At 41.9% G+C, this 72,089-nt stretch overlaps 1 protein-coding gene across 4 annotated transcripts; it reads right to left on the reverse strand.

Moving 5' to 3' along the window:
• Positions 1-22,438: 22,438 nt before the first annotated feature.
• LOC147430125 (uncharacterized) lies at positions 22,439-46,285 on the reverse strand. 4 transcript variants are annotated; one of them, XM_086494638.1, is made up of 23 exons: positions 46,043-46,280; positions 44,157-45,778; positions 30,041-30,256; positions 29,865-29,956; positions 29,651-29,764; positions 29,289-29,376; positions 29,098-29,187; positions 28,886-29,008; positions 28,718-28,810; positions 28,398-28,505; positions 28,214-28,309; positions 28,040-28,132; positions 27,717-27,790; positions 27,441-27,639; positions 27,200-27,288; positions 26,675-27,072; positions 26,236-26,563; positions 23,753-23,833; positions 23,579-23,674; positions 23,449-23,503; positions 23,205-23,377; positions 22,876-23,122; positions 22,439-22,796 (listed from the first exon to the last, which is right to left on the reverse strand). In XM_086494638.1, the coding sequence occupies exons 1-23, from the start codon at positions 46,263-46,265 to the stop codon at positions 22,719-22,721; spliced, it is 4,776 nt and encodes a 1,591-aa protein (XP_086350764.1). In that variant the 5' UTR covers positions 46,266-46,280; the 3' UTR covers positions 22,439-22,718. The 4 variants fall into 4 exon arrangements, 3 of the variants coding, with proteins under 3 accessions (XP_086350764.1, XP_086350766.1, XP_086350765.1); XM_086494640.1 differs by having other exon boundaries at positions 44,157-45,791; XM_086494639.1 differs by lacking the exon at positions 30,041-30,256 and having other exon boundaries at positions 46,043-46,281.
• Positions 46,286-72,089: the final 25,804 nt, after the last annotated feature.

Genomic DNA, 72,089 nt, shown 5'->3' on the forward strand with positions numbered 1-72,089 from the left:
TTGGACGGAAGCAATAAGTACGTCTGTGTACTTAATAAATTGGTCAAAAGCAATAAGTATGTTTGTGTACTTAATCAATTGATCACCCTCAACGGCATTGGGATGGGGGAGTTCCAGAGGATGCGTGTACATGTAAACCGATGAACTATTCATTTCTCAAAGTGTTTGGGTGTGAGGCTTTCATACACATAGATAGAAGCCTAAGGTCAAAGCTAAATGCAAAGTCCAAAAAGCGTTTTTTCATCGGCTATGGAGAAGGTGACTTTGGGTATCACCTATGGAATCCTAAAGATGGTTAAATCTTTAGGAGTAGGGATGTAATTTTTAACGAACAACATATGTACAAAGATTACTTGGAAAGAAAACAAACAAAAGAAACAAGTGATGAGTACATGGAGCTTGAGGACTGTGAAGACTCAAGGAGTGCAAACGATGACAACGTACAACAACGTCAACCAAATGAGGAGCCTCAACCTATTCCCCAAAGATCTACAAGAGCAAGTAGACCTCTAGAAAGGTTTATTCCTTCCTTCAACCATCTCTTGATCTCAGATTCTGGAGAGCCGATATCATACGAGGAAGCTATGCAATACGAATCCAAAGAAGAATGGATAAATAGCATGCAAGTGGAGATGGACTCATTACATCGCAACCAAACATGGGAGTTGGTTGAGTTACCTAAAAGTAAGTGGGCACTTCAGAACAAATGGGTGTACAAGCTGAAGGAAGAAGGTGGGAAGAAAAGGTACAAGTCTAGGTTTGTGAGGTAAAAGAGTTTTCTCAAAATAAAGGTATTGAATTCAATGAAATGTTCTCTTATTGTAAAAATGGACTCAAATAGGATTTTTGTCTTAATCCTTGTGGCTACTCATGATTTAAATCTTGAGCAGATGGATGTAAATACGGCATTCCCTCACGGTGACTTAGAGGATGAAATTTACATGCTTCAACCAAAGGGGTATGAAGTAAAATGTAACGAGAAAATGGTTTGCAGATTAAAGAAAAGCTTGCATGGTTTAAATCAAGCATCAAGACAGTGGTACTTGAAGTTCAATCGATGGATGTTGCATCATGGATTCACAAGATGCAACTAAAATCACTGTATCTACAACAAAGAATTTGGGAGATGGGAAGTTCATCATCCTAATGTTGTATGTTGATGACATGTTGATTGAAAGTGCTAACATGCAGGACATCAAAGACCTAAAAGAGGAGTTATCTAAATCTTTTTCAATGAAAGATTTAGGTGTTGCAAAGAGGATACTTGGTATGAAGATATCAAGGGACGGGATGAAGAAGACAATAAAGCTATATCATGAGGATTACATCAAGAAGGTACTAGAGAGGTTTTCAATGCAAAATGCAAAAAAGGTTTCTACACCTTTGGCTAGGTACTTTAAACTAACCAAGGATATGTGTCTTCACAGATTCTTAAAAGAGCTTGGATTCAAACAAGACAATTGTGTATTGTATAGTGATAGCCAAAGTGCTATCTATCTTGCAAAGAACTCAGCCTTTCATTCAAGGACAAAGCACATTGAGGTGAGATATCACTTTATACGCACTCTTTTGAAAGAGGGACATCTAAAGCTAGGAAAGGTGCATACAAGTGAAAATCCTACAGACATGTTTACAAAGGTGGTGAACAAGGAGAAGTTGAGCTTTTGCTCATCTTCAATTAGCATTCAAGGATAAGAAGCCAGGATGGACAGCAGTCACAGGTTTGGTTTGGAGATTAGTCTCCAAGTGGGGGATTGTTAAGTATGGAGCCTGATTTATCCCTTGTAATTTTTTTGTATTAAAAATACACATTTGTAAGGCCCCCATCATGAGGAAAAGCCATTGTGCGTGAAGAAAATTCACTCGCCGAAAAACAAAAATTTTCACGGTCAGTCTCAAGTGTTGCTTGAGACTGTCTTCGTCGGAATATTATGGCCGGATGGTGGCCGAAAAGTGGTCGAAAAATGGTTGGTCGTTTGGCCAGTGGTCGAAAGTCAATGGCCGGTGGCCGATTTCATGTCTTCTCAAAGGCGGCCACACATGGACGGATTGGAGGGTCCATTTGGACTTGTCTACACAAGGGCGGCAACACACGACTGCCTCTGATGAGAGAGGGCAGCCTTTTTGGCCTATAAAAGGAAGTCATTTTTTCACACATTTTGGAGTGCGAAGTTGATGCAACAAGGTGGGTGTGAGGTGGTGAGAGTGAAGCAAGGTGGGAGCTCTATTAAGGGTATAATTCCTTTGTAACCTACTTCTTGTTTGAAGTACTAAAGCCATTGAGTGACTGCTTTCTCGTGGATGTAGCCCACATTGGGTGACCCACGTATATCATATGTGCTCTCTCTTTCTCTCTCTCTCATTCTTTCTACTCTATAATCTCTCGTGTGTGATAATTTGTCTCTCTCCATTAAGTAAACTACTCATTCATCTACTTAGCTACATCATGTTTCCTAACAGGCCAATACTTTGTCAGTAGCACCAAAAGTGTCATCATAGGTGTGAGAAAAGAAATACTCTTTCCTCCCTTTTTAAACTTCTGAAGCTTTTGGGACCTTTTCCAAGCAGGGTAGGATTTGTAATGTCCTCTCCTCTTGTATTCTCTAGGAGAATAACCGCTGCTTTCGTCGGAAGAGGAGGAATGTGAAGAAGAAGGAGAAGAGAGTGACATATTTCTTGCCTTTTCTTCTTTTTTTTCCTCTCTTCCCATTTTGGAGTGACAAGGAGAAGGACTATAGGATGATCTTTTCCTCTTCGGAGGAGTTGGGGATTGTCGAGACCGCCATCTTCGTGGAGCCACATCTTCAAAGGAATTTGGAGGTTCACTTTTTTCTTGTTCATTGGATTCCTCCTCTTCTCTTATCGGAGAGAGTCTTCTTTTGGAAGTCTAAAAAAAGAGGCTTCCTAAGCTCTCTCTCTTTTTGGAGAGGAAGCCATAGGCACGAAGTTGTTGGGTAACTTCGGCTTGCAAGACAGGGTTGCCCATAGCTTGTTGCAACCTAGTAACAAGATAATTCACAAACATTGGGGCATCATCATCAGTAGCCCCTTCATGTGCAAAATCAAAGTTGTCAATATTCATTCTAATGTCTTGATTATTGTCAACTATGCTAATTAAATTTATGTATAAGATACTTTGTGCTTTGGCACCCTCAAAAAATTAGTTGCTACTCTTCTTTACCTTTGAAAATTGGTTATCAAGCAGCCACACTAGTGGTTTAGAGACTTTTGATTGCAAAGAGTAGTGGAGAGGATCTAACATTGACCAATTGATTATGGTTCCTGTTGAGCTTGCTAGTAGCTCAATAATGGTTAAGCCAGGCAAGCCTTGAGAGACTCCATTATTAAGTCTATAGTTCCCAACGGTGTACCTTGAACAAAGTCCTTTTCAACGAGGATAATAGATCCCTGTCCCACTTACCCTCTTGCAATGAAAATGTCCAACCTTTTATGGACAACTTAATGACCTCCTTCTTAAGCAAGAAAAGAGAAACCAATAGCTCTGATACCAATGTAATGGAATTGGCCTATGAACTTTGAGAATAGCGGAATTAAGAAAATAATAGTTAGCATTTTTATGAGACTACTTTAAGAAAATAGAAGGTGAACTTGATTAGAGGTAGCAACATAACCATTATACTTAATTAACTTGGCATGAACAATAATTTGAAAGAGAGAGAATAAGAGAACTTGACAACAATTGAGGACCGGATTTATGTGGATCTCGTACCCCCTCCAAAAGGCTTTTGTATTATAGTTTCTCCCATAAAGAGAGACTTGGTACAATACAAGCTTTATGTTCCTTAAAAACCTTGATGGTGCAATGAAGATAGAGAGCTTCATGCACCACAATTATGCCCCTAACTTAGCTAAATAAACATTTAACTTGTCCCCGGCCTCATTCCTAAGACCTCAAACACCTTTGAAGGTGGAGAGAGCTAGCAGGGAATAAGGGTAGGGAAGAGGAAGAAGTAGCATTCTTACGAGAAAGAAATAGTTCCTCACTTATCATCACTCTTGTTGCTTAGCATAGCATAATAGCATATTAATGATGATGAAGAATATGGCAAGCTTAAGCATTGAAGCATGGATAATGGTGGGATTTACATTCCATAGCCAAGAGTGTTGGTGTAGGCTCACAACTTCTCAACAAGCTTGGAGAAGGAGATGAAGTTCTTGCACTTAGCACTTCACACAATGAGAGCGTGTGTGAGTGTGTGGTAAAAAGTATACCCCTCAAGCTAGCCCCCGAGGTGTTTGATTCGACCCCCTCTTTTTGCTCTTGATTCAAGCTCATTGGCTCTCTCAAGCTTAGCCAATCACAAACCTTGGTCACAAATAGCAATAGAGGTAGAGTGTCCTCCTTTCCCCTTTGAGAGCGAGGGTTTGATAAATTCTTAAACAATTAATATATTTAGCTAAATTCTCATTGGACCTCTCTAAGGGTCAACCAATAGGCTTTAGGCACACCATGAGGGTAACCTAGCTAAGGGATTGACATGTATCTCTTTTGCCTCTTTGAGCAAGGGGTGCCCTTTGGATGAGGGAGTGGTCACTCAACCCCATCCCCTAATCTCATAGCTCGCCCCCTCCTTTGTAGACCTTGCTTTGACTTCAAGTACCTCAAGCACCTTAGCCCCCAAGTACCTTAAGCATTTCAAGCACCTTATCATTAAGCATGACAAGCACCTCAAGCTTGGGCCAAGTTCCCACCTCAAGCACAACCCTAGCTTGCCTAAGGTCCTAAGTCTAAGGACTTTTAACACTAACCTTTGGAGGTATTTAATGAAGCTAGCCCTAAGGTATTTCAAGCTCCATTAGCTATCATTGCTCTTTGACAAACCATCTCTCATTTGGACCCATTGACTAAGATCCCATGCTGAGATAGATCCATAAGCACATGTCTATATTCTAACTCTTGTTCCCATTTATTCTCCCACATTGAATGATTAGTTTAATATGAGAAAATCATTTGAGTTAGTTAGATATTAGATTTTATGACACTCAACCTTGCCCTCAAAAAGTCTTCGGCTATGTAAGGCACTGTTTAGACTTCACGGAACATCGAAGGGGAAAGAGGTGTGTTGGCGAGTAGCATTAGTCCATTCACTCAAGGAAAGAGGTTTAGTCTTTGAGCCGCATAGGAGATGGCGGGCGGCTTCCCCCCCTCGAAACAGAAAGATATTTGGGCACTTTTTAGCACCAAGCGTGGAGAGGCCTCGATCTTCTACCCTGCTCACATTGCACTCACTAAGCTGAACCCCATGAGGCCCAATTCGGTTGGTTGACATCTTCATCACTATCTTTTATAAAAAAATTGAATGTGCAGTGCATACCACCTTGCACCAACAAATCAATTGCCCGGGCGTGTGGCTTTCGGCAGACTAAATGCAGCCTAAGGTCCCTTTTCCAAGCCTATGTGCTCATACCCCTTGTTAGGCTCTTGCTCGAAACTTTGTTCACTATTCCTTTCTTAAAAAAGTGATAAAATCACGAGGCCTTCCCTTGAGAGGAGCAATGGAAGCTGAAGACCACTATTGAAATTTGGAAAAGTGCAGTAATTTTAGGTTTCTTAGTCGAAGTTTAGAGCCTTGCCATGATTCAATACTAAAGCGTGCAAAAATTTATCGTTTTTCTTGTAATTCAAGCTCAAAATCAAACAAGTATTTGGCAATCTTAGTCAAGTCAAGTTTCAAAACCCAGTTTGTTGTTGCAAATACGTGAAAACACCCATATTTTTCCTTTTTTACTTTGTCCTTAATTTTTGAGTTTTCTAAAACTATTTCTTTAAATTTATTTGTTTGTTTATTTCTTTAAATATCTCTATTTCTTTTAGAATTTTTATGTGTAGATTGGGATGGAGAATGATCGCCCAGATGGTATGGATGAGTATTTAGGGTTTGTGCCCAAGGAGCATAGAAAAGAGTTGGCATAGACTAGGACGTGGCTTAGTGGTGGCCATAGGCTACCGCAGTGAGACGATATAGGACTGGAGGCAAAAACGTGTACAGAGCCGAGTTGGAGCAGCAAACAGTGACGATCAATAGTGTTAAGAGCACGTCCCGAGCTAGAAGAGAGCAAGAGGAGGCGCTCACAATATTCAAGAGCTTGAACACGACTTTAATCTTGATTTCAAGACTTAATACTTGATTAAGAGAACTTGATAACAAAACTTGCATTAAAATGCTAAATTACAAGACAAGACTTGATTACAAAAACAAGACTCGAACATAAGACAAGAACTGGTGTTGAGAAGACTGAGAGGCTTGTAGCCCAAGGCCTCTATTTTTACTAAGGACTAAGGAGGCTGACCCTTCTAGGTTCTTCCTTCTAAGTAGGTTAAGAACCTTAAAGGTTCTTTCTTCTAGAACCTTCTAGTGATGATGCAGGCAATGACACAAGCGATGGTGTAGACAATGACATAAGCGATGATGCAGGAGATGACATGAGAGATGATGAAAGCCATCTTCTAGAACCTTCTAAAACTTTCTTCAATATTCTAAAATCTTCCACACGATTCTTCTAGAATCTTCCAAAACTTTCTAGAATCTTCTAGTTCTTTCTTGTAGGAAAATCAAGAAGACCACTCCAAGCATCCGTGACACAACCCCTCCTCTTGCGAGACGAGTTTCACAAGGAGAGGTCTTGCTTCTTGGTATGAGTGCAAGGCTTGATGGATGTTTTGATGGTACTCACAAACTTTGGACCAATGACAAGGCTCCAACATTGAAACATGGAAGACTCGATAAATCTACATAGATTGTGGATTGGATATGATATGTGATTGGATTCACTTGGACAATTATCTTGAAAGGTCAAGTCTTTGATAATCCAGCTTTTGAAAAGGGCGAAATGAAAGGTCGTGGGAGAGAAGCCACACTCAATTTCCAATCTTGCATGGTGAATGTTGCATTCGGTGTTTGTTTGCAATACTTGTATACCTCTGTTGAGCCTCTCTGATGTTCTTTGTCAATTCTCTATGAATGCTCTGTCCATGTGTGAAAAAATATGTGGTAGTTGGATTCTTCACTTGTTGATTCATGTGGACATCCATATTTGGGTCCTAGTCATGATTGACAAAGAATAGGGTATGTAGAGTAGAATCATGAATATTGTTGCTATAGCTCAGTCAGGGACATCAATTTTACCCAATTATCTTGATGATAGTCGATTGTGCATCGAAAATACTACTCCACAATTTGATTCATCTACTCGGTTTTTCCATCACTCTGTGGATGATTGGATGAAGAGAGGTTAATGTTTACTACTTGTAGCTTGAACAAGCCTTTTCAAAAGCTTGATATGAACTTTGGTCCTTGATTTGAAACAATGTCACATGTAAGCCCTATAATAGTATTAAATACCATCAAAGAAAAGATTTTCCATTCCTTACCCAATGAATGAAGAAGGGTGATATCCTTGTCGTAGTTTGCGAAACTTGGTTCCAACAAGTACTTCTCCAAAACATGTTTAGAGAAGTGCAGCAATGAGACTAACTTGAGAAGCTCCATTTGGGTAAAGCTTTGGTTGCATACATATAAACAGATCCACTTGTTGAAGAAGCCTCTAAACTTTGATCTTGTCCCATCATATTTTTTGGGTGGGTTGGACCTTGGGCTTCCTCCTTTGTTGTGGTGGACCAATTGAAACCATGATTGGATTTTTGCACGTATTGGCTTCAAGTAGTTCTTGGATTGGGGTTGAAGCTCTTGCACCACTATACCTAGCAAGTGTGGTTGCTCTACTTGCCCCACTAGACTAGCTGAAATCATGGGTGGATTTTGGGACATATTGGTTGCACGTAGTTCTTGGACTTAACATCGAGGTATTGCACCATTGGACTTGGTTAGTGTAGTTGCTCTATCTTACATCGTGCATGTAGCTCCTGCATTTGTTGCTGCAACTTGCAAGTTGGATACTATACCTTCCAATATAGACTCCATGTCTTGGCAAGATTAAGAAGTGTAGTCTTGCCAAATCGAGTGTGTCTTGAGCTAGAAGAGAGCAAGAGGAGGCGCTCACACTATACAAGAGCTTGCAAATTGAGCACGACTTTAATCTTGATTTCAAGACTTAATACTTGATTAAGAGAACTTGATTACAAAACTTGCATTACAATTCTAAATTATAAGACAAGACTTGATTACAAGAAGAAGAATCCAGAACAAGACAAGAATTGGAAGAGGGCTTACCTCACAAGAGCCTCACAATTGGTGTTGAGAAGACTGAGGGGCTTGTAGTCCAAGGCCTCTATTTATAGTAAGGACTAAGGAGGTTAAGACCCTTCTTTTGTTCTTCCTTCTAAGGAGGTTAAGAACCTTATAGGTTCTTTCTTTTAAAAAGGTTAAGAACCTTTTAAGGAGGTTAAACATCTTCTAGGTTCTTCCTTCTAGAACCTTCTAGTGATGATGCAAGCAATGACATAAGCAACGATGCAGGCGATGACATAGGTGATGGTGCAAGCAATGACATAAGCTATGATGCAAGCCATCTTCTAGAACCTTCCATAAATTTCTTCAATATTCTAGAATCTTCCACATCATTCTTCTAGAATCTTCCAAAACCTTATAGAATCTTCTATTGATTTTTCTTGTAGGAAACTCAAGAAGACCAAATCTCAAGCATCTGTGACAAGCAATAGACGAGGGGGAGGAGAGCGCCAGCGATGTTGGAGCACGTCAGCACGGAGGGATGTATGCAGAGGGTTATGGATCCATCAAGAACAAGAGGTGGTTGAGGCACGTTGGACAAGGCAGATCAGAGGGGATATGAAACTATAGGCAGCACAATGCGTCATCTTGATGGTGCTAACGAGACAAATCAACACATGTTCATAGTTGGATCGATTAAAGGCCAAGGAGGCACAAAGCTGGGGAAATACGTCATGGAGAAAGCAAAGATGTTTCAAGTTGGCCACCTTTGTCGTGCCTGTCGGCTTTTCCCTCGACCACAACGACCCAATGTTGTTGCCCAATAGCTTAAAGCGGCACTATTTGCCACTATAGTAGATAACCTTCACCCCTTTAGCTTATCATCCCTACTATGATGAATTGGTGGCTTTCACCTACTACCATCGCTTGCAAAGTCTTGTCGTGCTGCTATTGGACCTGCATGCTACCACTCCATTCTCTTTACACACACGACTTTGCCCTCACACCCTCTAAATGCCAATCTCTATCGCAGCTACCCATACTATGTCCAAAAGCTACACCATGCACATACACAATCCAATATCTCTTGTAGGCCCCACCTCTCACCGTGCTACCTGCTCAAACTCCTTGCTGGCAAAACACCAACACGTCACAAGCTTCCACAATGGTTCTTTAATTTAACTTTCATTAGGAAAGTGAGTTCTAATGAGAAATTCCTATGTATGCAGCTCTCTCTCCCCCCCCCCCCCCTACAACCAAACAGTGGAAACAAGTGTTTTTCATACCTACTTATTAAGACTTCAAGCCTCAGAGCAAGAGTACAAAAGCTACTAAGGACCTCCTATAATACAATAGTATCTCTGTGCAACCAGCAATGATACCATTTACCTCGTCAATATGTTTGCATATTCAACCACCATATTCAAGAGGATTCAACCACCTTAGGTCGCCAAAGATTTTCTATGTATTTTTGTGTGTAGAGCATAATCATCTTTCTCTACTTACAAGGCACTTTGATCTTTTTAAGCTTCATTCTTTCAGTTCATCCAAGGTTTCAACATTCTTTGCAATCTTCTCAGCATGAGACTCCACCCCATGGAATTTTCTTTTCCAAAAATTGACAACAAACAATCTTGTGTTAGAAATTGTCTCTAATATGGACTCTATTTAGCACCTTTTGAAGAGGTTATGTAGTGACGTGCCATTCTTGGCCTCTAACTCCCTAGTACATGAATCAATTGGCCATACATTTGAATTCTCTCTCTGCAAATATACTTTCCACAATTCAAAGCGGATGTATCATGTGAATATATTGGCTTCTCTAGGCAATGAGTATATTTTATCTCTTCTAACCAATCAAAAAATTGTGCATTTTTAAAAAATAACCTCCCTTGTTCTATTAGAAACAAGTGATAAAATCATGAGGCCTGCCAATGAAAAGGGCACATCAATCTAAGCTAGCCTTACCAAAAAGATTTACTATGAGCTTAAGGTTTTTCAATCTAAAGTAGCAATGCCAAGCTACCAATTGAACGGATTGGGACCATAGTAGTTGTTAGACACATCAATTTGAACCGGAAAGGAGCAATTGGCAAGTGTCCAAAGGCCTCCTTCTAGCTTGTTATAGGAAAGGTGTAGAACTCCTATGGTTCTGAGATGCATAGAACTCGTAGGGATGGCACCCCAACATCATTAGGACAGTGAGATCATTGATATCTTCAGGATACTACCCACCAGACTGTGTTAGGAAAGGACTAGTACCTATATGCTATTAAGATTTGGTTCATCATTTATGAGGTATCCCACTTAGAATCTAGAGAAGAAACATGAATTCATCAATGGAGTCTAGGTGACAGCTTTTGCAGTTACACCTGCAAACTCCAATAAAGTCTCCAGTCCTCTACAACCATTGCCTTGAATTTGATTAATACAAACACTTGATCATTCACTCCAACTACAAAACAGAGACCTGCAAAGCAGCACCTTGAGTCAAAATACTGGCAATCAAAATGTTTCAAATAATTAAAGCGAGATACATAACCTCACCTCTCCAATCTCCACCTATTCAGCAAAACGTATATCAAACCAGCATTCAAAGAGTTTTTCAATAATAACATCATCACAAACCATTCGTTAAGACTCAGCTTGGATCCAAGAAAATGAACAACATGATAGACATCCTAGCTCCCCGAACGGAATCCTTTCTGTAAAAATCAACCCTTGCACATGATCCAACATGCAATAAAAGAAAGAGAACAATTCAAGGAGCAACAATAACTAATTTGCATCTTCACTCGCCCTTTGCAATGCAAAAACAACATCCAACTGGTCACACTAACTAGCATGCATAACTAAATTAGGAGCTTACAATTTTTACTTGCCTCAAAGAACACAAGCATGCTTGAAAGCAGTCCTCAGTGCCAACATCAACAAGCATGCAATTGATGGTCGCTCGTGAGCATGCATTGCAAGAGCAACATAAAGCAACCATGGTTAGGAATGCTCTTCAATAAAAACCTCAAGTCGGTTGAAGCTTGTGAGCATGCACACAATAGCCAAAGTAGTGCGCAACTCTCAAATGGGAACCGAGATCTCCAGCGCCTTGAAGACGTTGCCATACTCAGTGTCGTGGTCTCCTTCTTGCTCATTCCAAGCAAAACCTTGTTCAAAGCGAGCAAGTGGGCGTGGTTGAAGAGCTGTGTGGGTCATGTTCTACTGTAGCTTTCTAAAACAGCTGCTCATCACCACACTGCAATTAGGCAAGGTAAAATAACACATATCTTGCGTCACTTTAGTGAAAACCCCTACGTTCTAGCTATCATCAACCCCCCCCCCCCCCCCCCCCCCCCTCGCTCCACTTGCCATCACCAGAGAATCTCTCTGTGTAGGTCAAGGTAGCCCTCAAGCTACAGATTGGTCGTGCAAGCAAGAGAAATAGAGATCTCAAACTCCTCACGGGAGACACACACGTGTGCCTACATCTTCCCTCAGCCAAAGGCAGCAGCCTATCGTCACTTTGATGCTTGTTTCGTTACAAGTCAGTTGCCCACTTGCCTTGTCTATAGTGCAGGTCCACAGGTGTTGGCCTATGTATCACCATAGCCAAGAAGCAAACTCTCAATCTTCCAAATAGACAAAAGAACCGTGCTCCAATGGCCAATAGCACTACACTCCATTAAGCATAGTCGGCTCAAGGAGAGCTACTGTCCGGATGTGCCCCTGTTAGCGGCTCATAATAAGGGGGGAGCTTCAGGCTGTCTCACGTGTGGTCAAAGCATACATACAATTCCAGAGTTCCTCTCTAGCACCCATCTGCTTTGTATCTTTTTCACGATCATGTAGCCCACCCCCTGTAGATGTGCTCCGAATGTCCAAGGAGGGTAAGTCTACTCTTTCAAATTCTATTGTTGGAGGTGCGGTTTATTGGACCGGCACAAATTCTTTAGCTTGCATAGTTGTGATTGTTTGATCTTTACTTTGCAGCTCATGAGCGTGCTTCTTAGCGTGGCTAGCTAGATCAACTTTTGCTTTTGCCAGCTTCTCTTACAATTCTTTGATCTCTTGATCTTTTTGGTTCTATATGGCCATTTGGCTAGCTATCATCATCTGTCTTTGATATTTATCTTGTGCAAGATCCACCTTTAAAGTTTTGATATCCCCTGTTATGAAAATTGGAGTCTGCGAGGTTGAGGGTGGAACTGACACATCTTGCAGGTGAGGAGATTTGAGAGCATATGTTTAACAACATCATAAGAATCACTTAACTTTGCACATCTTTGTTGCTCTACTGCCAACCTTTCCTCTAGTTTGTGTTGCTCCACTTGAGGTTCACTGCTAGCTACAATTTGATCTTCGAGGTCTTGAAAGAGACTTGCCAGGTCTCTTTTTTCTCGTTCTAGTGCATCTTGCAATCTTTAATTATCATCTTGGAGATAGTAAATCTATTGTCGTAGCCTTACATTCTCTCTAATTGCTGCATTTTCCTCCTCTTTATTGTCTCTAGCATCCAATTCCCTCAATTTTGATACAGATCTCTAGCATTAGAATTAGATCCTGATAATTTCTAAGTGTTGCTTGAGTTCAAATTCTTTGATGAGCTTGTCAGCTTCTTTGATGGTAGATCTAGATTGGGGTGGGACCTATCTGCCCACTTGCATCGTTGGCTACCATGAAGTCTCAAGCGTCGACTCTCGTTTTTTCCTCCTTTTTTGCTGCTTGTTCTTGTTCTTCTTCTTTCCTATCTTGAGCACTTTGTGTTAGTTCTCTTTGCTTTTTTTTGTGTCTTCTTTAGATTTGCTTCAACTTATGATTAGTCTTCTTGATCTTGGGCTTCTTCTTTTTCCTCAGTAGCAGGAGGAGGTGTGGTCGATTTTAGGGAGACGTTGTTGCTCAATCTCTACCTCTATCTCCTATTATTTCTCATTGTTCATCGGTAGCTTTATTTTCTGGCAGTTCTTCACGTGTGGACTGATGGCTTTTTGGTGAATCAAATCTTGCTTGTTTTGTTGTTTGGTGTCTTGTTCTTCTCTTTGCTCTACTTTCCTTTTTAGTACATCTTGTATGCATTGCCTAAATGAGCCAGCTAGCTCAACTTACTCCTCAAGCTTCTTTCAATGATGTCTCTTGTTTTTTTACCAGATGCTCGGCTTTGATTTTCTCAAGATTTTTTATGAGCTTGATGTATGTCACCCTCATCATCCGTTTTTGAGCCAACTTCTTCCATTTTCTTCTTCTCGACCACTATCTTTGCCGATTGTTCTTCCCTTAACCTTTGAGATTCCTCCATGGTTCTTTGGACTTGTGCCTTTGGGATTTGCTCAGTCATCTGGTGCTTTTTATGGATAAGTGGGATTGTGAAACCAAATGCTTCTTCTTCGTCTTCTATCGGTTGATGTTTTGATGGAGTATCACAATTCTTGGGCTTTATTTCTCCACTGAGCTGCTCTATATGTGATTCAATTGCCTCATTGTCTAGGGTCTTGGCCTATGAGCTTTGCCCTTTGGACCTTCTCTTTGCTGGTATAGTAGACGAACTACCCATCAAGCGGATGACATGCTTTGCTCTGTGTAGCAATTCCAAATGGGATGCCGCTTTCGACAACTTGTCAATCATTCCTAGGGCTTGGTAGGCTATCCAAGTGAGGAGCTGGCCCACATTCATATAGGTTTTGTTCCTTTTATTGACTTTGAGATTATCTTCTACTATATTTTCAAGGATATATTGCCCAAGTGGCATATGATTACCCTTGTTTTAGCTATAGCTGTAACCACCACTATGTGTAGATTGGGCTCGGTGTAGCATGGTGGCTTTTGGACTTTAAGGTGTTGGGAGATCAGTCATAGTGGGAGCTCCGTCTGAACCTATGACCTTGATTCTTGATGAATGCTTTATCATTACCAATTGCTTTGGTCTTGTTGAGAAAATTATGATTTCTAGCGGGGAAATGAAGTGCTTGGTAGATTAGCTCATCGGTGATCCGCACCTTGACCATGGAACAATCCTTATCCATTAGTGTTGATTCCTTGTTGTACTGTATGGAGCTCATAAGCTCATGGGGTCTTTAAATTTACGTGCCCCATTATGGAAATCTAAAAAGACTTTTGAGTTGCAAGAACCTTTACCCTTCTATTACTTCTCTTTGTTGGTGGAGTGTCCATAGCTCTTTAGAAAATTTGATTGTCTTGACTTTTGTTCCATCAGCTGCCTAGAACTTCCTAATGAATACATTTGCTCAAAATTTTGTCAGCTCTTCATCCGTTATGTGAGCTTTCTCATTGGAAGATATGTCCAATGTCCACTACTTCATACAGAGCTTATTTCCACGCCTTCTGAGGCTTCCTTCATGGCATTCTGCTATGAGAAAATCAATTGTTTAGCTCTAGAAATTTGTTAAAAAGCTATCAAGAAAGAGTTTTAAAAGCAAACTTGACCATTAAATGATAAATGAGCATAACTTGATCAAAACAACTTCAAGTTTGACCAAACTTCACCAGTGCGACTAGGACAACTATGGGCACTAGGTCATGTGGTTATATGTCAATTCTGGGTCTGAGGTACATGGATCACAATCCATGTTGGAACACATTTGGGAATTTCGCTTGCACCATCTGATAAAGTATGCTATGGTTCAAAAGTTTTGTGATTTGGATCACTGGTTTGGGATTTATGCCAAATCTTGGAAACTTTTTGCATACGTAGAGAGTTTTGGCACTTTTGCTAGGGTTTTAGTGTCCAAATGATGATACTTTAGGGTTAGGAAATATTTGGCACTTAAGACCCCATGGTTAGGTTTTGGCATGGAAAAGTGGAAAAGGTACATGGATTGCGATCCATGTTTGACAGAATTTTGGGGCGAAACTTGGGAAGCATGCCCTTATAGCCTATCCTAGTACACTAGTAAAAATCTTTTCAAATTTGACCAAGTTTTTCCCAAGTTTACCCAGTTTATGATCCACTTTGGTTCAACATTGCCATATTAGAATTTTGATGCCAGCTTTGATAGATTCTTTAGCTTGACTGTTTGAAGTTTTGTAGATTTGATGATTGGAAGTTGAAGTCCCCTTTCGAAACTAGCTGTCTGTCAAATTTTAAAGCATTTGGGATTTGTTTGTTTAACCATCTTAGGCCTGCCAGCAAGTTTTGCCCATTTGGTAAGCACTTTTGCACTATATTGTGATACATTGAGCATACCAAACTTTTGAATCCCCTAGCTTTGTCAAACACTTTGACTTTAACACTTGCACTCTGAAGCTGCTCAACTTTGCAACATAAGACATTTTGTGCACAAGACAATGAGAAACTGCCTCTCTTCCATAATTAACATGTACAATCATTGTTTGCTCAATTTTTGTCAGAATTGACCTTGAGGTACATGGATTGTGATCCATGTTGTGTGACCAAATATTACCAAATTTTGTGGGAAGGATCTTGATATGTTCCCTAAGCTATTGGTCATCATATTTTTGGATTTGGATCATTTTTGCACTTCTTGGGTCAAAATGACCATTTGCAATCTGATCTTCCGTTTTGCCAAGGTTTTGGGGTGATTCTATGTCCATTTTCTCTCAAATTTTTAGGGTGATACCCCCAAGATGATCTCTAACTGTGGGCCCAATTTTACCTTGTTCCACTTTGAGTTTGTAATCACAACAATAAATAGATGCTTTTGTGAGACCTTTTGCCAAAAAATCTTTGAGTTTGGTGATAAGAGAACATGGATCGTGATCCAAGTTCCACTCCCTTTCTGGACTACGACTGCATGGCTAGATTCTATCCATTGTGTGGAACTTTTGGGTGGAATGTTTTTTATTTTGGATTGTGTTTAGTGTCCCCATGGATCCCTGACAATTTGCAAAATCCTCGTCTTGGATTTGTTTCGTGTAGTTGTTTTGATGTTTTTTGTGCAATGTGGACTATACACAAATGATCTTGCTTGGTTAAAGATTATACTTGTGAAATTTGGTGCAGTAAGAGGTTTTTGGGTGTCCGTAGCAATAGACAACTCACAGCTAGCCCTAGGTCACCAAAGCTCTGTGTGTGTGTGTGTGTGTGTGTGTGTGTGTGTGTGTGTGTGTGTGTGTGTGTGTGTGACAAAATACAAATGAGCTCTATCCTGCTCAATTTTACCTATGTGTCCGACCTACCCAGAGTGCTAACTATATACTTATCTTGTTTGCTCACATTTTTTGTGGCATATTGCCTGCAGCTTAGACGGCTCATTGTTTGGATGCCCAATTGTTAATTTCCCTGAATTTTGCAATTTTGGTCCGTGGTCCAAATTTGAATTGTGCCAAATCCCTCCAAACTTGACATACTCGAAGCTCTTGCTTTGTAGATTTGGCAGTTTCTTTAAGAACGATTCTGATTTTTTTTTGCTCCGTTTATTAGTTTTTTATCCTTATTGAATTACTAAAAAATGTTATTATCTGTTCAAAAATTTAGCCAAAATTATTTCATACACTCATATATACATATTCTCACTCTAGGCATCATGTCTATACTATTTTTTAAAATTATTGGTTCAAAAATTGAGCCAAAATTATTTCATACACTCATATATACATATTCTCACTCTAGGCATCTTGTCTATCAACAATGTTATTATGGCTCATTATTATGCTTGTTAAGGGTTAAATCCTATTAAAAAGAGAGAAACAAAGCAAAAATTCAAGCATCAAAACACACTTTATACACTATATACATGATTTCTCAACATCTTGCAGCTTTAGATCTTGCAATAAGCTGCTTAAGCTACTATTACTCTCCCCTTCCCATTTTGAGTCGTCCAAACGAAGGTTTGTACAATGTGCATGGGCACGAACAACATGTTCATGCAAGCCGGTTGAATGTGGCCCTATTATATGCGTATGGAAGGGATGCATTGGGTAGCAATGTGTTGTGAAATATGTGGCTACTAGACCAACTGTTCAGTAGTTTTTGTTGGCAAGGTTCCATCTAGAATGCATTGTCCGAATAGTTGTTGAAGATGGCGAGGTTCCATCTAAATTGCATTGTCCAAATAGAAGTTGTCGAAGATGGTACGCTTGTTCCTTGATAGTGGACTTTGTACATAGACTCTGCTAGGTGCAGGTAAATAGTGGACTTAGCTTTGGCATCAAGCATCTTACCATTGTGTATTCGTGTAGCCATTTCCCTTTGGGCACTCAAAGAGTGGACCTAATTGGGCTTTTTGGGTCATGTTTTGAATATGCTCTCTCTGTATGAAAAAATTCATGCCGTCAAACTTGTGTATGTTGTAAATATCTTTCTCAAAAGCAGAGGCCATAACTACAAGACTTGAACACTATGGCGAGAATGCCAAGAAACACTGCCTATTGGCTCCACACGATGTACAGTAGGCAGTGTTTGCAATTCAATGTACATGAGAAAAACCATGCATAAACACGCACCGAAAAATTATTGCAAGTAGTAAACAATAATCCCTGTTGGGATCTCGCTCTCAAAAGAGCATGCGCGCAAAAAACAGTGCCTGCTACGCTTAAATACGCATACTCCCACAAGAATCTGCAAATTGTAACAAAAATCTACCAAAAGTAGAACATGCAACCTGTATCTAGCAAACACCTATGTATTGTGCCTATACAGAGCCAACTAGGCCATATGCATAAGAAGTAGAGACCGAAATCTCAAAAATTGACAACAGCTATCATACAACAAGTGCCAAGTGCATATGGCATACCTTAAACTCTTTGAGAAATGCAGAGAGTCTGTAAACACCTGTGAACTGCAAAGCAATGTATGCTTGGGCTATATGTCCCCCCCTATAAGACTGTGAACATGTGAGAAAATAACTCCACTTGCAATGTTGTGCCGAAAACTACACCTCATTCGGGATGGATTGTCAACTGGATCTCCAACGCACTCCACTTGTATTGTCAAAGCAGAATCTCTACCTCTGACCAGGGTGCTCGGGAAAACAGTCTCTCAAGAGACTTCGAGAAGACCAGAGTGCTCTCTCTCAAACAATTCATAAATGATGTGACCGGATAACTCAATACCAACGTTGGTTGAAGGTAGGCCAGGTGGGGCCGTTGATGTCGATGATGCCATCGAGGTTGATGTGATGCTAATGTCCACCACCGAAGGAAGTGCCAAACCTTGAAGTCGATGTCGATAAGGCGAGCTCGTTGATGCTCGGTCAAGTTGATGCGAGAGAGAGAGAGAGAGAGAGAGAGAGAGAGAGAGAGAGAGAGTATGAAAAACACAACTCACACACACACACACATCAACAAGGGAGCTATGTATGTATGTGTGAGAGGATGTCGGAACCGGATGCCGTAGCTCCCTTGTTGATACATCCATATATCTACTAACATGCAAATAGTTGATGAGGTGGAAATAGCTAGCACAGTACATTCCAGATGGATGTTCTTTTTAGAACGTTTCATGAAAACACTTAAGGGATATGTGCGTCAGAAGGCACGTCCAGAGGGTAGCATGGCAGAAGGTTGGCTGGTATCAGAGTCCCTAGTTTACATTGGAGAGTGGTTAGACGAATTTGATAAAGCCCGGGACACGCTATGGAGAACCATCAATGATGAGCGCATATTTGGGATTGTCATGTGCAATCTCTGTGTTGAGAAGAAGATGACGAAAGATCTAGAGGCTAAAATCAATCGATTTTGCATGCTTTACAATCCAGTGATGCAAAAGTGGATTTCACAATAGGAGGATGCAAAGCAAGAGTGACAAAGGGCACGGATCGAGTGGAGACGGGGAAGACGACCACAGATGCATTATCCGACGGATCTGGAGAGCCTACCAACATTCATGAGCTTAAGATGGTTGCACAACCAATTGAAAAAGCACACAACAGTGCAATGAAGACGTGACTAAGGAGGAGTGGGAGTACTCTTTGGGGTTGTGCAACCAAGGTAAGTTTATATGGAGGAGTACATAACCCTTTACACGTGTCTCTCTCTGCAAGATGAAGGCTAAACGCCAAGTGAGATGAAGGGGAGCGGAAGAGAGAGACTCCATCTACAGATCCTGTTTTTTCTAAGAAGTTAAAACTCCATCGCCAGTTGCAAGGTCGCTCGATTGTAATGATTTGCAAGGCTACACCTTGCCACTCCAAAACCTTTTGAAAGTTGCCCGATAGACCTTGCATAATTTCCACACTTCAAAAAGACTTATATGATTCTTTTACTGTCTATCCATTTTTTGAAGCTTCAATGGTTTTGCAAGCTATCAACCGCCGACATCTACAGATCTGTGAAGTCATTAATTTCCCTTCATTTCCCATGGCTTCCTTGCTACGGCCATCATCGCACGCAAGGGGAGGGGCATGGGGGTTGAGAGGCTGCTGCCTTCTGTGGCTCTGATACCAATTGAAGGGCGGTGTGCCCATGCATGCAGTGAAGGGGAAGAAGAAGAGAGCAAGATATGGGGAAAATAACACACCAGAAGGAGAGAGAGAGAGAGAGAGAGAGAGAGAGAGAGAGAGAGAGAGAGAGAGAGAGAGTATATTACCTTTATTGTATATAAGAGAAGGATATTAAGTTAGTGAATCAGTGATGTAGGGTGCTAGTCTCACAGGCGGCCAACTGGCTTTACCACAACAATAAGGCCTTATAAAATGCCTCCAAAATTCTTTAATGCTCAGTACATTACACAGAACAGATGTTCGTACAAAGCACATCAAGATGCATTACCACTAGGTTGTGGAGAGACTTAGCCAGAGCAATCGTCATGATCTATGTGCTAACACAAGACAACACCATAAATCTATCCACAAAGGCATTTTCTCATGTGAAATTTCAAAGAATTTTGTAAAATTTTGAGCCTACTTCACTTTGTTGATTGATGCTCTCGAGGCCTAGTGTATACATGAGTGCCAGCTCTTGTTCATTACATCACTATTTCCCACTTTGTCTAGGAGCTTTTTTTGCTTGTGCATTGTATGTACGCCCTCCACCCAAGGCATAATTTTCTATATTCTTGCATACTAAGTAGTTCTACTTCATGTTCCGTGCTTTTAAGCTCCTCTTCATCTTCAAGCTTTGTTTGTGTATTCATGCAACACTTCATCCGACGGCAAAAACAATGAAGGTCACTGGCATACCTCCTTGATCATGTTGATTGGGATGACTCCTCATGCCAATGAGTTACAGAATCATTGGTAGCTTACAAGTCGATGAAATGATTGCAAGCTTAAAAAGATAAACAATGAAGCCATCTTTATGATGAACCAAATAATGAGTAGCATTTTAACATGTCTGTGTTAAGTGATTAAAACAAGTAATATGGTTTATTAGTCCATTCCAGTTTCTTCATGTTTGTCATTAAAAATTCAAAGCTACCATCTATTGTCTTCGTGCATCAATATTACATGTCTTACATGGTCTATTCTCAAACTCAATGAATCAAGGTGAGCAAGGGGGGACGAATGGCTCAAAGAAATGGGTAGGGTTAGAATTCAGTATAACCATCGCTCTACTTCGGATTAAGACGTGCCTCAATTCATTGACTTTTGATAAATGTGAACTCTATTTGCACTAGATGTAAACAATGCATGAAGTGTGAGAGCAATGTAAACGGCTCATGAACCTTCTAAAATTGTTTGTGAAGTTTGCAAATACTGTGTTATTCACAAAATTTGAAAGTTAAGAACTCAATACACGCACTAGCATGGTGGGATGTTGCTTTTTGAAAAGCATGACTAGCAAAATGCTCCATGAGAACATATGCAAAGATAAACATGCACACAAAGTTTTTAAACGGTTCATCATTCAAGGTACACTTGAGCCCATAACTTGGGGCAAACACATCCGTCTCATAATCAATTAGACAAACTGCAGTTCTATGTTGCTTTGGGTCCCAAGGGGTTTGGGATTTGAGGTTCCATTGTTCAAAGATTCATCAATCTAGATGATCTGTCTAGCTTCTTCATGTAATAGCACTATGTAATGTTTTCAATTAATAGATATAAATAGAGTTTTTGAACATGCTCACCCTCACCTTATGTACTTCAATGCCATTGCATGGTGGCAAGTGATCAAGGGCGAGCATGCATAGAGTTAATTGGCAAATAAGAGGAAACAGATCTACCACTAGCAAGTGCAATGCGACTGTTTGAAATCAACGCTGCTTGCTCTACCATGAGCTTGATGTCCGTCTTGCCTTCAGCTCGTTTTGTGCTTTCTTTTTGTACAAAGCACAATGTAGGTGTAGAAAGACAAATGACACTCTTGCATACGCAACCGTTTCCCCATTCAGCTTTGGTAGAGGCCCTCCAAAGCTTGGAGAGCAAAGAGAAGCGTTCTCTTATCTACCTTCTCCTCATCAAAATGTTTGGGCGGATCTCTTTGCCAACCAACTCTATGTATGTGTGGTTTGTGCCGGGCTTGAAAGACTTTAGCCCCTCTCAATTTGCCTCATCGACTTGTACAACAGATGCAACAGCATCCAAGATGCACATGCTGTGTTTCGGAGCATGGCCAACAGCGGTCATCATGACGAGGCACTTTTGCTCTTCGCAAACTTATTTGAAACGTGGCATGTCGCACCCAACAAAATCATGTTTATACAAGCCCTCGGTGAGTATCACATCGTAAAGCAGCATCACAATATGGCATAGCTTAAGTGTGGACAGCAAGCTGCATTCTGATTTGGTCCTTGGCAATGCCATACTAAGTATGTATAACAGGTATACCTGTTTGGATGAAGCTGAGGGTTTTCAAGAAAATGTCAGCTGATGTTGTCCTGGTGAGGGCAAAATGATTTTACTGCAAACGGATTTTATCCAACCCATGGTTGTGTGCATTGGAGCACTGAATATAGAAGTCAATTAAAATTTGTGCAAACATGACTTGCAACCTAAAAACGGACTTAGATGCTTTCAACATGCTGTGCTGGTGAGCCTCGCCTATTGTAACTTGTTTGAAGTGTCAGTGTTTGGTTTATGTAAGTGTGTACACATGCTTCTCAAGCATGTGCTAAACTTTGATTAGGAGCTTGTAAGCTGATATCCAGTAATTGATTGTGGATGAGGGAGTATGTGGCTGAGTTCAACAATTGCTACTTGTGAGAACCAATTGGCATATTACACTCCTGTAAAGACGCTTTCTTGGTTGAGCCAGCATTACAAGCAAATACTCACACACTTGGTGGCTAGGGATGTTCGTTCAAAAGTGATGGTATCATGGTTGCTTGCTTTCGTCTAAAGACCCATTAACAACAGTCCGGCAATAGTTTTGTCTGTAACCCTACCTTCGTATACGTTTCATAACACCTAATCACTTCAACAACGAAGAGAGTCAGGAAGAAAGGGAAGGGGTTTTTATTTACAAAGGGCTTGACTTTCATGCCAACAGCTACATCCCGTCCTCAAAAAAGAATATTATAATACACCTTTACACCCTATTCTCTCCCATTTACACACGTCTCCCGCAATAGCCGGGCACTTGCTCTCGTTTGGCCGAGACAAAAAATATATATATTGAATGTCTTGGGACATTCAAGCTTAAGATGCACCCGAGCTCAACAATTTGTGTGATATGAACACACATTTAAAGGGGCATATAACTCCTCACAGATGAATGTTGTCATATCTCCCCATTGATCCTATTTTTCTTGCTGCAATCAGCAACAAGAAGCTCTGCCTTTCGCTTTGAAGTTGAAATCTACGTAACCACAAAGGAAAACCTTAGCCATTTCAGAGAAAGTGCCAAAATCATATCATAGGCAGAGCTAAACTTATACCTGCACTTCATCATTCATCATGATAGACTCTCCCTCAGATGCGACCGGATTCTCCGAATGCGCATCGGAAATGAATGGTCTCTGCATTTGATGGGTGTCATCGTGTGTTGACACTGTCCCCATGCTAGGCATGTCACATGCAGCCTTGCCCTCAGATTGTTCATATTTTACACCATCCACATAAACTATGAACCCCCTTTGCAAGTTCTCTTGTGCCATAGCCATTTCCTGCCCTTGCCTTGCCAGCCTACCAACATTAACATCTCAGAAAACACAATAAGAACTAGCTTTCCATTAATGGCGGGACAATCACTGTTAAAAACACTTACAACCACCGCCTTCTGGCAGCCTCAGCCACTGCAGCTCTTCGCTTGATCTCTCTGTCGCTGAGCCCGTTTGGAAGATACTCGATAATTTTCTTCAATCTCATGATGAGGACAGAATCGTGCGGCCAACTGTCATGCTCTTCAGCTTCTGCAGAATCTGTCAAAAAAGTGGAACCCTGCTGTGACACCAATCGTTAGTAATGTCCAGTGCATCAACCACATACAAAGTCGAGCTTGCCTCCTCTACCTCTTGGATTTTCAAAGCATTCATCCTGGCTAGGAAGCAGAAACTTGGATCTTCTCTGCAGAAAGCAGCAGGCAAAACGTCACGAAAGTTAACAGCTATGTTCAGACCTTTCATTGTAGTCCTCTTATACCTTATCTTCACAAATTCCTTATGCCCATGCTTTAATGCACCTTTCATCAAATGCAAATCTTCGACATCACCCCACCAGAAAGGCAACTTTTTGGACCTGCACAGGACATCGACAAGGCTTAGCTGCGCATACTGGTGGAAGAATGTCTTTTCATGAAGAGGGCTGCTTCACAACCTTGGGACAGGAGCCAAAGAGAAGTCCACATCTGACAAGGCCTTTGACAGTACATCACGCTCATGCAGTGCTTGCAAGTACCTGCAAACCACCATAAGGACATAAGTTCTCACCAGTAAATGCAGGGTGACAATTTTCTTGCAAAACCAGCTCATTAGCACTCACAACATTCACTTCACTAACAACTTCCCAATCTTTTGCACAACAAGTTGTTACTTCATGTTCCTCTTTATAGTCTACCAACTTGTTTAGGCATCATAAGAATGAAAAAGTGTACAGTTGTTGACAAACCCTGCATTTGAAGGGGCGGAGAGGAAAGGAATACACTTCAAGGAAAACACAGAGAGACAAAATTCTCCTGCAAGGGCAAAATTTCTAGGAGACCAACACAGTAGTTACAGACCCACTGGATCGATTGATGAGGTATCCTGGGATTGTTCCAGTGCGTGACAGGAGAGTGCTGCGAGCTGGCCGGGAGGCCAGGGTGGGGGGGTGGGGAGGGGGGGATGGGATTGGTCTAAAGACGCCATAATGTACTGTTATCATCTGCCTGGGGACCCTTTAAAATGAACCAGTGGATAAAAACACAAGGGAAGAGAGATTGACGTGCTGTTATGCTACCCTTTGGGCACCTTCAAAATGAACATGGGGCAAAATCAGAGAGCCTTACACAAAAGCTGAGATACAAACATCCTGAGAGCTAACAGCTAACAAACTCGCTGACTATACACCATCTATCTACACCCTGAAAACATTCCTACATTGGTATTGGCAATGATAATTGTTATGCTTAAGAGCTCCAAGTCCCTCTCTTACGGGCTGCTGTACTCTCTCAAATATGCTAATTCCCCTAAGATGGCAGTTGTTAAGGCTTAAACCGCCAATTTTACATCAAAACTTATTCTGTCTCCTTTTTCTTTCCGCCAGTGGCCCGGGGGGGGGGGGGGGGGGGGGGGGGGGTTGGTTTGTTGTGGAGCCAATAATAATGAGTACTGTGGATCCCTGAGTATGCTCGAGTCAGCCTGTTCCCTCAGGGAGCGGGAGCTGTACATACGTACAAGTGTTCCTGGCTCAATGTGGTCTGTAGGAGTCATTTAGAATGAACCAGGGAGGTGGAGAATGATCCTGCCCTATGACACTGTAAGGAACGCAGTGGTGCGCGCCATTGCATCCAGAAGAAGTGATGACACTCCTCCACTGCCCTGGAGGAGCCTACAAAGGCTATCCACTGGTGAACTATCCATAACAACTTTGGCACCACGTGCCAGCTGAAAGAAACATTTACCTAGATGAATCCAGGATAAGCACAGATTCACCTTTAAAGGAAAGTGCAAGGTACACTAGTCACCCACAAGACTATATAACCATCCCTCCATCATGCATAGTATTCACCAGATACTACGACATCCCCACTAACGTTGTCAGTGCCGAATAGTGGGTGGAGAACTAGGTATATTAGTATATGCTCCGAACCAAACCCCCCCCCAGCCCCCCCAAACACACACACACACACACACACACACGAGCATACATCAATGATCTGCGTATTGAGTTTCTGTCATAACTCTAGAGAAGCAGGGCAGACTCAGCCATAATGAAGCCTAGCACTAAAAGAAGTAATAGTTCGTGAAAATAAGCACTATATTAAGCTAGTTGATATGGCATATAGACCACAGAAGATAGAAAGAATTAACACATTATCAACCGGTCGTAACTCCGACAACCAACTGAAAAAAACAACTGGAACAGACTTTAGCACTTATTACACCTAACTGAAAGTGAGAATCACACTTGAGACACGGAGAGGCATAGTTCCACTCCCACAAGTAATGGCCCCAAACTTGGCACCCCTTGCGGTGTTTCTTTATTCTTCACAGATTGTAACTCCCGGGAGGAGCACTCGTCCAGAATCTATAACTGCATGATCTGAGAGTGGCTTCCCCGCACTCAAGGGATCAATGGCAAGAAGAGTGAGTTCTTTCTGCGAGAGATACACTCCTTTAGGTATTTCCCAAGGGCACTAGCGTGGATCCCACTAAGGTTGAGACTATTCACAATTGGCGACCATTAAGGAATGTACTTTGGGAAAAGTACACGATGTACACGCTTTTTTGGGAATGTGTTCTTACTATTGGAGGTTTAAACGGTTTGCAGAGTGTTTAATCATGACTTCGATGATATACGTGCAGTATGATTTTGACGTCATTTTTACAGAGTACAACGAGGGAGACAGTTGCAGGATATTCCTCAGGGATGGCTACTTATGTGGAAATCCAAGCTGTGTGTAACAAGGGCTTTGCGGCAAAAGAGTTTGACTGAGGGTCACAATCCGCCTTTTGTTGGGCAATCAAGGGATAGATACGACACTCAAGGCAAATGAGGGTTATTTCCATTGGCCTCAGCTCAAAAACAAAGTAGAACCCAATCTTGACACTAGCTGAAATGAGACAAAAATTATTCAGAGGAAACGGGAAGATCTTCACCTTGATGCATTTTTTTGTATACGCAGCAAACAATAGGGCGAACTGATCACTTTTTGAGCAAACGATGGAATTTTGGGCCACTGTGGATCCTGCAAATATTGACTGTAAGGGTCAGTTGAAGATTTTGTGTCTTGAGGCTGATTACTGACATGATCATCCTTAATTTGTGGGATATCCTGTTCTTGGCTTTTTGGTTCTGATTCTTTGGCCACAGTTGATCTTCGCTCTTTTTCGTCAAAAAAATGGAAGAGCTGAATCAACATCTCTGCAACCTGTTGTACTTCAGAAACTCCGTGATGATCCAGTTCAGCTTCAACCATAATTTTCTCTGAACTCAAACACCAGATTCATACATAATTACGACTATGTACTTGCTACCCTTTGCCTCTCCAGACACGCAAAATCCATTGAGCCTGCTAGTAACAGAGAAGCTTGTTACCTTCGCGCCCCTTGCCAAGCATGATCAAGCGGTTCTCAAGACGTTTCAGTTCCTTCTCTGTCCACTGCTTTAACTCATTTTCCACAGAAAAATCCTCGTCGCGTTTGTGGCGTTTCCTGCCTTCTGCCTTGACCTCCTCATCTGAAGAGCCTTCATCATCTGAAAGTTCTTTTCTTTCTTTGTAATTCACTTGCGCTCTCCTTCTAGGTCCTGTTGATATGAACGCTTGGGGCTTGTCAGCAACTAGAGATGCTTGATAAGCCTCAGGGAGAAGCTCTTGCCAAAACTGGGAGGAATCCATGTTTGCCAGAGGGTCCTTTTCTGCATCTTCAGTTTCTTCGGACTCAGCTTCCGGGTTGGAGACAAAAGTTGCCACCGAGAAAGTGTTGTTACCACGACTGGCAAAAGCATCATGACACCACAAACATGAGGACTCTTGCACAGATTTCCAGCCAATGCATGCACATTTCTGAACATCACAAATAAAGTCTTAGCTTCAAATATAGGTTTTTATGTGAAACTAACCCCCCTATAAGGCGCTGCTGTGTCCGCTGCTCCAAAATTTGATCAATATTCTGTGCATGAAATGCAGCAGCTTCAGCCTCTCCATCCTCCTGCAGTTGAAGCCCTCACCGATTACAACTCTCCTCTTCTTTACAGCAACAATACACAAAATTCCCAAGCAGAACAAAGAGGAATACAAGTTGCATGTGCACAAAATCGAATGATCAACAACATGCACAAGCATTTTGATATGAAACGTCACCTTCAGCATATCATAAGCACCCCGCTTTAGCAAAGTCTCAATGTTTTTGGTGTGCTCGATATCCATGTTTGAGCCTAAAAAATTTCCAAGTATGGCCTCATCAAGTCCATATTTTCTTGATGAGCACTCAAAAAGATGCTGTTCATATGTATTCCTTGTTATCAACCTATAAATTTTGACATCCTTTGTTTGACCAATCCTGCAAGGAAACTGAACATGAGAAGCCAGCATTCAAGATATAAGCTTATGGTACACAAGACCTTGATCACAAGGTACCTATGGCAGCGTGCCATTGCCTGCAGGTCGTTTTGTGGATTCCAATCAGAATCATAAATCACGCATGTATCAGCCTGCATGACAATCATTTTGGAGTTCATTAGTTTCTAGATAAAAGGTGGAAGCTACAGCACAGTTCGTCGATTACATGCTCTGGATAATTCTTCAGCTACAGTCAAATGACACCAGAAAAATGCAAGACCCAAAAGTAACCATCCTTGCTACCGCCAGTCACAAATCATGACACAATGTAAATCATTTGTTTTTGCAAAGTAGAACAGAAAACACTGTACTGCTTTCTAATTTGAGCTCAGCCCTCTTACCGCTGTCAACGTGATCCCCAAGCCTCCAGCTCGGGTGCTCAACAGAAAAACAAACGTTTTACTCTCTCTAGCTGAGTACCTATCAATGGCAGCCTGCATATTGAATGCATCACTAGGATCAGCTAAAGTCGCAGAAGTGTAACAACCAACAGACTAGCATAATTTGAACTGAACCTGCCGTTCAGATCCTCGTATCTTGCCATCAATTCTTTCATATGAGTAATCTCTTGCATTCAAATAATCCTCCAGGAGATCCAGCATCATGGTGAACTAAAACAGGAAAGACTGCTCAGTTAAACAAGAATAAACCTGATGCAGGACCTAGACTTGGTGGAAAGCTGGTGAAAACAAATTTTACTTGTGAAAAAATCAAAACACGCCGCCCGGCGTCTTTTAGCTTGGGAAGCAGCTTGTCCAAAAGCAACATTTTTCCTGAATTTTGGCAGAGTGGGCTATCGTCTGGACTCTACAAATACAAACAATACAAACAGAGAAATTGAGTAGCTGCACCTTAAGCTTTGATAAAACCCTTCAATGACCAACAGGTCATTTGTCGAGCATGCAAAAGCAAACAACTGACAATGAAGCGCACGTTCCTGTACTAAAACATCAGCATAACATAATGCAACAATACAAATTTTGAAGATCTTTACATAAAGTTTCTGAACAAAGACAGACCTCATGGACTTTCTGTACAGTTTTTGAAGTCAAATGTTCCTCTAGCCCATCACAGAGAAAGGGATGATTGCACAGCTTTCGGAGCTCCATTGCCTACATTCAAACCTAATTGAGAAGGTATGACAGCAAGATAAGGTATCACATGAAAATACACAGCTGCAAGCATACCACATTTCGAAGATTGGGAAGGTTACTGTTCTGAGAGCCTTTCAAAAGTTCTGCAATTCTGTTCTCATAGATAGCTTTGTAGTAGGAACGTTGATCCTTGGTAAGTTCAACCCAGATAATCGTCTGCAGAGACCAACAGAAAAAGCAGACAGCTAGTTGGCAGCCCAGATTATTTGCAGAAAATGTCTTTGCCTTGTACTGAGAATGCTTACTTCTTCTTTCAAAGGAATACTCTTTTCAACATCTTCTTTCATGCGCCGAAGAAGCCGCGGTTTCAAGATGTTTTCTTGTAAGTCTCTCACCTTCAGGCAGAAACAACAACAGCTTTTAAAACTTGATGGTAGATAGGGAGTGACATTGCCATCAACTCATCGATTCACGTGTGGAAAATATCTTAACACACCTGCTCTGCGTTTCTAATATCTCCGTACTTTGACAAAAACTCTTCTTCCGACTTGAACTTCTCCGGATCCAACATGTTTAAGAGGCTACTGCATAGACTCAAACCAAAAGAAAATAATCAGTCTGAAACTGTAGTTCCTGAAGGGGTATTGCACCACATCAATCTTTTAGATAGCTTGATTGCTGTAATTTGTGCAAATAACCCATGACTTACAACTGCCAAATGGCAATTGTTCATGTCTTTGAACTGCAATTGACCTTAAGTAACAGAATGTAAGCAGAAATGTGATGTAATGGAATTGAGAGAGAGAGAGAGAGAGAGAGAGAGAGAGAGAGAGAGAGAAATGAAATGAGAGAGATTACAAGATTTCCTTTGTGTTGTTTTGCACAGGAGTGCCTGTCAGAAGTAGCAAGCCACCCTTCCTGACAGACATTTCCTTTAAAGTACGTGATGTCTTTGACTGCTTTGTTTTCAGTCTGTGCAAGCCACATATTCATGTTGAAATCAGCTTTGTACAAATTTCACTGCAACAAAAGAGAGATTGCACCATCATATAGTTAAAAGTTACATACAGACCTGTGAGCTTCATCAACAATAATATACTGCCAATCCTGTTTGGACAAAAAATGATGATCTTTCATTAAAACTTCATAACCTGTTAGGAGTACCTGGAGTTTGAAAGAACTATTAGTAGCAACACTAAGCCATACATACATGACCTATAAGTTTCACATTTTATGAGAGCTACATACATTAAACTTTAGGTCATCGCTTTTTCTGGTAGTATAAAAATCATACTCCCTCATGACATTTCGGTCATCCATACTTCCGCTGTATACCAGACAATTCATGTCTGTCAGGGATTCAATCTCTCTTTGCCAATGGCCAAGTGTTGAGACTGGTGCCACCACAAGAAAAGGTCCCTTCATCTTCCATTTCACTCGAAGGTTTTGAAGCATGGCCACTGACTGCAAACAAATTTAAACACAGATAAGACAACAAAATAGAACTTCAACAAAGTAAAAGAATGCAGCTTTGTTGTTGCATCCTTCCCTGCACATTGCCCCTCTCCTAAAAACTAACATGAGAAAAGGATGGTATTGCATTTAAAGACCATAATATGAGAGGAAAGGCCCATCAACCACTCGTGAGATCTGAATCACAAACCATCAGGATATTCTGTGAAGGATCTTTCCAAGCCCTATAAACCAAGGCCTGTGCATTCCCCTAAATATGATTGCCAGTCCCCTAACAGGAGAAGGCCTTAAAGACGCACACTCCCGCCCAGCCATGCACGCAAAAACAGTGTCTTATAAAGTTTGGAGTCTCAGTCCGTTGTCCAAGGTTGGGCTTTAGTGGTCCTAACCCCTAGGGGCCATGCCATGTCACCATGTCAGAAACTGCTGACTTGTCAAGCCACTGAAGAACAGAGCCAACTTGCAAATCTCGGCCAAGGGGCCTAAACCCTAAGAAGAAGCAACAAAAGAAGTTTTACCAACTTATAGAACCTCGCCTAGTGGGGCAATTTTTTAAAGTTGTTCTCACCAACTTATGGGACCTCGTCCGATGGGGCCCAAGGAACCTAAAAGACCATAAAGTAAAGCAAGACCCACACACACCAATTATTTGTGTATGAAGCTGATGACATGGCAGCACTGTACGAACACTCTGTGATTCACGTTGGCATGTTGTTGTGGCACTGTACGGACGCCCATAATTCGTGCTGGCAAGCTACTGACGTGGTAGTACGGATTTTCACGAAATACATTGGCTGCTGTTCATGATAGTGACAAGATTTAGTAGATCAAGACATCCGTGAAAAGATCAGCACGGTCTGGATGTGATTGGTAAATAAGTTACAATGATCATGATACTTGTCACAGAGTAATGATGTGGCATGACCGCCAGGGTAGTACGGGTGACATGGCAGGCAATACGAATGCTGACGTGGCACGTACGGATTTTCAGATTTTGCGCTAGCATGTTGATGCGTCAGACTGTACGGACAGTCCCGGATTTTGCGCTAACAGACTGTATATAATTTTTGTAATTTGCGTTGACTGCTTTTGGCAGGTTTTTGGGATCAGTTGCTTTTGGAACAAATTGCTTTTGGGATTCATTGCTTTAGGAACCAATAGCTTTTGAGTTAACTTCTTTTGGGGCTTTGCTTTTTGCATCCCTTGTAAGAATAAATAGACCCTTAGGGGCCTCACTTCTCAAAGCATCTGAACGCAGAGTTCGAGAGTAGAGGATCCCTAAGGAAGTTGTACTTTGTTCAAGATTTAATATAATAAAGAAATACCGAAAGGGGCGCCAGGTTTTGGGACCAATACCCGTGGGCACGGAACTATGCTGGGCCGTGTCGTCTGGAATTGAACTGTGATTTGAAGTTGTGAAGTATTTTCAATGAATCTCTCTCGTGTCGCGAGAGATTCTAAACTTCGGGTGTCCCCAAGTCTGTTACAGTGGTATCAGAGCACGACCGATTTCTCTTCTACCGGGAAATCTTATCCTTCTTCTCGCGACAAACATGGATTCAAGCAAGAATGAGACAACTTCCCCTGTCACCTCGGAAACGGGAGGCAGTACGGAAAATTTAAGCGGATTAGCAGAGAACGAGTACGGGCCACCTCAGCCTTCGCAGTATCGACTCATGGAGATGCAACGTCAACAGCAGGTTGACGAGTGCGCAAAGCAGATGCTTCAGTTTGCCAAGGATCCACAGTATATCAAATTTTTGATCCGGCACCCGATGGATGAAGTGCATACTCATTGGCTAAAAGCCATTGAGTCACCAATAAAACTGGCAATCAAGAAACATCCTGTCCCAAGGATGTTTACTGAAGATGAACTCGAGGACATTGTCAAAAAACGAGTCAACCAACTATTTACGTCAAAGGAGAAGCAATTGAAGAAACGTAACAAGGGAATTCAAGGGAATTGACTTCCCTGGTTACGTGGGCCAAAAATCCTCTTTTGAGAAATCAAGAAAACGGAAGAAGCGTGTGCACTTCGAAGCATTGTCCAGTTCGTCCTCATCTTCTTTTGACAGCTCGGATAGCTCATCCTTTTCTTACTCGAGTGATGAGGACAAAAAGGGCAAGAAACGACAAGCAGATTATATGTTTTATTAAAAAAGGAAGCACTTTTACAAAGCCAATCAGTATGATTTTCTCGACGACAAGGGCAAGAAAGCCAAGGAATTCAAAGAGGGTGGACAAGCAGTAAAGTTTGAAACCTTTTCAGGGTTTCGAGATGCTCCTAATGTCACAAGACGGGCACCATGTGCCAATAGAAAAGAACAGACTGAACAGACTTTTAGCACTTCAATAACAACTGAATTTAAAGAGAGAGAGCACATGCGACACAGAGTGGCAGAATTCCACCCTAGAGAGTATTGGCCCCAAACCTTGGCGCCCCTTTCGATATTTCTTTATATTGCATCAACACAGTACAAGCCGATACTCCACGCTCTGCACCTTCTCCCATAAGAGTGTTAGAGAATGAGCCCTAGGCTCATATTTATAGGCCCTTGGCCATTATAAACAGCTTACATGAAAAGCCTTCAAACTCAAAAGGATTTGGTCCAAAAACAAATGCCCAAAAGCTACCAACATGATTTACGGAAATCCGTACTACTGCCATGTCAGCAACGCAAATCGCGAAAATCTGTACAGGCTGCCACATCAGCATGCCAACGCGAAACCCGTACAATCTGCCAAGTCAACAGGCTAGCGTGAATTGCGAAAATCTGCTTCTTCGCTTAGGATTTAGGCCCCTCAACCGGGATCTGCAAATTGGCTCCGTTCTTCAGTGGCTTGACACGTTAACAATTTGTGACATCTCCTCTCCGGTGTAGTAAAATTAGCCATCACACCCAAACGCACTGATCTTGCACGGGTGTCTTGATGCACTAAAACTATATACCCAGGCAATCTCATCCAGTTACGAATATTCAGTAGTTGGCACATCACAATGCAACACAAATGCTCACATATGCATGGTACAAGACTCAACAAACAATGTCGTTGAGCACTCCTCCGAGACAAATGGTCTGCGGTATGAAGCTACTCAACGACTACCTCGTCACTCCCCTCGCAAATAACCTAAAAAGGTCCGGGCCATGAGCTCAGACGACTGTACAACCAAACGCTCCCCAGACCGTAGTCTGCATCGCTTGGAGGTTCAAGCATACAACCAAACGCTCCCCAAACATCGGTTTGCGTCGTTCGGAGGTTTTCTAGCATACAACGGAACGCTCCCAAGACATCGGCTTGCGTCGTTCCGAGGTTTTCAAACAAACAATGTTCAAACGTATCTAACTATAAAACAACTAGAGAGTTCATTCAGGGTTTTGTTCGGACAACCGAACTTTGAGGATACCTGGCTTGCACTTCTGTATCACGGTGATGGTTCGGTTCCGAACCTAGAGAGCGCATCATTCTTGGCGTGCCAAGGCATGCCCAAGAGAACATCACAATTGCCCAACTTCATAATGTGGAAATCGGCTTTTCCATGATAATCTTGGATAGTCACTGGAAGAGCACCAATGAGCGGTACCACTTTCTGAGTTTGCCCCTTGGCTAGCTCAGCTTCAATTTCTCCACCCTCTGCATCATAATCAAAATACATCTGCTTCAAGAATTCTAGATGGATGAAGTTCTCCATAGCTCCGGGATCAAAGAAGATCAAGGCTTTCACGCTGTTGATTTTACCATAAGCTCTGCATATACCTAGATGAATCCAGGATATACCCAGATTCACCCTTGAAGGAAAGTGCAAGGTATAGACTCATGGTAGTCACCCACGAGACAATATAACCATCAGCTCCATCATGCATAGTATTGACTAAATACCACAACATCCCCACTAACGTCGTCAGTGCCCAATAGTGGGTGTAGAACTAGGTACAAACATATGCTCCCAAACACAACACACACCACACGCACACACACATGAGCATACATCAACACAAAGTTCAGCGTGCTGAGTTCTGCATAATTCATTAGAACTCTCGAGGTGTATACCCCAATAGCAGGTCTAGCCCTCTTAGCCGGAGGTGGCCCCGGGGATCTGTCTAACGTGGGAGCAGAAGGTTGCTCTGAGGACGTCGAGGCTCGCTCAGGACATGTATTGAACGTATGCCCTATTTGGAAACATTCGAAGCATCGGCCTTCTTGTAACAAGGCGTCTCGTTGACGGTGTGTCAGATGAGGCCGTTGAGGTTGGTTTTCACGAGATTCCCGAGAATTTTTCGTTGTGCCCGGGAGTTCTGGCTAGTGGCCAAAGTTGCTTCCGTGGTAAACTCCAATTTCCTTTCATCATTTTGTAGCCGACCGTGGCATGGTCCAAAAGCTCTTGCATGGTTGAAACTTGCTTGGACAAACAATATTCCTGCAATGGTGATGGTAATCCAATGGTGTAGCGCTCGCACTGGTCCTCCAAACGTGGGAGCAGCAGGTTGCTCTGAGGACGTCGAGGCCGCTCAGGACATGTATTGAACGTATGCCCTATTTGGAAACATTCGAAGCATCGGCCTTCTTGTAACAAGGCGTCTCGTTGACGGTGTGTCGGACGAGGCCGTTGAGGTTGGTTTTCACGAGATTCCCGAGAATTTTTCATTGTGCCCGGGAGTTCTAGCTAGTGGCCAAAGTTGCTTCCGTGGTAAACTCCAATTTCCTTTCATCATTTTGTAGCCGACCGCGGCATGGTCCAAAAGCTCTTGCATGGTTGAAACTTGCTTGGACAAACAATATTCCTGCAATGGTGATGGTAATCCAATGGTGTAGCGCTCGCACTGGTCCTCCAAGGGAATGAACTTAAAGAAGGACATCGGAAGGTAGACGTCGTGAAACCTTTGGTTATAGTCCTCCATGGTCTCTGTGGCAAGCATTTTCAAGCTGCCCCATTCTGACCTAATCTGGACTTCGAACATAGAAGTCATGTAACTACGAGCAAAAATTGTCTTGGAATCTTATCAGGTCCTTGGAGCATGCGGTTGGGTCGCGATTGAGCTCAACCATTGCATAGCATTATCTTTAAGAAATCCCGCTACTCGAGAAATCTTCTATATAGTTCCCCAAAGCATAGATGTTGTCGAATTGTTGTAGGAACTGCAATGCTTTCTTCCGATCTTTCACCCCCGAAAAAGTGAAAAATGCGACTTTCTGCTGCCATCCTTGAAATCTTTGGGTTGGTTAGGCGCGTATCCCGGGTACGGATAATAAGGGTATCCATATGGGCTCCAACCATTGTAGCTTAGCGGTGGCAAAGGCGGTTGCACTAGATCAGGGTCAGATGGCTGCACCATATTCCTGAAGACTCCCCCGATCGGCACAGACGGCTGGGAAGGTTGCCAGTTGGAAACCCTCGTACTTTCTGGTGCCGGAGGAGGTGGTACCACCTGAGGCATCACAGGTGGTTAACATGTAATTCAAAAATTGTTGAAAACTTTGCAGCATCGGAAGGTTCTGCTGAGGATGCCGCGAAAAAATGTCGTGAAGCTCGTAGAGAAGAAACTGCAAATATTTTGTTGAATCCATGAACGCCATGTCTTGGGTTCTTTATGGCTTTATGCCCTGTAAGACAGAGCGATGCAGACGGGAGCGTGCCCGATGCGCGATGAAGTAAGGGTCGGAGTGTCTAATAAGTCCCGGGTCGGGAACCAAAGATACTTCAAATCAAATTTCAGTGGTCTCTCGTTTGCTCTGTCTCCTCTTTTGTAGGACCGGTATGCTTTCAGAAAAGCACACGCCTCATGCTCTGATTTCTAATGTCACAAGACGGGCAGCATGTGCCGATAGAAAAGAACGGACCAGACTTTTAGCACTTCAATAACAACTGAATTGAAAGAGAGAGAGAGCACACGCGACACGGAGTGGCGGAATTCCACCCCAAAGAGTATTGGCCTCAAATCTTGGCGCCCCTTTTGGTATTTCTTTATATTGCATCAACATAGTACAAGCCGGTACTCCATGCTCTGCACCTTCTCCCATAGGAGTATTGTCACAAAGTGATGACGTGGCGGACAGCAGAAACCCTAATTTCTGCCAGAAACCCTAAAATTCCTGCAAACCCTAATTTTTGCCAAAAACCCTAATTTCCGGAAATCGCAAGGCAGATTATTATTATTAAAAAAAAAAAAAATGGAAAATGATGAGCGACGCAAATTTCGCTTTTTCTCTACTTAAATGAGAAAGAGAGAGAGAATGCTTTTGCTTTCATGTTTTGACTCTCTGTGAGAGAGAGAGAGCAATTGCTTTTGATTTGAAGCTTTTGGGGCTCTGCTTTTGGGCATCCCTTGTAACCTTTAAATTAGTGGTGAGGGCCTCACTTCTCAGGGCATCTGGACGTAGAGTCTGAGAGTGAAACCCTAACCGCTCTCTTGTACTTTGATGATTGATTAATATAAAAAGAAATACCGAGAGGGGCGCCAGTCTTTGGGGCCAATATCTCTAGGCACAGAACTCCGCCGGGCCAGTGCAAATCTATTGTGATCTGTGAATTGTTTTGAAGTGGTTATTTGGTGCTGTCACGGTTGATTCTTGACTTGGAGTGTCCAAGTCTGTTACAGTGGTATCAGAGCTTTTTTCTACCCGCCTCTTCATTCAAGAAGATCTCGTTCAGAGAACAGATTGAGCAGTTTACCTTGGGTCTACCTACAGAGATTCGAGATCACTGCTTGGAATAGAAGTCAGCTTCTATTCAGGAGTTGATGAGTCATGCGAAGCGGGGCTTTGCCATTCACTCTGGCAGTTTGACCTACCCCACAGATAAGGCCATGACACAACGAGCCGAACAGACTTTTGGGAATGAACGTAGAAAGAAAAAGAGCAACCCAGAGAAAAAGGATGCACAACCCAAGCTTACTCCTGAGGAGAGAGCTCGCTTCATCAGAGAGGGGAAGTGCTTTGGATGCGGGGAACATGGACATATTTCCGCGAAGTGCCCTGATACGGCACAGAAAGAACAGAATGATAAAAACGACGACAGGTCTGAGAGTTCGAGAGCAGCTGAGGAATGTGGCAGAAAAGGCAGATAGAAAAGCAGAACTGGTACCACATGGCGTGGGACCTGCACCGAATCTAATGAATGAAAGTACAAACTTTGCCGCTTTCGGGACAAAGTGAAGGATCAGGAAGCTCTTTTGAAGGAGCCAAGGCCAACTTCTTTTCACTTGGAATTTGCGGCTCGATTTGGAACTACGCCCGACAGACTGACGCCACGGGCGGAGGTAGTTCGACTGGCACCCGGATGGGATGTTGCCATTACACCGAGCATTGGCAAACTTTGTTTGCAATGACAGGGGTGTTCAGGGCACGCGAGTAACGTTCTACTCGGGATCCCTTGGTACCACAAGAACTACGCCGTGGTTGACTACCGGGCCGAGAAAGCGACTTTGATAAATGAAGGGCTTAGAGATTGTACTTGATGAACTTCAGTTTTCTTACTCATTCTTTTGGGAGAACTGAACGATGGATAAAAGTTGAATATGTTTTGACCTGAAGAAAAGAACGCCAAGATTTTTTTCTCCACGCTTATGCCGATTGCTTTTGAGAGGGCCTGAAGATCATACCATTGATCTGATATCTGGAAGCACGCCACCGAATTGGCCACCTTATCGTGTGAGCCGAGTACAGAATGAAAAGATTATGAACCCAGTGAAAGACCTCTTGGAAAAGGGTCTTGTCCAGCCTAGTACTTCACCGTATTGCTCTCCAGTGTTGTTGGTTTTGAAGAAAGACGGATCTTGGAGAATGTGCATCGATTATAGCACTCTCAACGAAATCACCATCAAGAACAAATTTCCGATTCCTAGGATCGATGATATACTCGACATGTTACAGGGATCCTCGTGCTTTATCAGGATTGACTTGAAGAGTGGATATCATCAGATCAGGATAGCGCAAGGAGATGTCTACAAGACAGCTTTCCGGATGACTTTTGGGTTATTTGAGTTTTTGGTGATGCCTTTTGGCTTAACCAATGCTCCTGCGACATTTAACCGGATGATGGATAGGATTTTTCGAGAGTACAGGCTATTTGTTGGCACTTTCTTTGACGACATCATTGTTTTCTTGAAGAATGAGGCAGAACACAGAGATCATCTGCTTCAAGTCTTTCAGGCATTACGAGATCACACATTAGTGATTAATGCTAAGAAAAGTGAATTTTTCCTACCAAAGATACATTTTTTGGGACACATTGTGTCAACAGCAGGAGTGCAAATGAACCCGGCCAAGATAGAGACTATCCGTGATTGGCCCGTTTTGAGGAATGTCCATGAAGTTAGAAGCTTCTTGGGATTGTGTTCGTACTACAGGCGGTTCATACGAAAGTTTGCAGAGGTTGCTTCCCCTTTGCATACCTTGACACAGAAAGGAGTACCTTTTTGGTGGGGACCCACAAAGGTGACTGCCTTTCAGACATTGAAAGAGAAATTCACTACAGGACCAGATTTGACTTTGCCGGACTTGCAGAAGTCATTTCAAGTATTTTGTGATGCTTGTGGTCGTAGTCTGGGTACGGTCTTGATGCAAGAAGGCCATGTCATAGCTTACGAGAGTCGTTTGTTCTCTAGGCCGGAGATGACAGCACAGATCTATGGGAAAGAGCTTTTGGTGGTTATCCATGCTCTTACTCAGTGGCGGCATTACCTACTCGGAGCGGATTTTACAGTCTTTACAGACCATCAGAGTTGGTGCTACTTCTTGTCATAGAAGCAGCTTTCGGAAAAGCAGATGCGGTGGACGAACATCTTGTCATAGTTCCACTTCCAGATTGTCCATGTGCAGGGACAGAACAATGTGGTGGCAGATGCTTTGTCTCGGAAACCATTGGTTCTGGCTATTTCCGCGATACATCATAGGAGCCTCGAGGATATGGTCGATCAATGTGCCACAGATACAGATTTTGCAGATATTTTCACACGGATACGGGATGGGGAGACAGTAGCTGGATACTCCCTTCGAGAAGGCTACTTGATGAAAAAGACTATGTTGTGCGTTACACAACCGTTGAGGGAAAAGGTTATGACTGATTGCCACTGTCCACCTTTTACGGGTCACCGCGGCATTGCTACCACCATGAAAGGGGTAGAGAGAGATTTCTTTTGGCGGAGACTGAAGAAGGATGTGGAAGAGTTTGTGCGCAGTTGCTTGGTATGCCAGAAGGTCAAGTTTGACACGCATAAGGCACAGGGATTGTTACAGCCTTTACCCATACCCACCCGTCCCTGGGAAAATATTGAAATGGATTTCATTTTTTTTTATCTCCCGAGAATACAGAATGATCACGATGATTTTCCGATTACATGGCACGCCTGAGACGATTGTCTCCGACAGAGACCCCAGATTTATGAGTTTGTTTTGGAAGGCAATTTGGGAGAACATTGGCACGCGGTTGCAGTTCTCGTCATCGTTCCACTTGCAGACTGACGGGCAATCTGAGATTGCCAATTCAGTGATTTTAGATTTATTGAAGTCTTGTATCTCGCATCAGAAGACTCAATGGGAAAAGAACTTACATTTGGTGGAATTTGCCTACAATAACACGATACACTCTTCGACGGGGAAGACGCCATGAGAGATTGTTGAAACTGCTGCGAAGGTTCCATCCTTCCTGAGCACGAAAGATTAGAAATTTGAAGCGGATGAATATTCGCGAGATTTGGATACGGCTTTTGCCAAGGTTCGCGAGACTTTGCAGGAGTCTCAAGAACGACAGAAAAAGGCAGCGGATCGCCATCGTCGCGACTGGAAACTGAAGGAGGATGATTGGGTGCTCTTACTTTTGAGAAGGCACGCCTAAGAAAGAAAAAGGGAAAGGAGAGGCTTTTTCCAAAGCTTAGTATGTGATACTACGTACCTTTCCAGATTACTGACAAGATAATTGATGTCTCCTTCCGATTGGAACTGCCAGATACTTGGAGGATTCATAATGCATTGCATGTGAGTCTCTTGAAACCTGTTAAGGGTGATGTGCCTGATGATGGGGAGCCTGATGAGCAACCCAAAGTGGAAGAAAACGAGGAGATCCTTGTTCCTGAACAGATTTTGGCACATAATGATACGAAGAAAGGTAAAGTCCGAAGGCGGTTCTTGGTTAAGTTCAAGAACTTTCCTGCATTTGATGCGAAGTGGATGGAGGAGGAGGACCTAGCAGATACTCCTCGGATTGTGAAACTTTACCTCAATGTTTTGGTTTAGCATAGTCTACTCCAAACGGAACCCAGAATTCAGCTTGGCCGGAGATCTGATGCATTGGGATGCACAAGAGGGGAGTCACTCCACTCCTTTGTCAAAAGATGCCTCGATTTTGATACTAAAGTCACTGATGTCTCTTTGAGCTTCAGGGATACTGAGAGCTGACAGTATTCTGTTGGATGACTTTATGAAATGGAATTCCTGATTATGATATTGATTTGTTCTTGACTTCTTGTGAGTGCAGGAACTGATAGCCGAAATGACTGCAGCATTTTGGTCTGATTGATCTCAAATAGACATGGTTGCAATAGGGGTTAGTCAATCGGACATCGATGAGGTCCCGATTGGACCTAGATGTGATTGCTAGCTACATTGCCGATAAATCATGGTCTAAGATCCGAATGAATGTTGAATGTCATGTGATGTCCTGTGATGTCGTGTGATGTGACTATCGATTTTGTACATGTGCTAGATGTGTGTTCCTAGTACGTAGGTACTAACAGTCAATGTCTGCTAAGACGGTTTATGGCTTTTGTCGGTTTTGCAGGCGTAATCGCGGTCGATTACAATGTTTTCAAGAGGGAGGTATGTCACAAAGTGATGACGTGGCGGACAACAGAAACCCTAATTTCTGCCAAAAACCCTAAAATTCCTACAAACCCTAATTTTTGCTAAAAACCCTAATTTTCGGAAATCGCGGAGGCGGATTTTTTTTTATTTTTTTTTTTTGGAAAATGATGAGCGACGCAAATTTCGCTTTTTCTCTACTTAAATGAGAAAGAGAGAGAGAATGCTTTTGCTTTCATGTTTTGACTCTCTGTGAGAGAGAGAGAGCAATTGCTTTTGATTTGAAGCTTTTGGGGCTCTGCTTTTGGGCATCCCTTGTAACCTTTAAATTAGTGGTGAGGGCCTCACTTCTCAGGGCATCTGGACGCAGAGTCTGAGAGTGAAACCCTAACCGCTCTCTTGTACTTTGATGATTGATTAATATAAAAAGAAATACCGAAAGGGGCGCCAGTCTTTGGGGCCAATATCTCTAGGCACGGAACTCCGCCGGGCCAGTGCAAATCTATTGTGATCTGTGAATTGTTTTGAAGTGGTTATTTGGTGCTGTCGCGGTTGATTCTTGACTTGGAGTGTCCAAGTCTGTTACAAGTATCACAGAATGAGCCCTAGCCTCATATTTCTAGGCCCTTGGCCATTAAAAGCAGTTTACATGAAAAACCTCAAACTCAAAAGCATCTGGTCCAAAAGCAAGCAAATGCCCAAAAGTTGCCAACGTGATTTACGGAAATCCATAGAGCTGCCACGTCAGTGGTGCAAATCGCGGAAATCTGTACAAGTTGCCACGTCAGCATGCCAACACGAAATCAGTACAATCTGCCATGTAAGCAGGCCAACGTGAATTGCGAATATTTGTTGCTTTTGCTTCTTCACTTAGGGTTTAGGCCCCTTGGCTGGGATCTGCAAATCGGCTCCAATCAACTCCGTTCTTTAGTGGCTTGACACGTTAGCAATTTGTGACACTTAAGGCTTTAGCCTTTATCCAACAGTTTGATACAACATTTTCTGGAGGCCGCTATACTACGCACTCCAAGATCAGACGGACAACATCCTTTTTGAAGGGCAATGCACAGACATGGTGGTGGTCCACTCTTTTGTTATGAAAAGAAGCACCGCCAGAATGGCTGAAATTCAAGAAACTATTTATTGCTTTATGGCTCACTCAAGAGTATGAACGAGATGTGAGAACCGATTGGAACCACCTTCGAATGATCAAGGGTGACACTTTGGATGATTACTGTGAAAGATTTTGGGATACTTTCCTTCCGACCTCTTCTTTCAAGAAGATCGGTTTTGGACTTCTCAAAGAAATTTGAGACTACTGTCTTGAGAAGAAGTCAGAGTCCATTCAACAATTGATGGGACATGCTAAGTGGGGATTCGCTATGCATTCGGGTAACTTGATTTACCCTCTTGATGAACCTTCGACAAGTCAAAACGGAAACAAACGACAGACAGATACATGAACTCGATTGACAGAAGAACAGAAAGATACACGATCTTGACTGACAGAAGACAAGAAAGATGAATATTTCAAAGCAGGAAAGTGTTTTGAATGTGGAGAACAAGGACATATCGCTGCACGGTGCCCCAACAAGGCACAAGAATAAGGATGATTGACAGAATGGAATACAGCGGGAGGAGGGGATACTTGTTCCAGAACAGATTTGTGATAGAGCATTTTGGATGAATTAGCATTATTTTGCTGTATAAATTTATGAAATAAGACTTTTTGGAAGAAGATTTTGAATGTTTGGATGAAACCAATGGCAGCTTTTTCCCAATCTGCTTCTTGGCCAGGGTCTTCAAAAGCATACTTTGGACCCTTGATCTGGTGTAGTAGCAATTGCCTGTTTATGTGCTTCGAGTTTCAACAATACTCAAATGCCTATGAGGGTCAGCACAGCAGGCATCCCGTTCCCAATCTTTCATTTCCCTCTATCTTTCACCACCTTGTTCCAGATCAGTAGTTTGAAGTTATAAATTCTCTCCATCTATTGAATAGCACCAGGTGAAGATCTTAATGATCTAGAAAGATCTTCCACAAACTAGGGTTCATGAGATTTTACTTTAGGGACGTGCTAACGTGGACAATCTTCGCGAATCACGGTAATCCTGCTAACGTCACAAAATTATACGGACAACAGGCCCGAAGTTCGCGGGACCTTGCTGATGTGGCATCCTATACAGATCCCCAAGTTGTTTAGAAGGCCAGGGCCTTTAAATATGTATTGTGGGTAGTCTCTCTGGCATTCCAGTTGCAGGAAGCATAGCAGAGCACCCAGTCTTGTACCTTGTGGAAGCAATATAAAAGAAATATCGAAAGAGGCGCCAAGGTTTTGGGGCCAATGCTCTGAGGGAGTGGAACTCCGCCTCTCTCTCTCTCTCTCTCTCTCTCTCTCTCTCTCTCTCTCTCTCTCTCTCTCTCCCCCCCCCCCAAGTTGTTTTGAGATGCTAAAAGTCTTTTCAAGTCTGATCTTTCAGTGAGCATACCCTTAGAAAGGCTAAGCATTACACCAAGCGTAACCCTACTCTCTAACAAGCGGCAAAGGAGACTAAGACTAGTGAGAAAAATCACGGTGAACAAACCACTTATAATGTGTCTACAATTTGGCCAATAACACATTGAAAGTATATAATTATCTAAAAGGAGAGATTTTTTCCCTAGATTGTCTTTCAATCAGGTGATGAATGTTATGCTATGTTGCATAGTCCTGAAAAGATTATAACAGGGGTCAGATGACAAGAGAAGAAGCAATCTACTTCATGTGTTTTATCATCAACATCATAAGGCTCTCAGCAAATCAAGTCTTAACAAAAAACATATCTTTTCTTCCTACAAAGATTCAAAGGTGACAGTGTCTAACCGCTTCATGTCAGACATTTGTCAAGGGATAACCTTTCTTTATTTAAAACTATAATTAGCAGCCACAACATTGCAACACCAAAGGCTTGCTACTATCAAAACAGTAACCCAAGAACAACCGGACAGGCATACTTGAGAGGATCATTTCATCCTCAAAACACTAAAACTGGACAGAACCGTCTTGTTTCACATCCAAGGTTGAATTTGCTACTATGACCAAAGGCTCACATTTACCTGAATGGTTTTTCCTAAACCCATCTCATCAGCTAGTATGCAATTGACATGGTTACGAAAGTTATGATCCATCCAAGCCAAGCCTTTTCTTTGATAATCTCTTAATGTGCGGCCATCAAGAAATGCCATAGAATTACTGCTAGGTGCTCCTTTTGCAGATATCTGCAAAAACCGTTTCATTGCAAATTTGTCACCAATCAGCGCATCTTCAGCCTCCCAAGTTGATTCTGAATATGGTAATCCCTGCCATTTAACAAGGAAAAACTTTTTGCGACCTCTCTGTTCAGAAGCCATAATACGATCAACCTTAATGTAGTCTGGATTAAAAGCAGGACTATCCTCTTTTTCAGCCACATTTCCATCAAACCTCCCTAGGTCATCCATGCGCCTCCAGAAGTGTCTCAATAAGTTTGAATAACCTTTGGAAAGCAAGCTTTCACACACATAGGCAACATTCCTATAGCTCTTTCCATTCAGCTTGACACAATACATAGCAGCATCTGTACCCTTGTTTTTTACACTAAGAATTTTCTCAATCAGACCAACTCTCTTCACGATGGGTCGGCTATCTTCTTCTCCGTCTGAATAAAGGCCAAATACATCCACTTTCCACTCTGATGGTGCAGGCTCCTTCAAGGCATCTGGCCTGGGCCTTTCCTTTGACTCACCTTTAGGACTCCTCCGCTTCCTTACATACACATATGCCAAATATGCAATTTCTTCAGCATCTGCCTTCAGACACTTTTGGATTTCACCTGACAAATCTGAAATGCATTCTGAGCTTGTACTTTCCCCTCGCTTGGTATCTCTTCCAATCTCTGGACCTCTTGTATACCTGTATTCATCAAATCTGTCCAAGCTCGCTTTCTCACCGTGATCCCTTACAATCAGGTGAGATTCCTCTGCATCTTCATGCTTTGATGATGCCTTGGAGCGGTCAGACAATTTGATCAATCTCCTACGGTACTTTGGCCGCGGACTTGCTGATCCTTTCTTTACAGCATCCTCTTTCAGTTCTATATCATCCTCAATTGTAAACCTTGAAGAAACCAAAGAAGGATCAAAAACCTCCTCCCTTTTGCCTTTAGTGTCATCGCTGCTCAGTGGAGAGGACAACTCTGACACATGAGCATCTGAATGCTCACAAGGATCAAGATCCCTACTGCTGCTTTCAGAAACCGAGTCCTCGTTGTAGTTCAATTTTGTGCGGTTTATACGAGTTTTGGGCCCCGTGAATGAGGGTGCCACATGTTTCACAACCATACATCTGTTTTGAGAAGGATGATGAGGTGGTTCATCATCACTTTCAATGTCATCTTCATCACCATAATCACTTCCATCTTCATCACAACCAGTGCCTCTTTCCTTACGCAACATAGGTCCACCTCTTCCACCATGGCCACAAAGCCCATCTGAACCCTTTTCACCATCATCACTGAGCCACTCCTCCTCTTCATGTATAGATAAATCATCATCTTCTGAGGTATCAGTGTCTTGAGGCTTCACTGCCGCAGCTGTGAAGCTCTTCTTTGCCGCTGGCACATGCTCCTCTTCTTCATCACTATCATCAACATCGTAGTTCACTTGTTTTCTCTCCCTGAGTCGCATTCTCATGAAACCGCCTGCATCCAATTCCTACAAGAAAAGATTAGAATCTCGGTATCATCATACCAGGCATGCATTGCCAGATGCCAAAAATTACACGTGATTTCTGATTTGATGGACATGGAAACCCTCAGAGAGAGCATGAATACCAGGATTTGATTGGCCAAAGAACAAGATTTAATGCCATTGACAAAGCAAAGCAGTGGAGAAAACAGAAAACAAACATACCAAAAACTAAGACAGAAAACAATCAAAAGCAAGCTAGGGTTTCGAAATGTTACCAAAGAGCAGGAACTGGAGGGCGCAGTTTGAAAGAGCGATCCAGGAGGGCATGCAAAAAATTATGTTGCTCTGACAAGTTGATGAAGTTTCTTGTGTTACGCACAACTCGTATACAAACCCTCTTTGGGTCCTCGAAGTCGGAGGCCTCCGCTGTGTATACATATATACGTACACATGTGCTGCAATGTACGTATATACCTTATATCGTGATAAATACAGCATTCAATCATAATACCTTAAGGTGGCGCCCTTCCTCCCAACACTCTTTTGGGTCTGATTCACACCCTCAAATACAGGCTTGTGAGAACTCACAAAGGTTGTGTTGACAACTTGTGTGTACATTTATGTGTCTCTCGTTGCATGCGTGAGAGAGAGAGATATACCGCCTAAAACACCTATGAGATCATAAAATTACATCATCGTCAGATGATCAAATGTCTTCTAGTATAGAATACAAAAAACTAAAGTAAAATATAATTCCATGATCATGTGCCACATGGCATGTTATATATCCCACATGGGATTACTAAAGTGTGTCTATAGGGGTATTTAAGCTAAAACGTGAGGCTTTTAAAGCAACTCAAAGGGGGAGTGCTCCCCTTGTGGGCGAGCTCCTCAACCACCGAGCCATGGCGGCCTCCGCAGGTGTTAGCGATTGTGCTATCGTGTTGGTGATCGACGGTATTGATGGTCTGGTGGTTCCAATAGTTCGATGGATAGTGATGATGCACCTTTGGGGATGGTTTTTGAACCTCAAGGTAACAAATACTATTTTGGGAGATTTTGCATGGGCATGAAAAAGGAAAATCTCTAGATATTTATCTTTTGTGTGGTGAAAAGAAGGAAGAGGAGAAGCTTGAAGCAAAGAGGGTCCCTCTCACACTCTCTATCTCCCCTGTGGAGGACAAAGAAGCTCTGAAGGGGATTGAAAATGCTCCATTTCTCTCTCACTCTTGATCTCTTTTGTTAGGGAAGGAGAAGAAGGAGAGTAGGAAGTGGTGGCAAAGGAGTTTGAAGAAGAGGGGCTTGAAGAAGAAGGGAAGAAAAATAGAGGTTTTTTTTAATGCTTTTTCCTTGGTTTTGAGGTTGAAGGCATTCAAGGATAACACGATTGTGTTTTCTAGTGCTCGAAGGTGAAGGAAGTCAAAAAACAAAAAGGAAATGAGGGGAAAATTGGGTTATTGGGTTGGGTTCCCTCTCTCTTTCTCTCTCTCTCTGGCTCTTTGGAATGCATTCATATTACCTACAATTATGGAGAACCTTAATCTTGCAGTCTATGTTGATTATATTACCTCTAGTGTACATAGCAATTGAGCGTACATAGAACCTAGTATCATCAAACATTTGTAATTGCTTATAATGCAAAGATACAATCTTTAGTTTAATTTTCCAAACGTGTATGTTGTGTTGTTCATCTTCCATCTCTCCACTCTCACAACCAAAGCCACAGTGTTTTCCCGGCTCCTCTCCCAAACCGCTTAATCCCTGACATCTTTGGTGAACCTGACGTGAAGTGAGTCGCAGTGGGAATTAGTGATTGTGTGAAGATGTCTACACCACAAGAGGCAACTATGTAATAGATGATGCAATAGTTTGTTGCTTACGTGTAGCAGCAGTAAGTCACTAAGTAGCAGTTCCATCTAAATGAGCGAATTCAAAAGGCTAAGGAGGTGACGACTAATAAATTGCAACATTGTGAAGGCCGTGATATTTCAATACTTTGCAAAGTTTATGAACAATCTATGCATGATGCAGTTGAAGGGTTTCATTTGATTTCAGTGCCAAAATTTAGGACCCGATTTGGGGACATTCCGTTTGCACATGGTGTTAACTACAAGATTTTAAGAAGTCTTTGAAAGAGGAGCTTTTTCTTAAGACTCAGAGAGAGTGACCAAGCATAGATTTATGAAGTGGGTGCAAAAGAAGAACAAAGGCCTATCTGCACAAAAGTTGTTATGGGTGTTTGAGAAGAAATTTGAAAAATTATTGACAACAACGGTCTATAAAACCAAAAAAGGTGAAATTATTTGTTCAAGCTGCTGACCAACGACTTCAAAAGGCTTCATTGCAGCTACTTGAAGATCCAACAGGTGAGCTAGGTTTAAGTTTTGATTAGAATGTGTGGCCAATTAACTTTTTCTTTCGAGGTTTTGGAGCTACACCTGAAGGTTCGGTGTTCTGCATGAAGTTAGTGGGAGATAGGGCTAACATTTAGAGGTTCGGTGTCTTACAGGAAGTTCAATAAGTTGCACGAGTGGGAGAAGCAATATGTTTCGAATTTTCAAAGTGAATTGTAGGGATGTGATGTGCCTACACGTGATGATGTTCTTTCAAGAATCTTTGAAGAGGCCCCTTATATGGATACTATGTTAGAGCTTGAAGGTATTAATACATTCAAGTTACAAAGTGGAGCTGAATTTGTGAAAGTGTATTCAATAAACATGTATGAAATACTTACACTGATAAAGGAAGATGTAGTTGAAGGTGTGATTGGGATGATAGCAAATTGCTCTACTTCGGACATCACTATGCTTTAATGGATAGCTTTTATCAAGCCTCTTAACCGTGAGTTTTTTCATATTTCATGTAGATATAATCACGTTGTTGATATGTTGTTTTAAGATATGTATGAAGATGAAGAGGAAATTATTACCACAAGTGATGGTTGTGGGCCTGAAATTCTATCCTTCTTCTCATCTACATGCAAGATGTGGTGCTCTTGTTCATGTTTTTGAAGTCTTTTCTGAAGATATGTATGATGGAGAGTGGTTCTTGATAGGCCGCTATCTTAGCACTCGTACTAGACAAGAAGGATGGAGTGATCAAGAGTTCAAGAGGATCCAAAAGAAGGTTTATTGCTACTTTCTTAGAGATGGTCATTTATGAAAGCAGCCAAAGCATCCCACAGGAGGACCACAACAGGTTGTTTATGATGAAACGACTCAACAACATGTGATTAAAGAATTTCATGCAAGTTTATAGGCAAGACATAAAGTTTTATGGGCAACTTATGTCAAGATCGAAGATTGCAATTGGTGGAATATGTACAAAGATGTTGTTCAATTTGTCAAGACTTGCATGGTGTGCCATCAATATTCCAATGTATGACATCTAAACGGGTTACATCTTACTTGTAATGCATGGGGTGACTAGAGATTGGAATCCACCTCCCACTATATAGGCAATGCTCCTAGCCTTTTGCCCTAGCCGGATTCCCTTATCCACACTGCTTAGTCCGGCCCCTGGCCCAGTCCATGACTCCCTGTCCTTGCCCTTGTCCTGACATTACTCCCCCCTTAAGGAAGAGTTTTTGTCCTCGAAAACAAAAGTGGGGAACTTCTTCTTAAGAACACTAATGTTTTCCCAAGTGGCACCTTCTTCAGGTCGATCTTTCCACTTGATTAAAGCTTGTCGACATACATGATGACACGTACGTAAATCATGATAGTCAAGAATTTGTTCAGGTTCATGCAGTAAGGTAGGAGGTTCAACAAAATCGACCAGAATCTGTTGGCCAATGACATTGTCGTCCCCATGTAACCACTTATGTAAACGGCTTACATGAAAAACCGGATGAATACGAGAATGTGTAGGTAGCGATAGTTTGTAGGCACGATCACTCACTCGCTTGAGTATTTTGAAAGGCCAACAATATCGTGGAGATAATTTAGGTGTTGGCCCAGTTTTCAGACTTTCTGAATGCTCTAGCACACGTAAAAATACTTCCTCCCCTTCCTCAAAGGTAACTTGCCAACGTTTCTCATCAGCGTACTTCATATACCTATCCTGCGCTTGTCGGACGTTCTGACGAGCGAGTTTCAGCATATCCATGTGGTCTCGGAGAAAATCCTTAACCTGTTGGAGTTTTTTGATTGCCAACCCCACCGTAACAGGTGACCTAGGTTGAAACCCATACATGAGCATGAAAGGACTAAATCCACTCGGGACATGCTTAGAACTATTGTAAGCAAACTCAAGAAGAGGTAGATATTCTTCCCAGTCTGTTTATTTCTTGCTAACGTATGCACGTAGCATATCCTCTAGCACTTGGTTAACTAGTTCAGTTTGACCATCCGTTTCTGAATGATCGGCTGTACTAAGGTTGAGTCGTGTACCCAATCGTTTAAACACAGCCCTCCAAAAATAACTATTAAACTTGGGATCACGATCACTGACAATGTTACTTGGCAAGCCATACAACTTGTATAGGTTGTCCACAAATAACTTGGCTAATTCTGGAGTCTTAATCGTTGATTTGGTTGGAACAAACTTGCATAGTTTAGTCAACCGGTCTATGACCACCCATACTGGGTCATGACCTCGTATAATGGTTGGTAAACCCACAATAAAATCCATAGAGATACTTTCCCATTTACCATTGGGAATCTCCAAAGGATGTAAGAGTCCTCCTGCTTTCAGGCACACTGCTTTGTTAACCTGACATTTTTGGCAATGCAAAACATAATCTTGGACAAAGCCATGTAAACCTGGCCAGTAAAACTGTCATCGTATGAGAGCATAAGTATTTTTAATACCCGAGAGCCCTGCACTTGGACTGTCATGACACTCATAAAGAATTTGGCACCAAATGTCTATGTCCATCGGTACACAAACTCTCCCCTTATGGAGTAGATACCCATTGTCGATGGTAAAATTCTTCCATCACTGTAGTTCATCACTCGACAGAGGAGAATTGTGTGTGGAGTTTAACGATACACTACCATCATTGGAGTGAGAAGGATCCCTCATTTGTACATGGCTCCACACTTTGGAATATGCGTCATCTTGCTCATATTTGCCCTTTAGAGAATCCAAAAATTCACTACGAAGTTCCGTGAACAAGAGAGAATTGATCTCTCAGCTCTAGCATACGACTAAGAGCGTCAGCCACCACATTGTATCGTCTTTTACAATACCGAAGCTTGGCGTCATATTCCTGAAGAATCTCAGCCCACCTGGCTTTTCGACCCTTCAAATCGGTTTGTTGTGTAAATTATTTAATGCATTCATGGTCAAACACAATCTCAAACTGAGCACCATACAAATAATGTCTCCATGTTTTCAAGACAGACACTATTGTATAGAGTTCGCGTTCATAAGCAGAGTAGTTCTGTTGTGTTGAATCAAGCTTCTTGCTTTCAAATGCAATTGGCTACCCTTCTTGTAGCAGGACTGCTCCAATAGCACGGTCACTGGCATCCGTTTCCAAAACGAATGGTTTCAAAGGATCTACAATAGCTAGGATTGGAATTGTAGCTAATGCATCCTTGAGCGTATCAAAACTATGTTGTTGAGCGGGTCCCCACTGAAAAGCTTTGCCTTTGCCTTTCAGTTGGTCCATCATGGGAACAACAATATTAGCATAGTTTTTAAAACGAGCCTTCGATAAAAACCTGCAAATCCAAAAAAAATATGTAACTCTTCTAGATTTTTAGGAGAAGGCCACTGCCAAATTGTATCCACTTTGGATTGATCCATGTGTAGCGCATTAGCCGAAATAACATGCCCAAGATAGTGAATTTCCTCCTTCAGAAAATCACACTTAGATTCCTTGGCATATAATTGATTTGTTCATAACAATTCAAACACCTGCCTCAGATGGTGTAAGTGTTCTTCCTCAGAAGCATTGTATACTAGAATGTCATCGAGAAAAATGATGACAAATTTGCCAAAGTACGGCTTCAAGACACTATCCATAAGTGTCATGAATGTTGCGGGCGCATTGGTTAACCCAAAAGGCATAACCAAAAACTCGTAGTGTCCAAATCTTGTTCGGAATGCAGTTTTGGGTATATCAGCAAGTCGAATACGTACTTGGTGATAACCTGACCGCAAATCTATTTTCGTAAAAATACGAGCATGAGTGAGCTTGTCAAACAACTCATCCACGCGTGGCAATGGGTACTTGTTCTTAATAGTAACCGCATTTAAGCCACGGTAGTCTACGCACATGTGCATACTACCGTCTTTTTTCTTCACTAATAGGATAGGAGAAGCCCATGGTGAAGAACTTGGTTGGATAAACCCTCTACTAAGATAGTCAAAAAGTTGACGTTCGACCTCAGCAGCTACAGAGTAACTCAAGCGATAGGGTGGTTTACTGATTGGTTTACTGCTTGCAACCACATCGATGCTATGTTGCACCAATCGTGTCGGCGGTAATCCTGATGGCAATCATTAGGAAAAACATCATGAAATTCCTTTAATAAATTTTTTAAATCACTAGCAACCTTTGCTTGTTGAGAAGTATCCATTGGTGGAAGAGATGAGAGAGAAGCATGCGGCGTTGAGGAATGCTCAACAGATTCAATGTTAGAGAGAAAATGAGACAATGAGTAACACAAGAAAACTTGATCTATTTCATTATAAAAAATGAGCTGCATAAGCTCAGCTATACATATCAGTGGTGAAGAAGGCACGTCCTTCTCTCCTAACAACAACATGTGTGCGCCATGGGATTCAAATATCAAGTTGTTGTGCTCATAGCTACGCTTCAGTGATGGTCCTAGGCTATGCAACCATTCCCAACCAAGGACCACGTCTGCCCTCTCCATGTTCATAACCTGAAAATCCAAGGATGTGGAGTAGCCTTGTACTTCCAACGGTATAGCTCGAACTTGAGTATCGCAGATTTTGGCATCATATCCATTCATTATTGCTACCTTGTAGCTGTGGGTACTCGGAGTTTAAGGCAATTTGAGTTTTTTCACCAATCCATAATTAATAAAATTGTGAGTAGCATCGTCATCTACCAAGATGCGCACCTTGTGCCCTTGCAGAGATCCGTGCATACGTACTAACTCATGTGGTCCGAAGGTCTGTTGCCACATGGAAGCTGTGAGACAACATTCATGCACCACCTTGGTGTGTGTTACTCCACTGTAGAGAATCATGAGGAGACTCAAGAGGCAGCAGTTGCACCGTGTGCACTGCTTTCTCCTTGCCATGAGCAGCAGATTTCCCCTTGGTGACAATCCTTTTTGCCATGACTGCTTCCCAAGCATTGAAAACATAATTTCTCTTTTTTAGCCTTATCAAAGTCCTGAGGAGAGAGAGGACCTCTGGACCCCTTGGGTTTTTTAGCTGCTTCAGAATTGGCTACTATAAATTTCCTTTATTATGCCCATACTATGTGCGTGTATTACCATGTGTATTAGCAGGCATGTGATTATTATGTGATTTTTTTTCATCTGGATCATCATGAATGTGTGCTTTCACCATAGCCTCCTCAAGTGTTTTAGGGTCTTGAGTCTTGACGTGCTTCTTAAGCTATGGTGTCAGACCGCGGATAAACCCACTTACTTGCTGAAAGGTGTCTAGTCCTTCCAACTTGAGGATAACAGCTCGATAGTGAGAGATATATTCAAGTAATGATGGGTGTTGGTGCATGGAACACGTGTCCCAAGCCATCCAATTCCGATCTGTCTCATTTGTAGGCAAGAATTCTTTGAGAAACATAGCCTCAAAGGCTGCCGAACTCTGTGGTATGATATTCTTCTCCTTGAGAGACATCCACCACTTGTAGGCTTTGCCTTCTAGAGTTAAGCTTGTTTGCAGTGCTCTGACTACGTCCGGAGTACGCCGTAAGGCGTGAATTCCATCCCACTTGCTGAGAAAGATATTCACTGCATCCTTATTGCGATCTCGGTCTTCTCCCTTAAAAGTCGGTGGTTTGGTGTTTTTCAAAAACTCATCCACCTCCTTTGCAGTGAGAGTGTGTAAAGAATCAGGAGATGGACCTTGTCCATGATCAGAAGGGCCTTGCCCCTGAGTAGCAATTTGTTCATGCATGTGTGTGTCAACAGGGCCCTTGCCTGCTGCTGCATAAGTTGTATCACTAATGTAGATAATTTAGTGACGTTTTCATTTAAAGATGCAAAATTTCCTTCCATGACTGATATGCGTGTCTGAAGTGCATGAAATTCTTGAATATCAAGCAGTTCATAAGCGTCATCACCCACCGTAGCATCGCGGGCACTCTCCGTGAGAGCATTCGGCCGCGAGCCATCACAGGCAGGATCAGGCGTATGATACTCGAAATCAAAAGTTATATTGATATTTGAATCCATGGCAACACCGTGCAGTGGAAGGAATAGAAGGAAAGATACCTGGAATTGAAAAATAATCCCGTAGACGTATGATGCACCGCAACAAGTAATTAGCTGTGCTAATTACGTTAATGGTCCAAGATTTAAGCAACCAGTAAATTTGTTGGTAGTCCAAGCTTTAGTGAACCGGTAAATTCACGTTCAAGGGTACCGAGTAGATTTGTCGCAGTCGGCTTAAGGTTCCAAAGTATCTGTTGATTCCAAAAACTGAGGGGACAATCGAAATTTTCTGCACTTTGTGAATGTTCACAGCAGACGGACTGCCTGTCCAGCTCGCAGCTTGTCGGAATAGATGCGAGTGTGCTTGTACTCTCAAGTAAGGTCGACTGCATGTCGGGTGGCATGCACCCTAATTCAAAAAAATTGTCCAATTTTTTGGACCTTAGGGCAAGCCAATGTGAAAATAAAGCTCCTGTGAGAGGCTATGGCGCTGCAGGCCGTTGTCGGCTTGACGAGGAGAGTGGTAGCACCCTATATGGTGCTCCATCGGGGTCACCGAAGAATCGGGAAGTGTCCGTAGGCCCAGTACGAGCCTGTCAAGCTCAAGAGCGCCATAGATGGGGGAGGTCAAGCTTGCTCCCTCCCTCAACACAAGCCCGCCTACACATGCTGCCTTGGTGCGATTTTTTGTTGCTTAGCAGGCGGCCATGCCCGCCTCCAATCTCCTTCCCCCTCTAAGCTTGTACGTGCATGCTAAAAAAAGTAGAGGTCCACGACCCAACCCACTTGCCTAGAATAGACCTTGCTCTTAATACCAGTGTAATGCATGGGGTGACTAGAGCCAGTGTAATACATGGGGTGACTAGAGCCTGGAATCCACCTCCCAACCTCCCACTATATAAGCAATGCTCCTAGCCTTTTGCCCTAGCCGGATTCCCTTGTCCACACTGCCTAGTCAGGCCCCTGGCCCAGTCCATGACTCCCTGGCCTTGCCCTTGTCTTGACATTACTTATCCATTAGCCATGCATTATAAGTGGATTATAGAGTTGATTACAATGCTAATGGGTCTTTGGTAGATGAGGTATATTGTTCTTGCTAGCAAAGATTGAACTAACCAGGTGAAAGGAAGAGCTTTGCATACTAAAGCTACAAGTTTCTGCTTGGTTGTGATGTAATGGAAATGGCCTATGAACTTTGAGAGTAGCGGAATTAGATAAAGCACTTTTGTGAGCATAGCGGGTGAGCTTAATTGATGGTAGCAACATAAACATGGTACTTAGTTATCTTGTCACGGACAATACTTTTGCAAGAGAGAGAGTTTAGAGAACATGACAATAATTGAGGACCGGATTCATGCGGAGCCGGTCCCCCCTCCAATAGGCATTTGTATTATAGTTTCTCCCATCAAGAGAGACTTGGTACAATACAATCTTTGTGTTCCTTGTGACCTAGATGAGATGGAAAGCTTCATGCATCACAAGCATAACATAAACTTTGTAGAAAGCATTAACTATCCCAAGCCTCAGTCCCAAGGCCTCAAACACCTTCGAAGGTGGAGAGAGCTAGCGGGGAATGAAGGTAGGGAAGAGGAAGAAGAAACATTCCATAGGAGAAAGAAATAGTTCCTCACTTATCATCACTCTTCTTGCTATCATACATAATAGCATCGTAATGAAGATGGAGAAGATGGCAAGCTTAAGCATTGAAGCATGGCTCTTGGTTGGATTTGCATTCCAGCCAAGAGTGTTGGTGTAGACTCTCACTTCTCACAAGCTTGAAGAAGGAGGTGGAGTTACTCTACTTTCACCAAGTGAGAATGAATCCGCAAAATGAGTGAGTGTGTGTGTTTGTGGTGTATATCCCCCCCGGTACACCCCTTGCTTGCTTGGGGTGAGTTCTACCTTTTTCTCATGCCTCAAGCTCATTGGACCCTTCTCCCCCTAGCCAATCACATGCAGCATGCATTTCAAGTACATGGGTAGCTTGAAAATATCTAGATATTTGTTGGATGGAACTAGAAGCTCATTGGACCCCTATTTAGCCCAACCAATAGCATTCAAGCACACCATGTGGCTAAGCATAGGGAGAGTCTGACATGTGTTCCATGTGCCCCTTGAGAAAAGCGGTTCCCTTTGGGTGAGTGGGAGGTTAAGTCAAAGATTCCCCTAACTTTGGGGCTTTCCCCTCCTTTGTAGGGTCTCTTTTTGACTCAAGCACCTTACCCCCCATGCATGGGAAGCTTCTCAAGCACCTTCCTCATAAAGCATGACAAGCACCTCAAGCACCTTAGTCATCAAGCACGACAAGCACCTCAAGCTTAGGTCGGGTTCCCACCTCAAGCTCAACTCTAGCTTGCCTACTTTTAACACTAACCATTGGAGGTCTTTAATGAAGCTAACCCTAAGGTCTTTTAAGCTCCATTAGTTAGCCTTGCTCTTCGACAGACCATCTCTCATTTGGACCCCTTGACCATTGGCGCCGTGTTGAGATAGATCCGTAAGCACATGTCTATATTCTAACCCTTGTTCCCATTTATTATCGCACATTAAATGATCAGTTTAATATGAAAATATCATTTGGGTTGGTTAGATATTAAATTTTATGACATTATCTCTCTCTTGAAATCATAGTTGTCCTCAACTATGAGGTAAAAGAGATAAAGCTATAGTCATTAGTCAATTTGCCTTAGCGGGTAGAGGATCCCTTTTTACCCTATGACATAATTCCAAAATGGATGACTAATCCATTTGGTGCTTGAGAGACATAGCTTCCGCAAGCATGTCTTCTCTTTAGTCTTTCATGCTTCCAAGTAGAGTGACAAATTCTACATGGTGTTTGAGAGACATTGTCATCACAAACATGATTCTCAGTATGCATACTACTTTAATTTGTGCACAATAAAGAGAGATTTAGTCTTATAAGACAAAAGCATTGATCATTTAAAAGAAACATGTACATTTGCTTACTCTAATGTAACATTGTAAGCATTGACAAGGTTCATACTATCCTTAAGTTGGATTCCTTGCATCCATCTAGTATCTTCAAAAGGATAATTTTTGAACTTAATAAGATACCGTCTGATAATTTTACCTTGTTGTAGTACCTTGTCTTCATGCCGAAGGCTAGCTTTGGGTTGTAGCACCTCTTCTTGGTCTTCGATTTTGGGAGGGTCTTCAATAATTGGTTCATTTGGAGGCTCTCCTTTGTAGGGCTTAAGTAGGCTCACATGAAAAGCATTGTGTATGAGCCAATGGTTAGGCAACTTGAGCTGATAAGCCACCTCATTGATTGGCTTCAAAATTTGAAAAGGACCATAGTATTTTTTTGCTAGTTTAGCATAATACTTTTGATGGCCCTTAGGATTTTTGCCCGTCGTTTGCCTCAATCAAGCCTTAGGAAACTTAAGTAAGACCCAATCATTTTCTTTGAACGTTAAGGCCCTTCTGTGCTTGTCAACATGAGCTTTTTGCCTTATTTGAGAGATGGATATAGCCTTCTTAATCTTTTGAAAAGATGCTTGTAGGTCACGGCTATACTCATCAGCAGCGAAGATCTTCCCATGTACTTTAAGTAGCAAGGGACTTTTAGGTCTTTCCTCTATGATTTCAAAGGTGCTTTCCCATAGAAGTATGGATAGTATTATTATACGCATACTCTACAAAAGGTAAGTACTTTTCCCACGATGAGCGTTGATCTACTTCTGTAACATAGGTCTTTAGTAGATCAAGAATTGTAAGATTGGCTATCTCACTTTGGCCATCCGTTTGTGGATGATAGGCATAAGAGAAATTCAAACTTGTACCTAGATTTTTGAAGAGACCTTTCCAGAAATTACTGGTCATTCTAGGATCTCTATCTGACACAATGGATTTTGGAAATCCATGGTGTTTGAAAATCTGGGATATGAAGAGAGTTGCCATTTGGTGTGCCTTAATAGTCTTCTTGACAAGGATAAAGTGTGCTTGCTTGCTAAACGTGTTGACTATTGTCCATATTCCCGTATTCCCATGGATAGACTTGGGTAATTCAAAGATAAAATCCATGGATATACTCTCCCATGGTGAATTAGGGATTGGCAATGGCTGGAGTAATCCAGGTTGCTTCCCTCTATCATACTTGGTCTTTTGGCATACCACACATTTTGAAAAATACTCTTGTATGTCCATTTTCATGGTAGGCCAATAAAAGTATGTCTCTACTTCTCGAAGAGTAGGTTGAATGCCTCTATGCCCTGCATAGGGAGGATCATGGGATTCATACATGACTTTCTCACGAAGGGAGTGGGAAACACATACCCTATTGCCATGGAGAAGATAACCATCTTGTAAGGTGAATGGTTCCTCTTTCTTCCCCAAAGCAAGGGCTGACATTATGTCTTTAAAGTCAGGGTCAGTAGTGAAAGTGCATCAGTCACTTGATTGTGCTTACTAGCAATGTGGAAATTAAATTGTGAAAGAAAATTTGCCCACCTCATTTGTTTGTCGGAAATCTTTGTTTGCGTCATAAAGTACTTGAGACTTTGATGGTCTGTTCGTAAAATGAATGGAGTCCCTAAGAATAGATAGTGCTTCCATGTGTGTAGGGCATATAGAATAGCTAACAGCTCTTTCTCATAAATTCCTAAGACCCGTTCATCCGTATTGAGCCTTCGGCTCTCATATGCTATGTCATTCCCTTCTTGAAGCAAAACTGCTCCAAGGCAATCACCACAAGCATCACATTGGACCTCAAATGGCTTTGAGAGATTTGGAAGCATAAGGACTGGTTGGGAGGTAAGCTTCTCTTTGAGCTTGTCAAAAGCATTTTGCTCCTTAGGAGTCCATGAATACTTAACGTTTTTCTTTGTTAAGTCATGTAATGGTCTTGCTATTTGAGAGAATTTTGCTATGAAGCATCTATAGTATGTACACATACCAATAAAGCTTCTTAGTGCATGTAGATTCCTTTGGATAGCATCCTCATGGTGCAGAGGAGAGATAAATAAGTCTTCTTTGTTGACATAGGTTTGGACATGAAGCCTCAACTTCTCAATGAAGGGAGTAACGGAGGCTTGCTGTCCCTTGAAAGCGGCATCGGCAGTTACAGCATCTCCCATCTCAAAAGCTTGAATGCCCAACTTGGTGGCCAACTCCATTGATATGAAGTTGTGAGTAGAGCCAGGGTCAAACAAGATGAAGGCATCATGCTCCCTTTACCTTTCCCCAAGCATAGGAAGAGGTGATCCTTTGCTAAGAGCATCCTCTTTTGGAGCTTCGATAGTGGAAGCTCTAGGAGTCTCATTGCGAGCATTTCTTTTGGGGCAAGAACGATAACCATGTCCTTCCTCCCCACACTTAAAACATTTGTGATCCTTGCAAAAAGTTTCAAGCTCTTCGAAAGAGAGTTTTTTTAACCTTTGTAAACTCCTTTCTTTTTGGACCGATTGTTGTTATTGTTGTTGAAATGGCCTTGGGAAGAATTTTGGGCATTAGTTTTTCCCTTTGCATCACTTTTTTCTTTATTTTCCATGGGCTTGACATTCCGTCTATCTCCTTGATGGAAATTGATGTGCGAAGAAACCATGGTATGGTGGATTAGTTCGGTGATAGTGAGGGCGAGCTTTTTGAAATGGGGCCTTTAAACCCAAACCAATGGGCCTACCCTCACAAAATGTTCGTAAAGAGGTACGCACACTACTTGGGGCACCACCTTCTTTTGGGAGTAGAGAAGAAAACCAATAAAAATAACACTTGCACTCACCCACTCAAGCAACACACTTTGAAAACCCCCTTACTCTATATACACTTTGGACACTTGAACACCGGCACTTAAGCAAAAATTTAAATTTTATTTGGGGGCCATAATCAGCCGTACAGCATGATGAAATTAAAAACTACTATGTGGTGGGCCGTGGCAAAAAATGACACTTTTGAGGAGTAATGTTCCTTAATGTTTAAAACATGTATAATCCATCATATGGGTTGGCTAAGTCTATATAGTAAGAGTTGGATGGCCGCTACTGCTTACTGTGGTGCGACATAATACATGGATTGGGGGTTAGCCGATTGGCTTGTGGCATACTAACTATACCTTTTTGAAAACACACACTTAATTTTTTACACTTGGTCTAGCTAGACATCATGTTTATATCTAAAGATCTCTGCTAATAGGCTTACTCATCGGAGAATGAAGGTAAGTAACATTTGAGGAAGGAAAAGGAAATTGTTAACCGTCACGGCTCACGGACACCCTATCACCTACGATGGACGTTGTATTATTTACTTGGTAGAGTCAGGTACCGGGCTTGTCGGTCCAATAGGAAAAGGGTAAGAGTGATCGTTGATGAGAGGCGCACTCTAACTGGAACATTCAAGGGATTAGTTGGCTAAGCATGGGCGCCCAAGTGTGAATGGGGCGAGCTCATATAAAAGTCAACTAAACTTAAAATTCAGTCATTCTCTCATTTGTGCAATTGAAGAGTGCTCTTGCTCCATCTCCATCTTCTTCTTCTTCATCTCTTTGTGTGTGTGTATGCGAGAGAGAGAGAGAGAGAGAGAGAGAGAGAGAGAGAGAGAGAGAGAGAGAGAGAGAGAGAGAGAGAGAGAGAGAGAGAGCATTGCAACGGCACGACGACGGTGAGGCGGTTGAGCGCGGCGTAGCGGCGTCTCCCTCTTCTTCACGAGGATGAATGGCACTCTGTGCTTCTTTTGTGGTGCAATTTCAATTGTCGGAAAGGTAAGGAAGGAGGGTGTGTGTGTTGAGAAGAAGGATTTTGTGTTATACTGTGTATTTTTTTTGTTAATGGAGTTTTCAAAGGTACTACGTTTTTTCTCTGTGTAAGGTGTTAGTATTAAGGTTGTTAGTTCAGTAAGTAAGAAGTAGATCTGTGAGAGCTAATAGAGTGTGTTAGTGTGTAACAATAGGTGTATTAGTTAGAAGTAGGTAGGTAGAGTGTGTGTGTGCTCTCGCGCAGGCCGCAGCAACCTTATCCTTAAAATAAATTTAAAAAAAATCAATTTTTTATTATAAAAAAGATAGGACCAGGATCAGGAATATCTCCCAGACCCAAGCCCAGACGCAAGCTCAAGCTCACGCTCAGGCTTAGACATCTATCGCCCTTTAAAATTACAAATTTTAGCTTCACACGTAGCTAAAAATCGACTTTTTTGAGGACCAACGGAGCTTCAGGTGACCGAACGTTGTGCTGTAAAGCACATCGCGACCTCTGAGTGATACGCTCGTTTTGAGCTATCACACACTTTAATGAAAAAAAATAAAAATCAAACATTAAAAACATTAAAAAACATTTTAAAAAAAATGAGTGAAAACGGGCGCTTAAAAAAGTAAGCGGTTAACCTTCGAGGTTATTCATCGACGCTTATAGGGTGTCAAAGGCACATGCATCTGTGCTCTGGTCGTGTGCTAGAGACGGAGCAACTAGAGAGAATTTCGACTTACGCGAGTTCTCAATATCCACCTACTTTAGGTTCCGAGCCCTCAGCGGGGACCCAAGGTAGTACAAACCAAGACCTGAACATAGCGGCTAGTGACTCTTCCTCTGACTACGACGTCATGGAGGGTGTTGCCAATGCCTAATCGCGATAACTCAAGCCAAGACATGCATGCCATGGGCCCACGGTCCGGGCCGAGCGTGCTTAGCCGCCTGAAGGAAACCTTTAGTAGAGCCACTCGCTCCGAACATGGAGCTAATGATGTAAATGAGGGAGGTGGGGAAGTAAACTCTCCATTCGTGACCAACGTAGACCCTATGTCCTTAGAAAATGTGCATGGAATACTTCATTCACTGCACCTCCTGACTCTTCAGAGTTATTTCCCTCCGAGGTCATATTACCCGATGGTAGAAGCCTTGCCGAAGTGCAAGAGGTTGAGTGGTATATCCTTGCAGGGAGAAGGAAGTCGAGAGCTTACGCAAGGCGGCGGAGCAACAAAGAGAGTTAAGAGCGAAAGCCCCTATGTCAATATCCTTGCTAAGAGAGCAATCAAGTGTTCCTGACTTAGCAACCGCTAAGGGCCAACCCCTAGAAAGCAACATTGCATCTAGCTCAAAGGACACCCCTAGCACCTCAATCCTAGATGGAGTGTTCTTAAATGAGAACTGGGAGTACGAACTACAAACAAAAACTCTGACCAACCTATACACAGGTCACACCTATCACGTGGGTTGGTTAGATGTCCTTCAATCCACAATGGGTGATACTAGTGTGGAGGATCAACAACAAAGAGTCAGAACAAGGGGATCAACATGCCTTCAACGGGTCTCATGAGATTCTTAGATACAAGAAAGGCTAAACAACCGACCTTATCGCAAATGGAGACTCCCTCGGTAGGTCCGATGGATCCTCCATATGTTGTTTCGCCATGGGGTCTCAGTGCAATCTAAGCCCACAAGTGATAGCTTCACCTTTCCAAGTCTAGCACATCTTTCCCTTGATGACACCACGGCTACCATGCCTACCCCAATGATGGGCATGCCGAGAAACACGCCATGGACCTCATTTGTTAGTAAAGCACCACTACATGGTAGCTCAATGCCTGCAACAATACCTACAAGTGTGTACCAATCGTATGCACCTATGGGTCATCGCACTCATGTAGTCCCTACCCCTCCCATTGTTTCAACTACCTATGCTCCACAACCACAACACCGAAGTTCTTATTTCCATGGGACCATACCGGCTAGCATTAGCATGTCACATCCGACGTCTGCTATGCCTAGGGCCACACATATGAACTTTGGGCCACCACATGGCACAACATCGTACCCAACGTGGAACCCAAGGGCTTCCTATGCGCCAAGCCCAATGCCAATACCTACTCCACATGAAGTTTCTGGAGCGTCTTTACCCACGGTGCCTTCTCACTTAGGTGACTTGGCAACGTTTGCTCAAGCTATTGGTCGATCTATTGCTGAGAATATGTGTAACACGCCAGATAGAGAGCCTAAAAGTAAGGCAATACAAATAGCCAAGCTCACACAAAACTTTAGTGGAGACGGGGATGTGAGAAAGCATATCGAAGTGTTTGAACAAATATGCGATTCTCTAGGAGAACACAATGACCTACATAAGAGTAATGCTTTAAGCCTAACCTTAAGTGGGAAGGTTGGGGATTGGTATAGAACCCTAAGGGTGGAAGAAAAAACGATTTACCCTACTCTTAGGAGTCTGTTCTTAAAAGAATACATACGAGAGGGAGTACTTTGGGGTGTAGCCCTCTCAGCTCCAGAAAGCCCAATGAGAGGAAGGAGAGTCGGTGAGAGACTTTATTAGTCGCTTGAAGCATTTGAATTCTCAATGTAATTCAAATGAGCGCTTCAACAATAACCAATTGCTTGATAGATTCATTAGGGGATTACGACATGAGGATATCTACAATGGCCTAGTCATTAGAGGTATCACCACTGGGGAAGCAGTCACCACCAATGCGATCCAATTGGAGGATAATTTAATGATTCAAGGAGAAAGTGTGTATATTGAGCCTAAATCTATTAGCTCGCAAGCATCAGGGCATCAAGAAATGACCCCAAAGCCTATTGCTAAAGAGCCAAAGATATCTGAGATGACTTTAACATATCTCACCAAGGCTATTCAAGAGAGTCTTAGAGACAATCGTGCTCCGCAAAACAATCATATGTATCCAAGAAGGGAGCAACAATGGTGCTCAGTATGCTATGGACCGCATAGTACCAGTGAATGCCCTACTTTTAGAGCAAAATTCAATGGGAATTGCAATGCCTGTGGAAGGTATGGTCATCAAGCTAAGGATTGCATAGTATTTAAGCGCGCTATGGCCAATAGACCAACCTTAGCATGGACAGACACACCTCGAGTGCCTGCATTGATGCCGGCCCCACCTCTTGAACAAACATCACAACACATGGTGCCTAGGGCCCAAAATGTTGTTCAAACAACACCCTTACCGCCTCCAGTGCTAGGACCGCAACCACCACATCCGAGAATCACTTATGTGAATCAAGTGGGTTGTGAGTCATCTATTTCTTGTTTGGAAGGCTGTGAGGAAGATATAGATCCTAATATTGCATATGGGCTGGATGTACTTGAAGAAAGTCCACAATACTACATGGAGCACTATTGGGGACAAGTCAAACCTGTCTATCAAGTAGCTGATCTTGCGAAAAGAGGCCAAAATATCAACTACACTACTAAGAGACCACCTCTTCAATGCTATGAGTGTGGAGGTCCACATCGTGTAGCCGAGTGTCCTATTAGGCTACAAAATAATGCCACGCTAATGCAAACCAATCAAGCCAATACTCATGTATAATCGATGTGGCATAGATCATTTGATTGCCCAATGTCCAAATAATCCAAATGCATCGAAGATCACACCATTAAACTTGATTGAAGTTACCGAGGAGCCATCACCAAGTACACCTGTGGTACCAGTAACGTACTCACACAATTGATGCTCCAAAAACAAAATTATATTCTTGAGGAAAGAGACACGGCATCAATTGCCCAATCTCAGAAAAAGAAGAAAACACGAAGGAAGAGATCGCAAAAAGCAGCGAAGTCAGATCCCAGTTTAAAGACCAACATAGGGACTGGTGACGACCCCGTATATATGAACGACGCTGAAGAAGATTTTGATTCAGGTGAAACCATGGAGACCAAAATGACCACTAAGATAGAGCCACAATGGCCAGGATCCAAAAAGAAGATAAGAACTTACCCAAACCCTACAGAGGAGATTGAGCGAGTCAAGAAATTAAGGAGTTTGATAGAAGATACCCAAAGGGGTCTAGAACCAACACCTAGGCAGATCTAGATTACAGACACCGTGTTCCCTACGCAACAACAACCTCACCAAGTCCATAGACCCTTAGCCATACCTAGTGTCATCTAAGAAGAAAGTGACTTAAAGTCATGGGAAAGTGGGCGTACTCACTTCTTGATGGAAAGAATGTTTACAGAGGGACTACCTGATCCTATCAAAGAAATGGAGATCCCATCTTCCCCACGTCAAGGGACTCAAGTCCAAAAGGTGCCGTTAAACATTGCCAAATTGATGGATTTCATGTCTTCAGAAGTTAGAACCACCATCATGTCCAAACTATATAAAGACCCTGAGCTAGTCTCAGCTCTTCGAGCCTTCCTCAATGGAGAACTAAAGTTTGGGCTACCACAATTTGCACAGATGGATGGAGCTGGTGAGATGCCAATAGAGGAGGAACACTTAGATCCACAACCCAACCTAGATGAGAACCTTGTTATATAAATACCTGTTAACAAGTTGGGACAATACTTTGAGGGTGATGAATCCAATGCGACCATACCAATCACTACTAAGGGATTAACTGTGAAGGGAATCCTTGATGGTGGTGCTGGGGTTAGCATTGTGACTAAAAATTGTTGGGAAACTATGGGAAGACCTCACCTTGCGACCAACCATAGTAGTGAAGATGGCCAATGGGTCTATTGTTAAACCTATTGGGATGCTAGAAGATCTCAAGATCAAGGTCTTTGGACATAAAATAAGGATTACCTTCATTGTTATGGATTTATCCAAACACACTATGGCATCGGAAATGATCTTAGGGACGTCCTTTCATGAGGAAAGCAAAAATGGTGCATGACTGGTCTAAAAACCATGTCTACTTGCAGTTCCAAGATTCTGTCATTCGAGTGGATCTTGTGACTGGTCGAGCACATCCCCTAGGAAACAGGTTTATTATTGATCATAGATTTGACGCCACAGTTCACTCAGCCCCATTGCAGTATTGTTACACATGTAAAGCGGACACTGATGTTGGGGAAGATTCTCCTTATATGGATGTACTACATGGAATGACTGAGTCGGACAATGTGGATTGGGTCCACCTAGCAGCAACCATAGACACTTGGGGAAACAGGGACAACCTGGGTAACACCTGAGGGGGATGAAATGCCCGTACCCTTGAATATGCTACAAGCAATGCATATAGCTTTTGACAAGACTCATCCTAATATAATGAAGAAAACATACAAGTGGGTCCCTAAAGCTTCTTTAGTGACCATGGCTAGTACTAAAAAACAGAAGCCTTGTAAGAAACGTACCACTCGCTCCAAGAAATGTAAGAAAAGGTGGCGTTGGATTCCTAAACAACTATTGGAAGCCCAAGGCTACTATCAAGGAAATGATCAAATCTGGGTGTCAAAACGTAAATTGTGCTCTTACTTGTCACCGGGCCCATGTGAGCTCAATCCTGTGGCTCCAAAACAAATTGAAGATCGCGGAAAGGAAAAAATCACGGAATGCTACACACCTGCTCCAGAGCTAGTTTGGGTACCCAAGAAAGAACGATTTGTTCCACCTAGCTCAGGATTAGGGAAATCAAATGAAGCTTCTTGCTCTTCATGTAGTTCCTATACGGAAGTAGAAGCTTCGACACAACCTCCACCTACCATTGTACATATCTATACAAGCAAGAAAGAGTTTGCACCACCCATTGTAAGTTCACCACCTACAACAATGTTGCAAATAAAATCATGGGAGAGTACCTTACCACCCTTGCAACTAGATGAAACGCATAGGGCGATCGAAAACTATTGGTTAAAGCCTTCACCAATAACAACTTGGAACAATTGGTTCCAAAAGGTGATGACATCATTCCAAAAGGTATGATCTACCCAAGGAAGGGGGGAGTGTTTGCTGACAGTCAACATTCACTCACTCCCCTCTTCACCTTCCTCCCTGACATCTCAATCTCCCAATCTTAGGGAATGTATATATATAGCTTCATACTCACAAAAAAAAAAAAAAAAAGAGAAAGAGAAATTAGCAAACGAGTGTACACAATAAAAGTCAAAACATTGACCAGACCTACACATTCACATCCGGTACACTGAAACAAAAACCTATGTCATCAAACACCCTCGATTCTCATCATTCGAGTGATGGAGGGTAGGTAGGATTGTATGATAGGAGTGTTTCTGTTTTAGAGTTGAGTGATTAGCAAAGTTATTTCTTCCCACTGATGTGCCTCCTAGAGGTATTCTTTGTGTTTCTTAGTGTGTACAAGAACGTGTTGCTGTTGTTAGGATTTGGACCTTCATGGGATCTTTCTCTCATTGACACTTCAAATCAAGCGCAACCGTCAACACAAATAGGTGTTTCTTGTCCATTAGCATCGTTCCTTATCTTTTTTGCATCCATGTTTGTCTGCTTTGCTTGTAATTGGTAGCATAATATTCAACGCATTTTCTTAGTACCAAACATTAAATTCAATGTAATTTTTTGTCATAATCACTTGTCTAGATTTAAAAATCAAGCAGTCCGACTAAGATAGTTTGACCAAGTTAGGTGTTATAGATCTTCTCTTAATACCATGGGGAATGCCTTCCTAATTATCAATGGTTACTTAGGTTCTTAATCCGATTTAGGCAGCATTGTGTGAAATGTACTAGGGCTTTTCGAGTGGGCTTAGTCCCTATTGAACTTTAGCTTAAGTATTATAAAGGGAGTTTACTAGTGTGATGAGCCTGGGGAGGGTAACGGTGTTATATGACCCCCCAAAGTGACAAAATTAAAATGTTGAAAAAAAAATTAAAAAAATCAAAGTGCCACAATGTAAAATCTAAGTTGGAAGAGAAACCTCAGCTTGATTTGGTACTTCACTCACATGTATCACCTATGGTACTAGAGCCCTAGAGGTTCCCAGTGTGGGCGCTTTTCCTTGAAAAGCAAAAAACCCAAGGCATACAAAATAAGCACACACATCAAAATTGAATCACTGTAAAAAGAATTTGGGGGTCAAAGAAAAGGTAATTAGTCAGGCGATGATTTCATGAGAAATTCCTTTTATTGTAGCTTAACTACAAGGTCTTCTAGGTATAACCTCTACTCAGCCCTCGAACATGAAATACTTGGCTCTCGCGATTAAACAACTTAATTGACCAGAGAAAATTAAGAAGCTTACCAATGGTATTAATAGTCGATCTCTAGTGCCTTTCGACCATTAATATAGCGACCCCAGACTTGTTTAATTTTTACCTTTACATCTGTTTATGCATTTGATTATATTGCAATTTAATGTTTATTGCTGACAAATGGTTTAAAATTCTGTTACCAATCAAATTGTCTGCTTACAACTGCATATGATTTGTAATTGTTTATGAGAATGCAATTACTGTGCCAATGTTGTTTGATTTGCAGTGACTGAAGAAGGCTAAGGACATTAATCTCAAATGCTCTTCCACCTCAACGAAAGAGCTTCAACTCAATAGCTTCCGAGGACGGAATCTACATCAGGAAGGGGGGCATGTTGACCCTCACGGCTCACGGACACCCTATCACCTACAATGGACGTTGTATTATTTACTTGGTAGAGTCAGGTACCGGGCTTGTCGGTCCAATAGGAAAAGGGTAAGAGTGATCGTTGATGAGAGGCACACTCTAACTGGAACATTCAAGGGATTAGTTTACTAAGCATGGCCGCCCAAGTGTGAATGGGGCGAGCTCATATAAAAGTCAACTAAACTTAAAATTCAGTCATTCTCTCATTTGTGCAATTGAAGAGTGCTCTTGCTCCATCTCCATCTTCTTCTTCTTCATCTCTTTGTGTGTGTGTATGCGAGAGAGAGAGAGAGAGAGAGAGAGAGAGAGAGAGAGAGAGAGAGAGAGAGAGAGAGAGCATTGCAACGGCACGACGACGGTGAGGCGGTTGAGCGCGGCGTAGCGGCGTCTCCCTCTTCTTCACGAGGAGGAATCCTCCACGACAGGAAGCGTAGAGCGGTGAGTGACACACCAACGCCATCTTTGAGCTTGCTAGGTTAGGCTTGTTGTGTGCTTGGAGCCATTTGTGGCTCGCACACGGTGTATCGTCAAGTTCCTTGCATTGACACGTGCGACATACGCGCACAGACATAGAACAGTAATTAGGGTTAAACTTTATTTGTAAATTCTAAAAAAATCTTTAAAGTAATATAATTTATATTGCTTTTTAGCAAAGTGAAAATGAAGCTTCATAGATGGAGCTAGTTCTAAAGGTAGTATGACCTTCTAAAAAACCTTACACTTTGGGTGATAAAATAAATACTTTGGAGTAAGGCTTGAAGGTTTAAAAAAACTTGTTAAAGATGGACATGGATAACAACTAGTATAGTCCACTTGATACCTGTAAAACACAATCAAAGCTAACATTTTTGTTGTCTTTTTTGGATGGATGCAGGTAAGGATCGTATCTTATCTTTGGAGGTTTTTTTTGGCATTAAGCAATTGTCCTTACATGATTACACATACACTTTTGACAAGGGAAGTACTTGTGATATCTGTATACTGGAATGGAACTTCGTTCATATAGACACTGTACAAAGATGATTTTGAGACTGAGTTATTTTTGTACTTATCATTCCTTCTTTCTCGAGCTAGCTATCTTTTGAATGTAAAAAGTTCAATTATGTCTTATTATTTATGGTAAAACAACCACACACACACACACACACACACACACACACACACACACACACACACACACACACACACACACACACACTTGGTCACTTCATATGGCTATGATTGCTGGATCTAGCTACACACACACTTACACCTAAACTACTAATGTAGCAGATGGTTACACACACTCACATTTGGACACTTTAATCTGGCTAGAAGTGCATTACTCAAACTATTTTGCGTAATGAAGCTGATGGGAAGGTTTGCTTCATTTGACTTGGATTGTAACACCCGACTACATTGAGCCAATTATCTACACTTTCACAAGATAACTACTTCAGCTTGCTATTGTATAGCCACTATTGTTGGCTTGTACTTAGATGAAGCATATGGTTATATTGCACACACCTTGCATGTTTAACCCAAAATAGCCTAATGGGTAATTGTGGCTATCAAAGCTAATAAGTTTATTAATTGTGGTTGACCTTTATGGTGTTTTCTTATGATCAAACCTTTAAATTGAAGTACTAATTATGACTTTACCTTATCCATCAAAGGGCCTTCCACTTGATGCAAAAATTTGAGTCTCTTCTCCTATGGGCCATACCTCTTCCGACACTTTTTTGGCCTAAATAAAATAATGTAGTCTATATGCACTAGGTAGAACTTGTTCCTAAACTCACTTTGACAATATTGCTAGTCCTCATATGTGAGAACACTGCCCAAAACTTACTCTCAATGGGTTTATTACCCCTGTCAGGATTTTATACATGCTCATAAAGTGAGTCTCTCATCCAAGCCTGATTGGACTTTGATGTAGGCCTTCGCACTGCCTATTTCTTGGATACTCTATCCTTGGTCCGCCCTCTTCTTTCCTCTCTCTCCCACCTACGCCATCACTAGTACCTGCCTACTACACAATAAGCTGCAAGCTTGGACTCGTAGCCGATCTTGTAAGCAAAGCTTGGGGGATTTTTTGCACAAAATAGGCCGGATTGGCTTGCATTTTCTCCTAGTTATTGAGGTGAGGGTTGAATCTTTGAAACTCGCTTTAGCTTGCATTCCGTGAGAGAGGGTCATAGCGTACTAGCTTGCTTTTTTCAATATGGAAGTCTTTGGAAAGGGGAAGCTTCTTAAGTTGGTGCCAAAATCAATTGGTACTAATGATTTTTTAAATGTGGTTTCTTTGATTTGATTGGATATATTGTTAACATTAAAATGTGTTTGAATGTCTTTCCCAATAATCTAACATTTGATGGTTTCTTTGATTTGATTAGATATATTGTTAAAATTAAAATGAGTTTAAATGTCTCCCCTAATAATCTAACATTTGATAGGTAGCCATTTGCTATATTGGCTGAGACTGAACTTATAGGTTTTTTTTTTTAATTTTTGGAAAAAAATAAAAAACCCTTCATGGTTCTGCATATGATGCTTTCTGCCTTGACTCATGGATGCCACTCTTGTATCACTATGGTGGCTTTAAAGAAACTCTTGTAGGAGACTTTTTGACTGAATACTATCCGAATGATTCCAATGATGATAAAATCTCTGTTACCTTGTAGTTCCTTTTTGTGGTTTGAAAAAAATACCATCACTATCTGGAAAAACTTAAAACTATTCTTTTATTTTGCTTAGGAATGTTGCATACTAATAAAACTACATAAATACTGCACCGCTTCAAAGGTTGGTGCCAAACCATTTGCTGCAACTTGTTTTTGGTCTTTTTCTATTGTAACTGGTTGTTTTAAAAGGATTTATGACTATGGTGTTTGATTAACATTACTGATGATTATACATGTGTTACATTGACATTATGCTCCGTTGAAGTGGTCTGGCACTAATATTTGAAAGGTTTTGCTAAACTTGACTTTATTCATTTAACTTCTTCATAATAGATATTATTGAGAGATTGATTGAGCAAATCTATGCTTCTTCTCTTTGGCTCCATGTAGCAAAAAAATTCAGTTTTTTTCTAAGTTATGTTGACCATCTACGTGATGTTTCTAAGTGAGCCATCTAGGTGATGTTGGTATCTGCTGGTTCAGAATGCTTAGCTGATATGGTGCTATTAAGCTTTCCTACTTATGTTTTGTTAATAGACTTAAAGAATGTCCACTTTTTTCCTTTAGAGTTATAAAGGGTATGTGTTATTTCTAGGTGTTGATGGCCACTGGCTCAGAATACATAGCTGATTTAGTGCTGTCAAGTATTCCCATTTATTTTTTGTTGATAGACTAAAAAACGATCAAAATTTACCTTTAGGACTGTAAAGGGTATGTTTTATTCCAAATCAAGCTAAAATATGGTGCATAATTGGAGTTCCTCACACTAGTCACATATATTACACTATTTTTTTGAAACAACACTATGTTAGGATAGGAACTAAAACCAAGGAAAGACATCTATTTGCTTCTGGATTTTTGAGTTTTAGTACTACTGTGAGTTTTTTTGAAAAAAAATTGGTTACTTTTTTGGATTGGGTATTTCTTATGGCTTGGGAACTCCCAGATTGGTAATATCTACTACTTTAGGATTTTTTTAAAAGATACAATATTGCTTAATTATGCATGTCAGTTAAAATTTCAAGTCTAGAATTTATTG

The sequence above is a fragment of the Adiantum capillus-veneris genome, chromosome 22 (genome assembly GCF_014529385.1).
Source record: "Adiantum capillus-veneris isolate H3 chromosome 22, ASM1452938v2, whole genome shotgun sequence".
In the NCBI taxonomy this organism is placed as follows: domain Eukaryota; kingdom Viridiplantae; phylum Streptophyta; class Polypodiopsida; order Polypodiales; family Pteridaceae; genus Adiantum; species Adiantum capillus-veneris.

Coding starts and splice junctions, on each gene's coding strand:
- LOC147430125 (XM_086494638.1), bottom strand. CDS start 46,265: ATGCTGTATTTATCACGATATAAGGTATATACGTACATTGCAGCACAT. Junction 29,188..29,288: donor ATATTAGAAACGCAGAGCAG/GTGTGTTAAGAT, acceptor TTCTGCCTGAAG/GTGAGAGACTTACAAGAAAA. Junction 27,640..27,716: donor GCAATGGCACGCTGCCATAG/GTACCTTGTGAT, acceptor GTTTCCTTGCAG/GATTGGTCAAACAAAGGATG.